The 69,927-nt window shown below is 37.9% G+C and overlaps 2 protein-coding genes and 1 long non-coding RNA gene across 35 annotated transcripts in view; 2 read left to right on the top strand and 1 right to left on the bottom strand.

Moving 5' to 3' along the window:
- The first annotated feature begins 15,722 nt into the window (after positions 1 to 15,722).
- LOC130414538 (uncharacterized) lies at positions 15,723 to 17,534 on the top strand. The gene is made up of 3 exons (XR_008905621.1): positions 15,723 to 15,941; positions 16,428 to 16,695; positions 16,852 to 17,534. It is a non-coding gene; the product is annotated as an uncharacterized LOC130414538 (long non-coding RNA).
- Positions 17,535 to 20,602: 3,068 nt separating this feature from the next.
- On the bottom strand, positions 20,603 to 55,277 carry dusp8a (dual specificity phosphatase 8a). Of its 4 annotated transcripts, none has more exons than XM_056739614.1 (7): positions 54,992 to 55,277; positions 47,480 to 47,835; positions 40,260 to 40,398; positions 24,622 to 24,788; positions 24,343 to 24,502; positions 24,000 to 24,123; positions 20,603 to 23,738 (listed from the first exon to the last, which is right to left on the bottom strand). In XM_056739614.1, exons 2-7 carry the CDS (start codon positions 47,708 to 47,710, stop codon positions 22,685 to 22,687), a joined length of 1,875 nt encoding a protein of 624 aa, XP_056595592.1. In that variant the 5' UTR covers positions 47,711 to 47,835; positions 54,992 to 55,277; the 3' UTR covers positions 20,603 to 22,684. The 4 variants fall into 4 exon arrangements, with proteins under 4 accessions (XP_056595592.1, XP_056595594.1, XP_056595593.1 ...); XM_056739616.1 differs by having other exon boundaries at positions 47,486 to 47,835; XM_056739615.1 differs by lacking the exon at positions 54,992 to 55,277 and adding an exon at positions 52,088 to 52,212.
- A 5,855-nt stretch (positions 55,278 to 61,132) lies between these two features.
- The window catches only part of LOC130414614 (mucin-2-like), a 112,603-nt gene continuing 103,808 nt past the window's right edge, over positions 61,133 to 69,927 (top strand). For 29 of the 30 annotated variants that reach the window (XM_056740604.1, XM_056740626.1, XM_056740622.1 and 26 more), the window contains exons 1-7: positions 61,133 to 61,354; positions 66,283 to 66,307; positions 66,900 to 66,971; positions 67,296 to 67,358; positions 67,487 to 67,561; positions 69,476 to 69,538; positions 69,830 to 69,901. In XM_056740604.1, coding sequence (XP_056596582.1) covers positions 61,253 to 61,354; positions 66,283 to 66,307; positions 66,900 to 66,971; positions 67,296 to 67,358; positions 67,487 to 67,561; positions 69,476 to 69,538; positions 69,830 to 69,901 — 472 coding nt within the window. In that variant the 5' untranslated portion in view covers positions 61,133 to 61,252. The remainder of the gene's footprint in view (positions 61,355 to 66,282; positions 66,308 to 66,899; positions 66,972 to 67,295; positions 67,359 to 67,486; positions 67,562 to 69,475; positions 69,539 to 69,829; positions 69,902 to 69,927) is intronic. The other variant, XM_056740605.1, reaches the window with a different exon arrangement.

Raw genomic sequence — 69,927 nt, 5'->3', positions numbered from 1 at the left:
ATCTTTAATGAACCAAAGAGAGCACACGTCACTCCTCTACTCATTAAGCTACATTGGCTTCCCGTAGTCGCTCGCATCAAATTCAAGACTCTGCTCCTGGCCTACAAGACCACTACTGGTTCGGCACCACCTTATCTTAAATCGCTAATGCAGACATATGTACCCGCCAGATCCCTACGCTCTGCAAACGAACGACGTCTTGTGGTGCCATCCCATAAAGGTAAAAAATCTCTCTCGCGCACCTTCTCCGGATCTGTTCCACCTATGTGGAATGATCTGCCCACTGCTACAAGATCTGCAGATTCTGTAGCCATCTTTAAGAAACACCTGAAAACACATCTCTTCCGCCAACATCTGACTGATCTGTTCTGACTCTTTTCTTCTCTACTCACCTCCATCCCCATCTCCTCCTTATCTGCCTGTATCTTCACATCTTTAACTTTTATCCTGTTCCGAATCAGGAACTGTTCTGGTTCCCCAGGTGGGGGGACATGTATTGCTGCGCTCCTGCTATGTCCATGCAAGGCTGCATTGACAGCAGAGAGTTTGCCCAGAACAGCTTCATTCCGCCAAACTAAATATATTCTATTGTTAAATAATTGATGACAGTGGTCCCGACAGAACAAATGTATAATACAATGCAATGTAAGTCGCCTAGGATAAAAGCGTCTGCCAAATGCGTAAATGTAAGACAACCCAGAGTTGATAGACCTAACACAAATCAGCTGTTCTGAAACCAAAAATTTAAAGTTTCGTATTTCGGTTTATAAAAACTCAACAATAAACACATTTTAACTCCGTGTTGGCTGAAGCTCCTTATTGACCTTTTTGATATTTAAATAGCACGTTTGTAGAAAAATTCAGCCGATTTTCTGTGTGCAGGAAGTAGAGAGCAGTGAACACGGTGTAGGGATCACTGTAAAAAGCACAGTTCATTTATGGAGCACTCTTCTAATGGGCTGGGACTAAATCAGGTGTGTTTAACGGGAGAGAGAGTGGAGAGTCGCAAGATTTAGAACCGCTAGGCTATGTTTATGTTTGCTAAATGGTGAAATGAGCTGTATAATACAGGGGTGTATCATTTTATTAATAGATGGAAACCGTTACATACCTATACTTAATGGCACCCTGATTTACAGACAGGCCCCCCAAAAATAAAATTCTGGCAACGCCACTGCTTTAGACAATAGGGCCCCAAAAGGTAATCAGGTGAAATTGTCATTTAATTTCTAGTGAAGTAGTTAGCTTTCATGCAATATCTTTTGCAGTACAGCGGTAAATATAAGGCTTTCTCTGGACTTGAAGACTTGTTCTGGAATCCATGATTGTTTAATCTATGTCTAGGAAACAGGGCAAAAGCCCTCTGTTCTTGGCAGTGCTAATGCTCAATATAATTTCAGAGACAGATTTGGCATCATTGTCTGCCAAAGAGTTACAAAACTCAAAAGCGATTCTCCCACATGCACCATCCATCACTTGGGTATGAGGTAAATGTCATTTCTAGAAGAAGATGGAGGTACGAAATCAAGGTGTTCGAGGAAGAAGAAAGCAAAACATTTCAGACAAAGTTCAAAAGCTTTAAATTTGATCAAAAATCCAATTTCTATGATTACACAAATATAGTGTCAATATATAGTTTATTAAGGGGGGCGACTGTATCATACATTCTGACTTTTTTTTAACTGTTAAACGTGCTGAATTCAAGTGGAAGTATAACCGAAACGCTCCGCACCACTCTATGTGGGCCATGAACCGGGTCGGTCTGGCATGGGAGTCGGGCGCTCTAGCGAGGAGGCTAAAGACCACAGTCTCTAGCATCTGTCACTAGAGCGTCCTTGAGGCCGGGGAGTGAGGTTTACATACTGCACAGCACTTCACTAGCTTGCCTCCGTTACACAAGTGTCAAAAAACGAGTTAGACGAATTACGTTGTATTTCTAAACACTCCCTCAGCTTTCATACAAAGTTTTTTTTCAAACAAGGCTCACTGTTATGTAACAGAGGTCCTTATACCTTTCATAAGCAATTTTGCCCGAAAAACCACACGCACACACATCAACCAGAACAAGAGACTGAGATAGTGCACGCCCATCAATGTGCTTTGTTCGGGTTACAGAAGTTCAGCTGTGCATGTGTGTTTGTTTTTCACGGCATCTTGGTGATGAATGTTATAAACTGTAGATATAACTCTGTATTTGCAGACCGTTTGAAACTGATAGATGGAGCGGTCCCAGAGCTAACGGATGCCAGACATGAACCGCATGCGGTAAGTGAAACTGTATCAAATGTCTGTGTTTTGTTGGCAGTCGATGCGAGCGTGCATAATGTAAACAACACAAACTTATAGTGAATCGACAATGCAGGGATAATGCGATGATGTATTGTGTGCTCGTGCTTAAGTTCCTCCCACTGCACACCTCCAGCTCGACTTTTTTTGGATAATTGTGCAGCTGTAGCTATAAATGTTATAAAACTTAAGACTCTTCAGAGATATGAAGTATGCAGTACTCTATAGGTCAGGGCTAGTCAACAATTGTGGCCCGCCAATCATCTTTACCTGGCCCGACTTAAAGGAACAATACAGTTTTTTTAGGAGGATCAATTGACAGAAATGCAATATTCCATCCATTCCATTTTCTACCGCTTATCCGAACTACCTCGGGTCACGGGGAGCCTGCGCCTATCTCAGGAGTCATCGGGCATCAAGGCAGGATACACCCTGGATGGAGTGCCAACCCATCGCAGGGCACACACACTTACTCATTCACTCACTCACTCACACCCTACGGACAATTTTTTCCAGAGATGCCAATCAACCTACCATGCATGTCTTTGGACCAGGGGAGGAAACCGGAGTACCCGGAGGAAACCCCCGAGGCACGGGGAGAACATGCAAACTCCACACACACAAGTCGGAAGTGGGAATCGAACCCCCAACCCTGGAGGTGTGAGGCGAACGTGCTAACCACTAAGCCACCGTGCCAGAAATGCAATATAATATACAAAAATTATTTCTTCATAGGTCCTTACGCAATGAACCATTATGTTTGTAATATCTTAGAACAAGCTGTTTATATCTACATACCGAACGACATAGATTGAATTTGCCGCCATGTTTTGTACAGCAGCCCTAAAGGGACAAACAACTCTACAACGCGAGTTTCCTCTTTCTCTCCGTTGCGTTATTGTGGTGAAACGGATTGCAGGATGATCCGTGATCTGTACGGATCATACTCTACGGTTCGGAAACACATGTGACCTGCGGATTAACTGAAAGTTTAGATATCAGTGAGTAACACTGATATTTTAATGGCTGTATTTATGTTAAACAGCTGTTCATCTCCCTCCAGCATTTGCACTTCAAAGGATCTGCCCAAAGAAGTGCGTGAGCCAAATGAATGCGATTGAAATTCACCTATTGATTCAATTATTGCGTTCAGTTTCTTCCACAGATCATTTGATTCGCTTTATAGGATGCCAGTTTAATGTCACAAGGGGCAGGGATTACTTTTGTGCTTAATGTAGTAGCGTTATTTACTTTTATTGATGTGACTTTCGTTAATTTAAACAAATATTTTCATAAATATCTTCTTGAAAAACAATGCCACCCATATCTTGGATGTACTAGGGGCAGGGGTAAGTACATTTTATGAGAGACAATATCCAAGGCAATAAAAAGGTTCCGAAGAACATCTCCTTTTATACCTGTATGCATGGGGCATGCCATTCGCCAAGTTTATTGGCAAATTTGTCGAATGGCAAACAAGTTTATATTCCTCTCAGAGATTATAGGTTCTCAAGATCAAACCCCAGTCTGTCCTACTGAGAGTCCTACTGAAAGGGAACCTTGTAGAACCCCCGAACTGATAGGGCCAGAGATGGAAACAATGCTCCCTATTTCCAACGCAAAGGTTCTCCCCTGTAAATAAAATGCAAACCCCTTCAGTGCATTACCCCTTATACCCACCCACCTACTCAAGCGACTGAGAAGAGTCCCATGATCCATTGCGTCGAAAGCCAAGGGTGGATCAAGCAGCACTAACGCTGTATAATCCCGGAATCCACAGACACCTTTAGAGAGGCAGTTTCTATGATATATAGTGCGCTCTAAAACCTGACTGAAGAGTATGAAAGATGTCATACTTGTTCAAATAAGTCGATGATTGATTAAGAAACACCTTCTACAGCATTTTCCCTAGAAAAGGAACCTTAGAAATAGGTCGGTAATTGTTCAACAAAGCCGGGTCTGAGCTCGTATTTTTTTAGCTGCTAGTGCTATTCCCCGCAATCGCATTTTTCAAACTTTAGGAAGTGTGTAATATTGTGGGGGGCCAGGCAGTGGCCATTTATGCTTTTAGGGGGCAAACTAACGTGTGTCATGATAACACTAACATGTGTCAGTCATTTTTCAGTAAGTAAATTAATAAGCTAATAAAACAAGTTCTGCGCAAATTAATGTTCCATTTTCATTTATTTCACAACACATTGTAAACATTCTAAATAAAAATAACTACAATAATAACATTTAGGCACATTTCTGCATCTAAAATTTACATGCATGAATGTAAAACTACCCACAAACAAGATATCCATAAATCAACTTAACCAGTCATCTAATCATGAGTCACATTATCAGGTATTTCCTTTACACAAAGAAAAAAATATGAATTCAAAATTTTTCACTTGTGGTATATGTGGTTTTGTCACACTTTCATGTGAATGCTATGTGAACTAAATACTCATGTAAAAACTCATGTTTCTCACATGGAATTTGAGGGTTAAAAAGTTCTCTCCACAACTAAATCACCTTGCTGATGTGTCCTCTGTCCGCTGGATATTCTTCATTCTCTAAGCTTTGTGCATTTCTGACTCTTTTTCAGAAGCATCTTCTTTCCCAGCCTTGATTTACTATTATCTCTAGATTTCTTATTAAAAAAGGACATTATGTCCTTAGGATTTTTTCTCTTCATTTTAACTGCAAACGGGAAAATTATGAAAATGTGTAAATGAAAAGAGGACTCTCAAATACACCACAAGTAATATACCGTCAGTATAGAATAAGCTGTATTGATTACTTGAACTGTCCTAATTTGTCTTTGAGAATAAGAGACTTTTTATCAAACTTTCACCCCAATAAATGTAAGCTACATTTTATCTCATTTCATTAACAAATACAATTTCTTTAGTGTGTTACACGTTTTCTGGCAGCAGCTGGTTCTTTGTATAGGCAAGAATCACGACTGATTTATATGTAGATTTAACATCCGCAACACCGGAAAATATGGGTCAGTATTTTAATATGATGTTTAATGATATGCATTTTCATTATATTTTTACAAAATATTTCCATTACCAGCGTTATCTCACTGAAGGCGCACAGAATCGACATTGTTTGCGTCCTGTTTGCTAATTTTCGTTTTAGCACACAAGCATCATTATTGCCACTCGCAAGGCACACTGTGCATTGCATCCGTAATTGCTCGGTTGTGGTGAAAAATTCCAGATGTAGGGGGCCAGTGGGGTGGCCAAGTGTGCCCCCCCCTAGATTAGCCCGTGTTTTGTGTACGTATACCTCTGTCTAAAACACTTCTATGAAACGTCCTCTGAATTCCTGCTTGCATTCTCCTAGTCAATCTGGTTGTTTTAGTATCCAATTAGGATCAAATATAAAATGGCAAAACTAACTCTTCTGTTACTAACGATTGAATCCTTAGTTGTTGTTTTTACCTTATTTTATAAAAGCCTTTGTAATAGGGAAGTGAAATGAGAAGTTCAGGGGGCACGGTTGATTTGGCGTGAGAGAGTTTGGGTGGAAGTTTGATACCGCGGTCCCGCTTCCTGGCTCCACTAGCGGCTCTGCCTCCTGGCTCCACGAACGATTTCATCTGCGCAGACCCAGGCTCCGAACTGATGTTTTTGGATAACATGTCAGAGACCATCGTCTGAATTTTTATCGTTCAGTTCATTATAATGGAAGGAAGTAGCATCCATCTTTTTTATATTCTATGGTGGAAGAGCGTGACATGGTTTCTAAACAACGTTTCTGCATTCGACATTTCCTTTAGTTAAGTAAAGAAATTAACTTGCGCTGCCCACGGGGAAGCTTATACAGAGACATTATATGCACACGGGACGACAACGTACTTCTGCTAAAATCTAAGTCACTTCCGCTTTCATACCACTAAGGGGATTTTTCACCAAGTTATAGCGATGTGTTTAGTAAGAAAAAGTTTAAATTTGGCAAACCAATAGCACTGATGGTAAGCATTGTAAAGTGCCTCTGTGGTCATAACTCTAGTAAGTGCAAAAGTTCACTTTGCTTGATGTACCTTGAAACAGCCCGATAGCTTCCCTTTTTTGGTTGTGTACGTATGGCGAAATGTTTGATCCTATGTGCATCCTGAAGCGAAACGCCATTGTTCCCTATGCAGCCTGATGTACCATAGCTGGCAGCCATATTAGCAGAAGGACATCATCGCTCCATGTGGATATACCCCATTGCGCTGGTCAACCACATGGGCGAACCCTTGAGAAAACGGTGTGGATTTTTCACTGGTTAAAAACCCACAGGAAAAATATTTGCTGACAAATAGTAAGTAAAAAAATACAACAGCACAAGAGCAACAAAATACACCTAATAATAAACAAACTTAACATACTGTATGAAGTCAAATCTAACTGAGAAAACGATACTTTTCAGCATTTGTTGCTTCTTACGATCTGCTGTAGCAAATTACATTACACAGACCTAACAAGGGCCATGTGGCCTGAGTGACGCAAGTGTTTGCTGAAAAATGTCAGACCTCCCGGTTGGAAATGTTGCCTTTAGGCTCACATGCACAATCAAATCAATCTGCACAGACCTCGACTGAAACACACTGCCCTCTGTCTAACAGCTCGGACAATCGTAGATCGTATATAAAATATTAAATATTTGTCTGTTTTTGAGCTTGTTAACCTCATTACCTTAACAAGGTTTTGGAGGCACAGTCAAAGCTGTGATGCACTGAGCCAAACGCTGTTTAAGCCAGGAAAGTCACTAAATTCTTAGACGCTATAAACTATTTGGTGCAGAAAGTTGAACTTACGTAACTCGCTCGATTTATGTGTTTAGGGTAAACTGAGCTCGAGGCCTCTGGGGTAAAAGGACCATTTGATTTAGTTTTTCTCCAAAACAAACAGAAACAAAAACCACAACAGTACTTTTTTCACTACCTGTTTCTATCCATGAACTGCAAGATCTTCCGGCTTCATGTGGTTATTGTGTGAGCGGGTCCGTGCTTATGATTGTAAACTTGAAATAATTGTACAAATATAAGTTTTTATCTTATAACATACATTATGACAGTTGTGGCCAAATAAATTGCGCTACAAATATGTTATATGTTTTGCAAATAATACGCTTTAATGTTTTGTTTTTGTTTTGTTTTGTTTTTGTGCTTATACTTCTTTAAGAAGCTGTATCCAATGGTTTAGCTTTCTTGAAAGCACCAAAAAAAAAAATTCTGCCATCATTTACTCACCTTCGTGTTGTTCCAAATCTGTTTAAATATCTTTGTTCCGATGAACACAGAGAAAGATATTTGGAAGAATGCTTATAACCAGATTTTGCACCCCATTGACTGCCAAATACAATTGTAGTCAAAAGTGCCCCAGAACTGTTTGCTGTCCTACATTCTTCAAAATGTCTTCTTTTGTGTTCAACAGAAGTAAGAAAGTAGATCTGTTTGGTTACAAGCATTCCTCCAAATATCTTTCTCTGTCTTCATCAGAACAAAGACATTAATACAAATTTGGAACAACTCGAAGGTGAGTAAATGATGGCAGAATTTTTGGGTGAAGTATCCCTTTGAAAACAGAATTATGTTAAAATTCAGTTTCATGTCTCAGTCACAGACCTATATAATTATTTTAAATTGACATACGGATGGTTCAATTAAACAAGTTGTATGTTCACTACAACAAAAATGGTATTGCAAATAGTTTTTGTTTTGGAAATAAACTGGAATTTTAATTTCAGTTTGAAGTTTCGTCCAAACTATTGTCACACTACTCGACTACTGTATTGCATATTGTATCGAACTTTGCACCATGGACATGCTTTTGGTGGGTGGATATGGTGTATTATCATAAACTTTGTAAAAGTAGCGATGACCCCAGAAAACTGTTTTTTGTACTCCCATGACTCTCATTTTTTTACTCTTATGAAGAATGTGATTTTAGTTTAAGATCAGTGGGAGTCTGAGCAGTGGAGTCAAAACAGCAGTCGTCTTCCTCTCACTCCTCTACAACATTCCACTCGTGTCTGTGTACTTCATGATCCAACCACCGTTAAAAAACACACACAGAAAAACACCAACTAGATTAATAAACAGATTCACATTGTTTGGGTCACATTGAACCAGCAGACAAATAAAAATTGTATGTATCCTGAAATTACAGTAACTATAGATAGACTTGCGATTAATAGACATATTGACCAGCCAGTCAGATTTCTTATCAGCAAATTTTAAAACCGCATGTAAAATTATAATGTAAAAATACATTTAAATATATAGAAATAATGATATATATTGATACTAATATTATTATATACTAAAATGGGTATTGGGCTTATGGTGAAAAGCCTTTAAAGTTCTGGTATAGAATACAGTAGTAAAGACATGTTGGTTATGATCGGTGGGGATGCAATGATGCCATCTAATGGTAAGTCCTAAGAAAATAGGACATACCATCAAACTATAGTAGATTTTCTGCACAAAATGTACAGTAAGTTCTGCTTTACAAAGTCCGCAGCATAATAGTTGGGGTGCAATGGTGTTTGTAGTGTTATTGATGGTTTTAAGCATATTGCAAGATGGCTGCTTACGAGACAAAACCAAATTTCTAGAAATGACGGCCTTTCCTGTTTTTTCTCCTGACGTTGTTCTGCTTAGGAAAGAAACAAGCTGCATGAAGTCTCATCCATGTTTGTAGCACAACTTAAATCCTGAGCAATGGCAATAAATGCTTGTCTTAGCACTAAACTTGCCATATTTCTACAGAAAGGAAAAAAGGACCAAGACAAAAGGATGGGAGGTGACCGGAAACTGTTATCCACTTGGCCACAGCTCCAACATAAAATGTGACATTCTGTACTTTTCCCACCACATGCATGAATGATACTGAAACTTCATTTAAGATGGGTATCTTGACTCAAGACAAAAAACGGTTAGACCTACAAAAACCCACAGTTCAGTTTGTGTTTTTAAGTTTTTATGCGTATTATGTTTTTGTCATTATAATGACATTATTTTGTTGCCAGTTGAGCACCAAATTCATACTCAATTGTGCTCAATTGTAATAATCAATTATAATGATAATTTTAATAATCATAAAATCAATTATTGAATAAAATGCATCTTCCCATTTAAGTCGTGCAAAATACATTATTTATGTTTGAAGTGAAGTGATTTACACATTCTTGATAGGCTAAATAAGAGCAACAAATATTTAAAGCAGCATTATATTGACAGTTTGTCTTCACATTTACTGTAATTTACAGTTAACATGCGAAAAAAACAGCATGCAAGCACCCTAATCCTAGACACAAGGTGTTTACATTTTGAATAACTAAATGCACCTTTCTAATCTGAAAGGAAAATGTTATTTTCAAAAACCAGTGACAGCATATAACCGCAGAGAGACGTGATAAACGTTTCCTTCTCAACGTTTTTATCACCCTTGGTAAACCTGTTAGTTACTCGTTTCATTTTCACAATAAGTGGGGACGGATATGGGTTATAAGACTCACTTAAGATTGAAACCGTAAAATGTGGATGTGTGACCATGCAAACACCACATGAAATTCTCTAGAACAGCAATATAGACAGTCTGAGAAATTAACAAAAAATCAGTCTAATTAAACCGTTTTTTTAAAGACTTTTTTAAGTTGCTGTTCTGAGACCATTTATGTTGGACCATTTTGCTGACATTATTTTGCAGAAAGATTTGCAACATCAGCACCTATGCAGCAACTTCTAGCCTAAACAAGCACGCTGACCGCAGATCTGTGGATTGGGTTAGGGTTTGACTTAGTGCCAATGGGACAGAAATGTAAACCGATTTGACCTTGACTTCTGTGAAATGGCTGAATGTGTTGCAATCCTCCCATTAATAATCACACAACACCCAGGCAGATGACCAATAATATTTTCCACTTTTACATAGATTTTTAAATTTAAATGTAATACAGATAACTTTTGTTATTTTTGCATTACAAAAGCCTTTAAATCCCATAAATAGTTTCAGGCTACTGAATGTAAACTGATAGAGAGCCTGTCATAACATGCAAGCTGAAGGACAGGATGATGTTTTCACAATGGCATCATGGGGCACCTTGACAACTAAAATGTACATTTTGTACATTAGGGCCCAATTAAATCAAACTTAAAAGAGGGAGGATCGCATGACCCCTCCAAAGTTCATTGGCTTAGGCTTTGGACATTCCATCTGCCGATCACAATGAATATTTGTGAATTGTTTTGGTAGGGATGTCTCAAGCCGATCGCAAAGAAAGGGATCAGGGGGCGATCAAGGCATTTCGTTACCTGATTGGGATCGGATATATTTTGCCCGATCAAATACAAGTCTCGGATCGGGACTGTTAGAAAATAAAATGACTTGGATCGGGGGCACAAAAAGTGTGATCGGGACATACACCGTTTTTGGTTTTAATAGACTCGAACAGGCTTTAAAGAGCCTCTTTGACCCAACATTATATCTTAGCTATCTCAAGACACTTTAAGCAGGTTCTATTGACCCTTCGTGTGGTGGTGTTTACTTAACAGGGCTAATGATTCTATAAACCCTTTATACTACTGCTTATGAATCACTTCAGGTTAAAGAGGTTATCAGTTAAAAGCACAAGAAGAGACGCAAGATTACAACGAAACCGGGTGTTTCTATGAAGTAAAATTTAGAAGCTAGTAGCTACCATTCGTATCTAATTCAGTCAAACATAATTACATCATATTCACTCAAAAAAATGATTCTGTCTTAATATCACAAAAAATAAGTGTCCCCTGTTGTTGATGATTGCATATTTAATTTTTTTCCAGTGAAAAAAGTGTTCCTTCCTTAAAATAGCTTAAATGTACTCTACATTTTTCATTGGGATTTATTGATAAAAATAATTCAACTGTTAAGTTCTCCAAAAAGTATATATATTATTTAAGTTTATTTAATGGAGAAAAAGTATTTCATATTTTCAAATTCAAATTGAATAACGTTTTACATTGTATAATTACTATATTTTTATATAGCCTACACTTAATATTTTTTGTTAATATTACAAATATATTGGCAAATATTTTTTTTAAAAACTGTATATTTCATTGATGTCACAGCGTTTAATCTCAGAGTATTTTTCCTAAACTGGAAGCAGGGATTTTTATTGCTAACATAAAAAGTAAACAATACATTTTAAGTTCTAACAAAATTAGAGATTTGCTTGCCCAGGAGTCTTTTGGCAGTTCATTATTTAAAAGCTATAAAAATCTAAAGATGCTTACAAACAAAAAATACATAAAAACATAGTCATATAGGACCTTACATTTACATTTACATTTAGTCATTTAGCAGACGCTTTTATCCAAAGCGACTTACAAAGAGTGAGGGAGCAACAAGCGATATGTCATACAGGAGCCATAATACATTAGATCTCAATACAAAGTTACTGATTTTAACTAAAGCTAGACCACTACCTGTTGAGAGAAAGTGTTTTTTTTAAACCAATTCCGCATTGCACAAGGTGCAAACAACCTTAGTCTTGTCGATGTTTCCATTGGGAAGCTTTTTTAAAATTAATATTCCCTGAAGCAAAGTATAAGTATAACAAAAGCATAAGTGCAATCAAAAAGAAGACTAGTGTCATATAGCCTAACACAGTATATGGAACCATTCATTCATACATTTTTTTTTTTTTTAGAGTAGAGAAGAAAAGAGTAGAGAAGAAAAGAGTCAGAACAGATCAGTCAGATGTTGGCGGAAGAGATGTGTTTTCAGGCGTTTCTTAAAGATGGCTACAGAATCTGCAGATCTTGTAGCAGTGGGCAGATCATTCCACATAGGTGGAACAGATCCGGAGAAGGTGCGCGAGAGAGATTTTTTACCTTTATGGGATGGCACCACAAGACGTCGTTCGTTTGCAACATTGTGATAGTTTGCCCAAAAATGTAAATCCTGTCATCATTTACACACTCTAATGTCATTTGAAACCTTGATGACCTTTCTTTCACAGAACACAAACGAAGATATTTTGAAAAATGTTTTTAACTGGCCCCCATTCACTTACATTGGCTTTGTGTCTGAACGGGGGCCAGTGCTTTTCGGTTACCAACTTTAAAATACTTTTAAAGTTACTTTTAAAATATCTCCTTTTGTGTTCTGCAGAAGAAAGATTTGGTTTGAAATGACAAGAGAATGAGTAAATGATGACAGAATTTTTGGTTTTGGGGTGAACTGTCTCTTTAATATTTCCCAATTTTGGGCTTATTTTTAAATCCACTGGCAGAGTTCGTTCTGCACTATAGAATTTGCAAGCAAACATGCAAGAGCACAACTGTGCCAAACACAACATGTTCTGTGCTCAGGGACAGAGCAAGACCTTTCCGGAATTCACAAACATCAAAACTATTTTTTTTTAAATGGCAAATCATAGCATTTACATTTGATACCAGCTGTTACACTTTAACAGCAAATATCTGTCTACAATTGTATCTACAGCAGACAAATTGTGAAGAACTGTATACTCGGATGTTAAATCAGACTAAAGTTATAAAAGTTGAACAGGCATCATAAGCGTCATCGCTACCCCAAGATGTGATACACTTTCCATAAAGCACTGCTCTAAAAACAATGGTTCCCTCCACCCAGCGGAGACTGTTTCCTTCCCTCCGGCCTTTCTGTAATCTGTATTGTTTATACATAGTGGAAATCTCCACTCAAATAAACTTCTTTATTCCATCCTATGTGTGTCAAGTGCCCTGTGTGACGCCAGTTGCCTTTAAAGCATCTTAAACTAACACGTCATTAGGGACGCCAACCATCTTTAACAACCGGCTTGCTCTTTAAAAGCCAGGTAAAAGACAAGACTATGTAAATAAATGCCACTGTTCTTTCACAAATGACATATTTTTGTCTCTTCTGATATGAATTTTATTTTCTGCTGACGCAATCATGGCCAGGTTGGCGGGAAACATATTAACGAATAATATCAAAACCTTACATTGTTTTAGCCCAATCAAGCCCCAGACATTTTCAAAGCAGACCCCACATACTGTATGAATACTCAAAAAGATTGTCACATATGGTTATTTCAATAGCAAGACAAGACCTGTTACACCAGGCTTGGCGTCCATGTCATTGGTTTACAGACATTTATCACAAACTCAATTTAAACACTGCCACAAGGACACTCATGCAAGATATCAAATACTTAAAGATACTTTGGCCTACCATCCAATTATGACTAACATGAGGCATCATATAATCAAAATAGACCAACAAAGCAAGAGCAGTCCATATGTAGTGGGTCAAGAATGTAAATGTATGGGCAGTTAAACTAACTGGATGATGGCATAAATCCATAAGAATGCCTGACAAAGCCTGACTCACTGTAACCAGAAGCCACACGTAACCTCTCACTGACAGACACCAGAGAGACTCTCTTAAAATAACATTTCTACCAAATGATTCGGCTTGCGTGTGCTTATTCATAGCTTCTAGGTCTAAAACTAAAGCAGACACACAATCAACAGAAACAACAGAAATTTGGGGAACTTCTTTTAAATCGTTGTCACCTTTGAAGTCAGAATCACAAACTTCAATTTCATACTTATTTATTATAAACATTTTTATTCATCTTCCCAAACCCTTACCATGAAGCTTCAGAATGTTCAAACATAGTGCACACATGCATAAAGCACGTGACGTTCATATTAACTTTTTAAAAGAATAGTTGACAGAAAAAGTATTTTATAATTCACTCTCATATCATTCTGACTATTTTTCTGCTGCAAAACATTATTGAAGAATATTAGATATTTTGAAGAATGTTGGTAACAAAACTTCACTGGAACCCACTAACTTCCATTGTGTGAACACAAACCACAGAGACATTTCAATGAATATCTTCCTTTGGTATCTTCGCTGTGGTTCAATGGGATGGTTTTGACAGTGTTATTAAAATAAATACAAATTATCATGAAGATTCACACGGGTTAATACTGAGGTGTCGATTTGTCTCCAGCAGGTGGACTGGTTGACCTGCATGGTCCTTCTGGTGAAGCTAGTTTATAAACCTTCTCATTCCGCCAGCGGTAACCAGAACCCTATACATCCTAATCTTTTGAGCTGGACAAACAACTGAAAGATCCAATCTGGGTCTTGAATCAGTCATGAATCATGATGCAGGTTGATTTGTGTCAATACAGTTCAACAGAAAATAGACAGTGTTAGGTTTTTTTGATTTCAAACCAAATCCAAACTTCTTGTCATGCTCTTGCCTTTAATAGCAACATACGCTTAAATGAGTGTCAGTGTTTTCTCATACTTGGAGGTATGATGACAGGGTCAAAACATTTTCACAACAGTGTACTTTCCACGAAGCTCCTCAGGTTAACGTTCTGTTTATTTTACATACAAACTTACAAACATACAAACTTTTCATTACCATGCATCCAAATGAATGGAAAGTGTCTAAAATCATAAAATTGAACTCACCCCATCAACCAATCCATGCTGATGTTAGGGGCTGCTCTACGCCAGCTCTGCTTTGACTTCCACCGGCTGTCTCAAACGTTATCCAGGGTTAGACTTGCTCTCTATTGAGTGTTGCTACAACATATCAATGTGCAACATTTATGTGCACAGGACCTCTAAAACAGCTTTGACTATAAATTATGTTTCTTAAATAGTTCTGGAAAAACACAGCTGACAACATCAGTTCAGTACTGTCAAGACTGTGCAGCCGTTGTTGAACATGTGTGCCTATCGCAGTAATGATTCAGCCCCGCTACTGCTTGATTTTAGGAATTACCGGAAGTCAAAGCGGGCGGTGTCTCAAAACCTCGTGAGCTGACCTAAACAAGAATAGACACGCTGTCACCGAACGCGCTGAAAGAAGATGAGCATGCCGTCTAGGTAGACAACTCACTTGGTTTTGAAACAGACTCGAGACCCCCACCGGCGCTTCCGTGCCTGTCAATTGTTCACCTCAACTGCAGTCAAAAATAAACCATATCCTGCTTAACAGCTGCTTTTTACATAGACACGTTTTAAGTATTGTTGTGTCTTTTGATTTCCTTTTCTCAGAATCTTGCTTATTTAGTATTTGTATTATTTATAATAATAATCTCGCAATTAAAACTATTTACATAATTACAAATGCATTTTTTTAAAGCTGTCAACGTTCATGTCAAGTAGGGGGAAAAGTCTTACATGCAACCAGCAGATGGCACTGTAGATATGCTTCTAGTGTTACGTTAGCAAAACATTCAAAACACTAACATTTTATTTTGTTTAATTCTCAATCAATTTAAACTTTTAAAGTTTATTATGAATTTAATTTTTGATACATACTTTATACCTTAAATTAATTTGATTTGACATTATTGACATTTCTACCACACTCTCCAGATCCATCACCGACCACAAGAGGCTATTTAGCCATTCTCCCTTAGATGTGTATGAGTAATATATCGTCACATATTTGATTTGTGAGACAGATTGCTGTGACACAACGATATTGGAAGGACACTGGAACAAGCTTCACTTCGACCAATAATTTTATGAGACTCAAGAGAAGAGTTAGCTGGAAACACGAATAAACTGAAAATTGAAGTAGGCTACGAGTGAACGCGATGCTGCAGCTCTTGAGAAAGAAACGGATCTCAGGAAAAGGTAAAGACGGCGCGAGGTACATACAATATGAATTTAAAGCATCGTATTAAAATATACGACCAGCAATATAATACTTTTTAAACCTAGGCAAATGATTCTCAAGTAGCCAAATTGACATTTGGGGTGAATGTGGATTATAAAAGATTTGGGCCTTCCCTCATTAAAGTTAACCACAACCCTTTTGAAAAAAATGTTCTATCAAAACATACCTAACCCAGCATATGCTTTTTTTCCAAACATGCTTTGATCATTATAGTACAAGTGTGTTTAGTAGTAATTTTTAAACCATTTGTATTTTTTATGGTACTGTATTTTAAACATTGTTGCTGTGGTAAAGCCACGGTTCTTTCCTTTGAGTGACGGTATCTGGTATAATTGCTGACTTTGCTTTACATTACGTGGGTGCACATTGGTCAGCAGACAAGGTTGATTCCCTTTAGCCTCTGCAACCATTGTACAAATCAATACCCATTTCTCTGATTCCAGACACGCCGTCTTTCTATGATCTACGAGGCCGGCGCCTGCCTGAGGAGTCATCCCTACCTGTGATTCATGCACAGCTGGCCCACCTGACAAGTACAAATGGTGTCTCCTTACATCCACATTAATGAAATCCCAGAAGACCAGAGATGATGCATGGAGAAGGGCATGTTATATAATACATGACCTCAATTTGGCCTTCTTAATGACAAATGAATTAGGATTCACCTAAAGACAATGTCACTGTGCACCAATAGATGGCAGCACCATGCAGGTGTGTATGAAATGTAATCTTGAGTCATTTGATGAATACCTTTTTTGGTTCAACCAAAACGGTAAATATTTGCTGTTGATTTAATTTAGGTCTTAATGTAAAATGATTTTATGAATTACCACGGACCACTACCTCAGCTAAAAATCTCTTTTACAGTTCTACTGAAGAAAAGTCACCATCATAGCTTGGATGGCCTGAGGGTGAGTAAATTGCAAACTGCATTTTTGGTGATCCAAACGTTTAAAATATTTTTCTCATAAACCTTACTGTGAAAACAATAATTGTAGGTTTTGTAAACACAATCACTGCTCTGTTTCGGGCATCTCAAGGACAACACAACAAAGCCATATTGGCTCGAACAAAAGCATGAGTTTAAGGCGGAACTATGTGTTTCTAAGATGTGAATTTGGTGACTTTTAAATCAACAGTTAGTCTCAGAATGCTGTGTTACTTGGAGATATAATAATATAACATTTCATGTCAGTTGGCTCTCTATGTGGGTTTGTTATATTATCAGTTGTAGTGGTAATTTTGGCAATGAAAATATATTAGGCCAAAACATTTTTTATAAGCACTATAATTGGAGAAAGATTAACCAATGGCGTAATCCACCAACATCACAAGTGTCTAAATACAGGCACAAAATAATTTCCTGGTACCAGAGGTCTATAAATTTGTTACGGTGAATCTTTGAGGTTTTTCTGTTAGGGAATAAACATTTTCAGATGCTTTCAATTTACGGTCATCCGAGGACACAGGCAACGGCACAAAATCCCACGGAAAGTTACCTACCAACTCCTGCAAACAGAGTTGAGGAGGACTGCAGTTATGATGTAACAGTTTTATAAGTTGCCATATATAAACTCTGGGATCCGAGAGAGCCCTGGCACACGGCATGACTACATCTGGAAACCATCGTCTCCACTCGTCCTTTTACTCTTGTATTCGGTTGCTTACATAGCACACACATTTTTTTCAGATTCACAAACATTTTCTTAGAAACATTTGAAATTGATATTATTTATTAAATAAATTTTAAAAACTTAAAACATATTTTTTATCTGAGCCATGTTTTTTATCATTGTGTTTTTGAAGGGCACGTTAAAAATGGCCATGGCTCCATTTTATAACCACACGATATTATTCTGCATGTAACACTTACAAAAACAAACCCAGGAAACTAAACATTTACATTCCTGGTAGTGTGGATTCTGGAAGGCAGTCTTTATAAGATGAGAGCAAATTAACAATTGTACTAACAAAAACACAAAAACGAATAAATAAAATATTTTGTCCAGTACAATTATGTCAGTATGATAAGCATTAATGTATTAACATAATTAGAAATCTCATCAAACATTAACACGTTCACACATCCATATTATGGAAACTACATTATTTATGTATGAAGCAATATATGCTTGTTATTTACTTTAACTCTGATTTAATACTGATGTTTGCTGAAAACAAAATTTTAGTTTAAATCACTCCCATCCCTGTTTAAATATGCATTTTCTTTCAAAACAGAATAGATGTAGACTGCTAGTCTCAGCAGCAATGTGAAAGGTGGGTAGTTGGTTTTTGATGGTGATGTGAGGGAAGAACACAGGAGGCTCTTTTGTGTCGAGTGCATGTCATCATGTGGTCATCGTCAGCTGGCCTTCCGTAGTCATTATCTCTTAACAACACGCAGTCTAAATACTGCCTCACTAGACTCACTCAACACGTTACACAGGGTGTGTATATACGTCACCCGCATTCTACATCATATGTGAGGGTCCTGGAGTTAGTCAAACCTTCATTCATCCATGCAATTGACATTGAATGACACGAAAAGTAAATGAAAAATTGCTAAGCCGAGCAGGAACAGAATGGTATTCTCGAGTGGGAAGAGGGGAATTTGTCATGCCTTTCCCACAGGAACTTGTGTTTCTGGCCATATCGAAGGTCTTTCTTCTTAGCACTCTTACCTTTGACCCATCAGCTCTGTCTGGTTGTGTGCGTCTGTGTGTTGGGCCGCTGGGTGTTCACTCATGTGATGGAAATGTCTGTACTTCCACCATTCTCCATGTCACCTTTCAAAGGGGACAAACTACATAAAGACAAGTTTGTTATGGAGAACAATGGGGGGAGTTTCAAAAGAGACTTCCAGAAAATGTGTGCTACATGCAAAATTTCAACAGAGGTCAGGTGTGCTGGTCTTACCAACAAAACACGACTTAGTAGTTATCATTCGAATTGCTTTAAGATACAGATTTTACATTAGACAAATGGGAGACCTAAATAAAAATTTAAAAACACTATAAAAAGTAAACTCTACAGAAAGTGACAAACCCAACACTTGGGTTGTGAAATTACATATGCTGGGTTGTTCAAACCCATTGTTGGGTCATATACAATGTAAGCGTTTAACCCTGCGGTTGGGTTTGTCCATTTTTGAGCAAACGCTTTGGTAAAAGCAATCTAAACCCCGATTTGTAAACCCCGATTGGCAACCTTAAGCTTATAAAAAATGATTTATAAGTTGCACTGTCAGATACAAGTTTACACGAAATGTCTGTATGATGTCGTTGTACTTCAATTTGACGTTACTTTACTTTACAAAAAAAGTAACCTACAGTTCTGTTTCAAACACAGATGATGATAAAAAGGCAAAAAATATTTCAGCTTTAATAATTTTAACAGTTAACTCACTGTAAAAAGATTTCTGTCAGCTGGAGCGACATAAATATATTGTAAAAAAAATGTTCCCTGTAAAATAACAGAATGTAAGGATATATATATATATATATATATAAATATAATACATTATTTTCCCTGTTTTTGTAAATTTGCAGTCTTTTTCTGTAATTATACAATCTTTGACCGTTTTTCAAAAATATACTGCATCTGAAAATCTGATAAAAGTTTTTTGACAGCTGGGATGCCGGAAATAAACTGTTAAAAACCAGTTTCCCAGGTTTTCTTGTAAATATACTGTATATCGATTTGGGCCAGGTAACCTGATTATTTGGGTTTCTGATTATCTTGTGAATTTCTGATGGTTTTGGTAGTCTTGATACCAAGAATGCACTGCACTAAACAAACCATGTTTATCCTGTTTTTAATGTAGTCTGTGACTTTTTTACATTGAATAACTTTGTTGGATAGGCATAACAAGAAAGATCGGTATAAATTCTTCAGTAGCTTCTACTTAGTGCCAGATCTATGGTGCTGAAATACTATAAAACTCCAACAGCATTTTATGTTGCCCTTGTCAATAAGTCCATTGTTGCTATAAATTGGGATGATTATATAGTCGGTTGAGTTTTTTACATTTGCATTTAGCATTGTTTTGCCATACTATCTTTGATCCCAGTAGAAAGGAGGTGCTTTTATCTAATGCACTCAGCATTTTTTAACCTTAGAAAAATGATCATGTTGGTAAAAAGGCTCTTTTTGAGCTTAAATTGAAGCTGTTCCCTCATTAGTGTAAGCCCTTATACAAAATAAGCTTTAATATTTGTTTTACCTTTTCTTAAAATGGACAAATCTCCTCTAACCTGGCGTTAAATAAATATATAATATAATAAACAATTATAATGTTATGTTAATCCACAAAAGCAGTTTTGAGTGTATGATCTTGCACAATTGGGCCAAGTAGGACACAAATCAAACGAAAATAAATCGCTGGAAGCTTTTTCATATTTTGTAATGTCTGTATTTTGTTTCATCATCACAGAATGGGTACATGGGGAGGAACAAGCCTTTCAAAAGAACCTGAGGTATTTTGCGTCAAGCAGCCTTAGGTATCAAGATTTTCTCTTTTAAAAAAATCCCTATATCAATTACTGTTGTTGATACGTTGCTATTCACACAACATAATAATAATAAAGTTGCCAACTATTTAACAATTTCAGCAAAAAAGGACAGCCTGCATGTTTTTATTACATGTTTTAAATAATGATAACAATGACTTTAAAAATATAGTACAGGAAAGGAAAAGGAAAGACAATGTCTCACACAGGGAAAAAAGGGAACTTACAGCAGCACAAATACAAGATCAAAGGTTTGCCATACAGAAAAGCTATAACTGAAACATATAGACATAAATAAATTGCTGAACTTTCTCCCAGCGAGAGGGCAATCCCGTTCACACACACGCATACCCTTTCTGTGTTACATTTAAACTTTGGAGCACGCCAGAGAAACAAAGAGGATTATGGGAAAATGGAGTGAAGGACAGAAAGAGACAAGACCGCTAAAGAGGGAGAATGTAGAAAAAGGAGAAAATGAGGAGGAACCTCAAAGCTTAGACAGAATATAATAGCAAGCAGTATGTATTGTCACCATAGTGCAGATTCTGTTGTCATCAGTTACTGACCTTATATATAAATTTATGAACAGACTAGTTTAAGAACAGACACTATTCTGCCTGGCCGAGTTTTAAATGCATCTATGTGTACTTTTTCACGTGTCTAAAGAGTTGCGGATGAAAAGTTTAGGGGCATTTCTCCTCTCCATGATGCCGGTCTACATGAGCATCTGCAAGGGTCAATCATTCACATCATCCATCCACACATCCTCCCACATTCAGACCCAAACAAACAATAAATAAAGTCATATAAATATGCAGAACAAACAAGGGGGACACAGACAAACCCCTTAGAGTCCCTGTCATTTCTTCCCTTCATTTTGTCTTCTGTGCTTGTTAATACAAAATTCGTATTCTTGAATTTCAAAATGAGTCAAGTGGCTGCTCAATTTACAATCCTGGGGTATCATACATTTATTTTTTTAGATTAGTCATGCTGGATTAAAGTATTTTAATAATTCAAGCCAGCAGACAAACGAAAGCCATACCAAATGCTTTAGTTTGTGACACACACTGGGGGACAATGGCTACACACATTTTTTTTGTAAAGCATTGTGGTACCCTTTTAATGAAAACGTTGAAAATATCCTTCTTAAAGCAACAGAAGTGCATTTAAACATCAGATCATTTCTGGTATTAACTACACACCCTTAAGAACAAAAACGAAAACAAAAGAAGTAAATACACATATTGCTTGTAATTGCGTATCGGTCTGGTGAGTGTTTTCGTAAATGAAAGATCAACACTGAAACAGAAGAGGAAAAATAAAAATTCCACAATCTTTATATTATTTCTCATTACCAGAATGAACCAGTAGAATAAATTAAAACTGTAACTAAGAAAATGACAAAAACAGGTCCATTGAAATCACTGTGTATAGATTATATACTATTTGTAAGGAAAACAGCAGCCTCAAAGCATGCTCAGTGAGAGGAACGTGGGCTGCACAACAGTTCGAGCATCACCACTTGGGCACAGGAGGGGTAGGACAAGACCTTGAAATCTGGATAACAAAAGAGGGACAGAGAGCATGATGGGAAAACACCCACAATGCTTTTCCTTCATGACATGCCTGGTTCCTCCTCCAGAATTCCATGAATGCTGGGATACAGGAGCAGGGTGGACAAAAGCACTGCACAAAGAGGCCTTCATTCAGCCAGTTAAAGCATGTACCACTACGGCTTAGTCTGTGCTGACTCCTTGTGCTGTGGTGGTGTAACTTCACTGAGTCCAGGGCAGCATAATAAAAGAAACAAGTGTGACCATAACAGCCATACTTGATTCTCAATACACCATAAGGCGGATAAAGCTTTTTTATTTTTTGGGGGGTGTTAATAGAGCAAGGAGTTGAATTCGACAACTCGAGTCTCATCTCTTTGTCATCTGGGGATGGCTATGGCTTAAAAACAGTATAAAGTAAAAAGCAGAGTCATCCGGTTCCACCGGCTTGAAAAGACCAAAAAAGTGTGTTGAAAATTTCTGAGATCCAGTCATTAACTATAAGCCAATGATCTATTCTGAATGTGTTAAACAACAGCCTGTCGATGCTCATTCCACTGTTCCACTCTCAATCATCCTTGCTTATGTTGCCTGTCTGCCTGTGTGTGAAAGTCCCCATTGGCTGTGTAGGTGATGTCAGGATACTTCGATGATCTCCATGCTTCCTGAAAAGCTGGACTGCTTGCTAATCTTACCCAGCTCCTCCCTTGAACGTGTCTCCGATATCACCTCTTCGAACTCCATCTGACAGCTGCGGCGTTTGAACTGTTTGTCAGCAGCAATGGAAGTGGGAGCCTCCTCATGCCAACTGCTCCTGGTGTCCCGTGGGTCCCCTGCCTTCTCCCGCAGACGCACAGCCTCACGCGGTCCTGGGAGACAGCTACACCCAAGTGCCGGAAAGTGTACTGCCCCTCCTCCAGTGCTGTTCATCGACTCTGAGCTGTAGAACCAAGGGGCTTCGCCTGTTGGCGTAACAGGAGTGGTGGCCTGTACGGTGTCTCTATGCTTGGTCCACATGGGTCCGGTGCCCACGGTGGGAAGGCTGAGCAGCAGGGAGGGCTTCAGATTGTCATCAAGACTCTTGTGTGCAGGGAGTGAATGTCCAAAATTTAGGCCTTGCATGTGCACGGGTGAACTTCCGGCGCTACCATTGTGCTTGCTTTTTCTCCGCGAACGTGGTCGGGAGCTGCTCTCAGGAAAGTGTCCTGGAGATTCAGCTAAACCAGGACTGATAGAAACAGGTGAGTACTGGTAGACACCATTGGCTTCTCCAGCCTCTGGGCTATCCAGCTTGCAGAGTTTGGGTACATCCTCGGTATGTGCAGGTGCAAGGCGAGGACAGTGGTTGGGCTCATAGACGGATTTGATATCTAGCGAGAAAGAGCGCTTTAGGCGGTTGGTGTCCAGGATACGCTCTGCCGACAAGTTTAAGCCATTAAAACCCTGCTGGAGGGACGTCGGAAAGGGGATCTTGCCATCCAATTCCTTACTGTCTTTCTCAGCCTCCAGGCGGCTCTTCTCAGGATTACTGGAAGATTCCCCTCTAGGCTCCGATAGTTCCTTCAACTGATCCGACTTCTCTTGACCTGAGGAGAGAGCCTTTAGCAACCTCAAGCCTTTCTCAAATTCCAGAAGCTGTCCTAAGAAGTTGAAGTTGGGTGATATTGAAGGTCTGCGGTCCTTCACGAATCTAGAAATACAAGAACGGTAAGAATGGTTAGCCCACGGACAAATAGACATACATAGAAAGAAAGATGTCTTTAACAAAAGATGCAGCATGTGAGCTTGTGGAGACCATGAAAAAACTTTGTTTAGAACACAGCCGGTATTGTTTACAAGTTTCTATCTGATCTGTTTTACATGTTGTAGGAAACAGATATAACATTACAGCTAGCAAAAATGGCTTTTGAAAGTGTGCAATTTAAGCTGAAGGGTGTCTGAGTGAGTTTACCTGTACGCGTCATCTGATGACAAGCCCATTGTCTTCATGATATAAGCAATGGCGATGGTTGCGGACCTAGAGATGCCAGCTAAACAATGGACAATGACTCGGCAGTTGGAAACCTTGGCTTTGTCTGAAAGCGAGATCGGAAATGTGTGAGCGAATACAAAGTGAGCAAGACAATCATATACTTCCTCAGTCACAAGCCAAAAAAACAAACAATTTCTGCAAATATACTTTGAGGATCAAATTTGTTCTTCTGATATTATCACAGGGTGATTCTTATTTTTTAGTCATGTTTTATCAGGATTTCCAGACATGAATACTAATGCATTGAGAAAAAGGTTCTTACCAATAAATTCGTTGGTTTTGTCTAACCACGGCAGGAGTTTTTCACAGTAGTTGTCATTGACGGGAATGCGCATGAAATGGCTCTCAGAGATAAACTCAGGCTTCGGGCAGGTGTTACTTGCATTCAACACATACGTGATGCCATTCTGAGCCATAAGATCCTATGAATGCAAAGAACCAATGTATGAATGATAAGGAATACTTGTCAAAATAGAATAAAGTGCTCCTGTTCTGGATGGTCTTTAAAATCATCTCAAGGTCGGACCACAGCCAGTCTCACCTTGTTGAGCACATCTTTTTGTGAGCCCAGGTAGAGATGGGGCAAAATTTGTGTGGGACCCACATTTGCCACGGGTAGACACGGCTGAGACAAGCTCATGGGTAGAGTAGCCACTGGCTTTCCTTCACACAGGCCCGGGAAACAGGATGAGAATGCCGCAAAACCACCTGAACAAAGACACAAAGAAATACAGAACACCTTAGAAACGTTTGGGTCCTATAATCTATCAATTACAAAAGGGATATATCTAGTCAAAAAACTAATGTATACAGTATTTGTATTAACAAAGGACATTGCCATGTCACACATCATTTGTCAATAACTAACCAAACCACAAATGAGATGATGAATGAGACGTGACAATCTAGGTCAGAGCATGTACAAACAGAGCGGACGGTAAGCAATGGCCAGCCAGCCTTAAAGAGAATCCTGTCTCTTTAAGAGGGGGGTGGCTCCAGTTTTGGCATTTGTGTGCTGGATCTCCTTTTCCTGAATGACCTAATATCCTCAACTGAACAGTTGCGTCAGGCTTAAAGAATGAGGGTGGTCACAGGTGCCGACCAAGCCCCTGATTCATAGCATGAGGGTGTTGGGTGTCTAGACAACAACATGCAAAGACTCAAATACAAGGTATAAATGCATTCATAGATGTGCAAACATGCACAAAAGTATGTCTATAAGCAGCAATGCTGTACAAAATAAAGTCTTGAACTGTGCAATGCTACAAGGAAAGTGTGAGGTTTAGAATTTAAACTCAGATGAGGTCTATGGGAATCTAGGACATTGTAAACCTGGTATTGTGCACACATAGCAGTCAACCATGGACCCATGACATCATTTTGTCCGAGCCAGGAAAAGTGCAATAGTCCAACAGAGACTTTGTTAATCAGATCTGGGTGTTAAACCAAACAAGTCAATAAAATGAGTCATGGCAAATAAAGAATGAGATGATAAGAAAGTTTATAACAAAGAGAAGCAAAAGACACATTGAGCGTTGGTGCATGACATCATCCAGAGTCAATACAAGGGTGACAAATACTTCAATTGAGTGTGAACAGTAAGGCCACCTGCCTAGCACTAACAGACACAGAAGAACACCTGTCCCTCTTATCAACGCATGATTCACTATCTAACCCACTATTGTTTTATTGGGGAGCCTGGCCCTTTAATAGCTTGAGCGACAACCTGTCTGTTTCCTGCTAATAATGACAACGGCTGGTGCAATGACATCATCTCTCAGCACAGAAGAAGGGGGGATTTGCATGTCAATCAAGCAGAACCAACGATCCCCTGGTGCCTCCTCCATTCGCTATCGAAACTAGCATTAGATGAATGACTGCCTACCAAATTTGGCACAACCCCCATATTGATTCATATGCACCTTCCCCCCCCACCTTAACACACACACACACACACACCAATATATTCAAACACATTACAAACATCAAGTCCTGGATGTCTGTTACCCTCCCCCAACCACGCTAACTGACACAGTGATGTAACTGCATGGAGGGTTGGTGTGGCAGCATTTGTCAGCAACAGCTAAGACCGTCACTTGGTAACTGGTTGGTTGAGGCCTGTTAAAACCAGTCACCCATCCCATATTTTGCCAAAATATGGAAACAACCATGAGCTAACCATTCCATGAACTCACAGGTCAAGAATCTCAAGGGAAAGGTCTTTAAAACCGAGACCACAACCCGAAAGACGAGTAGAAAATAACTCAATGTCATCTTTGATGACTATTTTCATGTCTCCAAGGTTCTGTGATATTGTCCTGGGCTGCATTTTCCAAAAGCATTGCACCCTTAAATTGATCTTAGAACTAATGGCACCAATGGAGCTATGATCAACGTAGGCTTACGATACTTTTAGGAAACACTGCCCTGGTCTTTTGTTTCAAAGGTCTATAGGGGTGCTTTATATAGGTTCCTAAAAAAGTGTTTCTGGACCACTGAAGACAAACAGGAACAAGTAAACACAGGAACACTGTTGAAAAGCCAAGAGAGGAAATACTTGAGTGAGGTCATCAGCTATCATTTCAAACTGGGCAGTGGTGGTGACAGTTAGGATTACAAGGAAACCTTTAGCTTCCGTCTAACTAATCTTGCTAGAGATAAATTAACTGACGCCTACAAGAAAAGGAAAGAACGTAAAGCCTAAATCCCCTCAAACAGACGGAAGATTTTGGTCTGCAGTGTATTTGATGAATGCACAGACACATGTTAACACTTACATTCATTTGGCCTAGGAAACATTGGTTTTATTTACTGTCTAGTTGCATAACGGGGCATGCTGACATTTCTCAAAACCGCTGGGCATGCAAGTGGGCACAAATGTTTTCAGCAAGAGAGAGTGCCAGGGTCAATCTCACGCTGGACCAGAAGGCAGTGTGTCATACGTTTCCTCTCTTCCACCTTCTCTGAAGCTTACATAACTTTGTTTAGCCATCCAGCTTCTTTCTCCGATGTGCTTCAGACATCGGTCCTTTAGACGAGCACAATACACTTTCCCTCATGAAGAAACCAAAACATACGATGTAAAATTTTCTCCTCACCATACGTCTGAGTTGCGCGATAGCTATCGAAATACTAAAGCAGCTATGATACCGTGTTCGCCAACGTGTGATTTATAATGCAGGGGCACAGAGTTCATTAACTCCAGCCTTTGATATCAGTTCATTGTTCTTCGGCACCTGACCTCCATCTTTTGGAGCCCCTCAAGTTTTGCACCCTTTCAGCTGAGCTCTATAGCCCCTCACACAGGCCTCCATTCACAGCTCTACATCCAGCAGCATTGATGGGCCTCTGAATGAAACCAATGCACATTAACGCACGCACACACAAGCGTTCAGTCTCCAGATGCAGAAGACATGACGGCATTGAGGAACAGCCCCCATCTGTCCCACACACACACACACATACTTATTAGCATCTCAATAAGGGCCCGATGACATCATTGCACACATGCACGCCGCACAATGAGGAACACAAAAAACACCAGGGGGTTGGTGGCTACCTCATCACTCCGGGCGCTTTGTGTCATGCTTGACAGATTAGAAGTGTTAAACCCCAGGACCCCGTATCACTGAATCATTAACTGTTGGCGCTGTTACAATTATTGCATTTACGCCTCAAAGCAATTGCAAATGCAAGGACAGTAAATGTAAATGGCTTGACAAAGTCCAACTGTTTAACTTCTACTTGGTGACATCAGTATAACGTAATTGCTATGACTTATATATGCATGAAGGTATGTGCACTAAATTGCACAGGCTGTGAACCATGGAACTGTGAAAACGCACAAAGCTGTTTTATTACTTAACGTGCAATGTGTGATTTACGTCAAATAAATTTTGTGTCTGCAGCGTGCACCTCCTAGGAATTTACATCCTACTAAGTTACAATAACATTACTTCAACGCTTGATTAACATTTAATATGCCAAGTTTCTTGAGGAATGAAAAATAATTATAGATAACAAAGGCTCTTGGACCGCCACGTGTTTGACAGGTACAGTTGGGAAAGCACCTATCGGTCCAGGTGACAACAAATGCTACACACCTCTGAGCTTGCGTTCTTTCCTCATCTTGCGAACTCTGATTTTGAGCCTCATGTCTGTTTGCTGGATCCCCGGCCAGAAGCAGTTCTCCAGAGGGGTTATGACCACGTCTAGGGGCATCCGCACTAGATTGCACTCCAAATAGCAATACCAAAACTATATGTCCGTAAAACACTGGTTACAAAAAAAGGTAAGATCCTAAAAAAGCTCAGACTTTGCGTCTCCAAACTGAAAAAGACGCAAAGGAGAAAGAAGTGTGTGGTCTTTCCTCAGGAGCACCACGGATCCGTTCGCAATCTCATTCTGTGTGGCAACAACTGAAAGTGGAGATCGCTATTGTTGTACAGCCTCCGTTCAAGTCTTCCCCCGCCTTCTCACTCTCTCTTTCTCTCTCTCTCTCTCTCTCTCACTCACTCACTCTCTCGCTGTGACCTTAGATTAAATGAGCTCATTTGCCGTTAGCACAGACTTCCATGTCTCTCTCCTCTGCCTTACTTTCTCTCTGTCTCTCTCTCTTTTTCTCTCTCTTTCTGTGTCTGAGCTAAATTCTGGCTCATGAGTAAGGCATGCAACCACATTCCTTACTCACCGAGCAAATATGCAACCACCTTAGGGGCCCACTTGATGTTTTTCTAAAAATGAAAAAATCCGATATTTTTTAGGCAGTAACCAGACTGCAAATACAAACGTTATGTATGTGGCGACAATTTATACAAAGCAATTTGTTCTTTTCTCTTTGACATATGGTTACTATGAAGATTTATAATGTTGTGTATTCTACAAATGCACGAATTGTCATTTAACGTTATATATAAACCACATTTATTTAAAACTTGAAAAACTATTTTGACTAAATCACATCATAAATAAGTCTCTCATTTTGCTATTAGTTACACACTGCAAGAATCAAATGCTATGCACTCAAAAAAAAATGGTGCTATATAGCACTAATAATGGTTCTTGGCTCCTAATCATATCTTGGTTCTTACTGAGGTGCTATATAGAACCGCTGAAGAACCATACAGGGGCTAAACAGGTTCTTTATATGGAAGCGGTGCTGTTTGTTTCTTCAGCGGTTCTATATACCACCTCAGTAATCCCAAAGATCTCAGAAGAACCACTGAAGCACCAAGTTATGGTTCTATGTAGCACTTTTTAGGGCTATATGGCACAATTTTTTAAGGAAGTGTGTGACCTGCTCTATGTTGCAATGCAATACGTTTGTTTGCATGGTTAGTTAGACACAAGCAAGGGTGCAAACATCCTCATTGAAAACACCAGCGTAGACATACAGTATATACATTTCTAAGCATCCAGTAATAACTGCGGAAGTGTCATTCATTGTTATATTAACTAATATGGTTGACTAAGGTCCAAGTGTTACTTGATACAGTTGATGCTTTTCTGATACAGTATTTTTGCAGAAGAGGTTTAAGTACATGAATGTAGGGAACATGTATGTTTTTTTATTATGTTTATGCAGTATGTTACGTTTTTTATTGTGTATGTTTATTAATAAAAATTGTGTTTTTTAACATGTGTCTGTGTGCGTTTGAATATTTCTTAGCAAACATGCATGAGAGTTGTAGTAGAAACGTGTGCCAGATGTACCGCCACAACATCTTAAGTTACAATGTGTCTATTTTACTATTGTTTGTTTTCAAGAGTGTGAAAGTATGTCATTGAGTTACACTGTAGCTTTTATATAGAAAACTTTCAAAAAAATCATTTTTGTAGCAGGACCAGTGAAAATCCAAGTACAAATCTCAGCAAGTAGAACTAACAATAGAAACAATCAATTAAGATTGAGCCCTTTAAGTGTGCAATTCCCTGCAAGTGTTTGTTAGCAGTAAACATCTTTATAGTCTTTAAGTAGGTTGGCTGGTGCTTATAAAAGCAGTAGGAAGCTTTTTCAGACTATGACACACTACACCACAGGATCGTCTGACAGGTGAAGAGAGGTACCACGTCATTCATGCAATTTGGCTGTGACTCCAACATGTGTGTGCGACATACGGTGTGTTATTTTTTTTTAAATAGAATATTGTTCTAGCGCGCAAATATATTCATTGACATTTGACAGATGCAAAACTTGGTAGCGTGAAACAATATACAGATTTTGTCAATAAATAATATAAAAAAACATGATTATTGATATTGTGTTAATTCTACACATATCATTATATTATTAACATTTACATTTAGTCATTTAGCAGACGCTTTTATTCAAAGCGACTTACAAGTTGGGTACACAATGGAAGCATTGGGTCAAACATTAGGACAACAATAAGCAAGAGCCATAAAAACATCTCTCACAAAGCCTACTACAGTATGCAGAGCCAAGTTAAGTTTATCTAAGAATGTTATTCTTTTTACATATCATTAGCCCATTCAAAATTTCGCCTTAAGAATCACAATGGTGGCAAACTCTATCTGCCTCCATACACCTTTTAGACCAAATAAGAGAAAAAAAAACAATATAAAAATTTAATTTTATTGATGGCATCATTTATTTCTTTTTAAAAACATGCAAATAAACATTTTGGTAATATCCTCACCGCAAATCATTTGATCATGATAACAGCGTATAGTAAGGTGACCAAATTCTTTTAATGAAAACTGGGGATGCTTCCTTGTTACATGATCAAAATATCATTGAAATCTTATTTGTTATAATCAATAAAACAGGGACATTCTTCATCGCTAAGCAGCGTGTGACCAAGTAATAAGTGTACTTACAGTTACTGTTGCTTGCGCTCCTCGCTAATATTTGAACTATATTATATTCAATCCACTTTCTACAAACTACTGTTTTCTGTCTATTCTGAGTCCTTAGATTGTCCGTGAAGAATTTGGGTGTATGCGTGTGTGGCGAGTAGGAGGTGGTCAGCGCTGATAGCTCTTGTTGTCCGAGCACCCGTGACATGCGATCCGCGCATACATCAGTCAATGATGTAATGCCTACGAGGCCCCAGCTGTCATGCCTGAGGTGTGATGTAGCCTCCAGTCGAGAGCTGAGAGCTATCGCTCACACGCGCATATCTGTCTAAGTGTGTCTTAATACCCCCCATTTGTGATAAAACAGTGTTAAAACCACAGCACAAAAATTAGCCATAGTTTGACATCCACATCATATAAATGGATCCCAATGGGGCCTCTCTCTTTCACTCTCACGAACTGTTGCGAATGAGCTAGAATCTCTTAGCGTGATTAAGCCTCTAGTTGTCTCATGTATAAATGAATGAAGTCATGGAAAGAGACGGAAACACAACACTACCGGACACTTGTGCGCACATGCTACATACTACGCAAGTGCTGCTGTATTGTTTTACCGCCACAAAAACTGAAAGAGGGAAAACTAGGAGTGTTTTGTACATTCACATCTCTTATAGGTCAAAACCAGGGCTGACACACGGTATGAGAGAAATATTTGTCTCTACTGTTAAGTGCAGCTCTATTTTAATATTGATAAATCATCCCTTGTTGCACACACCTATTGACGTGTTTTATTCAGACATGTGCCTTAAAACTCTCTACTTTTACTGCACGTGTTTATACACTTATTCGTATCTTAATCATATCGAATACAGCAGCCCACGTTACCAGATCATGTCAAAGTAACCACAATTTAGGCTAAAAAAGCAAACCTGTACTCTACACACAGTGGCTATGTTTCAATATTTCATGCTCACTTTAAAGCTGCAATCTGTAACATTATTGTTTCACATGTTATTGAGCAAGTACTTCAAAAATCAGTGTTCAAAACTGGCTGTCAAAATAATGATTTATAAAATATGCTGTTGAATGGGATTTTGTGGGAAACGTCTGTTTCTTTTTGAATATTGCTTTTTGCTTTAGATGGTTGGGGATATGATAGAGATGCAATATTTTTCATTTCAAAACCCTAAAACAAGCTAAGCAAAAGAATAAGCTGAAAGAATAGCATAGATTGAGTCCTAAAGGGATAGTTCTTCCAGAAAATGAAAATTCTATAATTTACTCACCCTCAAGTTGTTCAAACATTGTATAAAATTCTTTGTTCTTTTGAACATAAAGGAAGATATTTTGAAGAATAGTCCTGGGGCACCATTGACTACCATATTTGTTTTCTTCCCTGCTATGGAAGTCAGTAGTGCCCCAGAACTGTTTGCTTACAAATCTTTCTTTGTGTTCAGGAGAACAATGAAACTCACAAAGATTAAGAAGAACTTGAGGGTGAGTAAATTATGATAGAATTTTTGTTTTGGGAGAACTATCCCTTTAAATCAGATAGAATGGAATGGAATGGAATAGGTTACAGACACAGTCTGTGCAGACACTCTGTTAAACAGTATTCATAATAAATGATAAACAAGGCTTCAGGAAATGTTCGAGGTCTCTAAGTGTTCAACAGGATGCCGTCACTCAGTACTGCGCTGAAACTAACAGGTCAGAGGTCAAGGTCGTTAATCAAGGTCTGCCATATATCCACCATGTTACAACAGCCGAAGGACTCCATTTATCTGGGTTTAATGTTCTTTTGGAGGCCAGTTACAACAGATTTGAAATTGTTTTACAAATTTGATGTTTTACAAGATCTTTAATGCAGCCAAAGCCTAAGAAAAATCTGGTCAGGTATTTATAAATGTATGAGGAATTTAACAAAAGAGATTATACGGGCAATTTGGACTTCTTACATCACTGCGATCCAATGCAGATTACTAAATTAAGGTTAATCCCATTCACATGCATTAACTAAAACTAATGTACAATGATACATTAACATTGTATCATTGTATAGTTTATTTATAAAAAATAAAACCATCTAAATGTATTGAGTCCAAATAAACAATGCAGCACCTATTACAATTTTAGTACTACTTTAGTTCCTACAAAGAATCCTCAGCCTTCACTTTTTTGTGAATAGAACATGCTTAATATTGTTGAACTTGAAAATTACGTGGTTGAGTGTTTCGTAAATCTAGCAGAAGCACCATTGGGCTGTTAACATACATGTACTGAATATTTGAACTGATATCAGAACCACATTTTTGTTGCATAACAAACAAAGCATCAGATATTGTCATGCTGTTTAGTGTTCTTAGGTAGAAAAGAGGTGCAGTTGGGAAAATATGTTTTTTCTAATAAAAGAAGCTGAGGTTTCTGTTCCCCACCCTTCCCCCCCAACATCAGAGAAAGAAAGCAATCTAGACCCCCTCCTCGTACGACCATGATGTCATCTGGACGCATGTAAACCAGTATATAAGTCCCCGGAGAGGGTTACACAACTTGGAGGATGTGGCTCGCAAGGGTGGGAAGGAAAGGGGGAGATGGAGAAAGCCAGAGAGGGAGATAAATAAGATACAGTACCTAATGCTACCAATAAGACAGCGAAATTATGACAAAGCCAACATTCTTTACACGGGGGCCTCAGGCCCTGCTGGAAATCCAAATTTAGCTGAGTTTGGAATGGAAGGATCTCCGGCCTCTATCAGGAAATGAGTGGCGAGTTGTGTAATTTGTTTGTGTGAGAGTGTGTATGTCCTGTGTTCTGCAAACTCTTCCTGGAATTCACTACATTCTTGAAGAGCAACCAAAATCCTTGCAACAAAAGAAACGAAAAGCAAAGCCTCTGAGGTGAAGTTTAATAATAAATATGATGAAGCTGGTTTGTTTTAGATTCTGCTGTAACAATAAAACATGTTAAGGATAATTATTCCTCCACTTAAGTTTTAATTTGGACATGAACTGATACTCTACTGCAAACTTCAGATGCAGACCAATCCATCACATTAACCATTTTGTCGCTGTCCTTCCAAAACCAAATTTGCAAATGTCCAAATTCGCTGTTTTTGAGAAAATGGACATAAAACACATTATTCTTTAAATTATTAAATAAAAAGTGACAAGCCCTTTTTAATATTTTTTATTGGTTTGATTTGCAAAACCTGGTGACACACATTATGGGTGATTAATAATAATAATAATAATAATAATGACTGATGGCAAAAAGATTTTCAAGATTTCAAGGAAAACAGCGATTAATAAGAAATATTTTACACTGATTTTTATCCACAAGCAAAACATGCGTTCAAAATATTTCAGTTGCATTATCATGCAAGGACGGAAACTTTCACGAGATGTGCAAAGATACCAGAACACACAGGGCAAATCCCTTAGAGGTTAGCCTACCACAAAAAAGGTTATTTCCATATTGATTTCTTAAAAGTACAATAGCAAACATCCTGTTTTAGACATATGACTATAAAAATATGACTGCGTTGGTGAAGGAGAACTTGAATTATAGTACAAGTGGACTTCAGGGAGAACTGAATGATAAAAGTTGTTCTGTAAACTGGACAGCAGACGTGGACAAAGAGTTAAGATGTGCAGGATAGAGAAAAGGGAAAGGGGAACAAATGGAGAGGAGAACATAAAGAAAGTAGAAGACAGAAGAAGAAAAATAAAGAAGACAGATTTGTAGATGCAAAAAAATGCGGGTGTGTGCAAACGAGGACGGAAAAATGAGACGGTAGCAGAGAAGAGAGTGAAGTAAAGTAGTCCATGTCATGCTGAAAGTATTTGGCAACGGCCTCTCCGTTGACATTTCTTCATTTCTTCAGCTTGTTTCCCTGAATTGATATAACACATATAATTTGAGGTCTGTGAGAACAGAGAAACTAACCGAAATCGCAGTGGGCCTTATGTAGGACAAATCCCAGGCGTTTCTCTGCAAAGCGGTGTGTGTGCACATCGAGGGTTTAGGGTGGAGACTGGAAGGTCAACTTTTTGACCTTTGCGAATCGTCGTAGTGTGTTTGTGCCTCTGAGTGTGAGTGGTGAAGTAGGCGACTGGCGCCAGATGTGATGACCACAGGAGCCTGAACTAAAAATAGAGGCATGTTCTAATCAGAAAAACATACAAGTTGTGTGTGTGTTGAAAATAACAGAGCGGCAAGATGAAGCTTACTTCATCCTAACGGCAACAGCGGCCTCTTTTTCCCAGTAAAAACATTGATCCCCATGCTTTCCTGAGACTGTTATGGACAAGGGTTACACAGACACGAGAAGTCTGCAGGATTACCTTCCAGATGTTAGCTTTCAAAACTTTACATTTTGATTTAAGATCAGTTTATGGTATCTTTATATTTGACACAACTCAATCAACTATCAAGCTTTGGTCTCTTTGTTGTATCGTTTTTTTACTTGCATCAGAGTCATGGTGTAGCACATGAAGAGATTTAGCAATTTGAGGCGAATTAACATTATGCAATTGAGAATTGGATGATGCTGTGAGGTCGCCAAACAGTGCCAACAGCAAAGGGACCTCAAGCTAACTGATGTCAATGTGAACTTGAGCTTTGATGCTAAAACAAGCAACACAGTTTCCAGTTCGGCAACGCAGCACCCTATTTCCATTCATCATTACTTTTCCCCAAACAGTCTTCAAGTCTTCCTCTCTCTTTGGCTGTCAAACAGTGGAAAACATATATTTCTGCCTAAAATGTTTTTGACAACTTTTAAAAGGACTTTGACATTTTAGTCAGGGCTTACATGAGTTAAAGTCAAGCATATATAATAGGAAACGTTTCTCCGAAGAACGCAGTCAGTCTTTTCCTGCGCTGGTTTCAATCATGAATGGTCTCCTGTCCTTCACCTCAACCGGTGGTAAAACTGGAGCTTTGGCTAACCGTGGCATGTCTAGAGTCTGAGAGAAATCGTCATGGTGGGGAAGGCTTACAGTGAAAGGATATATTGATATTGTTTTAGAGCGAATACGTCACCACCTGTTCATTACCTCATTTTGGCGAACACACACAAACACTTCAGCTAGAAACGCCCAGTTGCATAATAGGAGCCTGGGAGCGAGACAAAGCTGAATTCAGCTAAATACAAAGCCCTCGCTCTGCTCTTTGCCAAGTTAAAACTTTCATCTTATAATCGAGTATAATTCGCTATGTTCGGTCTCTCCTTTGTTGTGTTGACTAGACAGTGAGCAGGGAAATTAGATCATTCTGTTCGGGTGTAATGCGACTGCATTTTGCAGCAGATAATTCAATGCATCTGGAAACAGAAGCCAGATGGGTGTCGTGTTGGAGTGATGTCCATGAATGCTTATTCGAGTCTTTGCGATGTAAAGCATCCAGCCACAGTTTTTGTGATTTTGGAAATAATTCCAACAATACATGACAAGAATGGCACAAAAGACAGTCCGATCAAAAAAGATCAGAAATGGTCATGATATGAAATGTGAGCGGTCTGTGGTGACCCAGTAGACTTCATGTCCTGCTATGCCGAGAAAACAAGGCAGATGGCAACACCTTGGCAGGGATTAAAAACATCTGTAGGACACACACACTCACACATTCCACACCGCTGTGGGTAGAGTATGAAAGCTTCAGGCTTATTGCGTGAGTGTGTATGTGTGTGTTTGCACCATTCCAATGGGAAGGACAGCGTGGAAGAGATGCCTGTGAACCCAAGATGGAAGATCAAATTCAACAACAGCACGCAAAATATTGCAGTCCAAGTTTCTGTAATCACCAGACATAAACAGGAAACAGCATGCCAACAGTGGGGAGAAATTTGATGTCAGTCATCACGAAAGACACTCATGCTCCCAATTGGCCCACATATACTGTGCCCTGAAAGTATGTACTGTTTTTGTTTTGGAAGAGTATACACATTGTAGTGCATAGCAAAGGAGTATGCGAGTATTTGGACAAACCAATCCGTAACGTCACAGGAAACAAAATATATTCTATAAAGGAGTTTAAACTCCTTGCATTTTAGCTTCTCTACATTCGTTATTTCTTATGCAATGTATACTATATAATTCAATTCAATAATTGACTAAAACGTCACTTATTTAATTTATTGATCAAGTGTAGAGTCACTTAACTCCTCCCACTTGCAATGAGTTATAATATCCGTAGGGTATATGATTAGGGTGATTTCTGCCATTGGCGACAGCATGGATCTATTATAGTGAAAATAGTAGAACATCCAAGTACAACAATTTGGGACATTGTAAGTTTGAATACTAATTTTGTTAGCGTGCAAAATAGAATACGGGGTCAATATTACTAAGACAAACATGAAAATCAATTGAAAATGAAAATCAATTTGTTTGTGTTGGACTAGTTTTTGGTACCTACAAGTGCGCTCTTGATATCTGATTTTCACACAACACACGGATACTGTGGCCAAGAGAATTTGCGATAATGATACTATCACAAGATCTAACACTTTTTGAAAAAAAAGGCCCTATCAGTCAAATTTATCTTTAATTTAATTCAATTTTGTCTTTTATTTGGTCAGTGACTCCAAGTACGATTTTTGGAGGCGAGAAAGCTGTAGAGAATATTTATGATATTATGGTACGTGTAGAATTAACACAATATTGATAATCATGAAAATAAAATATATATATAAATATTTGAACACCCCTGATACATATGTATCTTTTTTTAGTGACAGCCTACTGCACAAGCCAAACAGGCCTACTCGCCCAATTCCCACAACAGTTCTATAAAATAGAAGTTCCTGTCAAGCACTAACCGAAAAAAAGGTTGTGTAATGTCTTGCATTATGCAAAAAGCTCATAAAATTAACCATGGGTTAAATTCTTAGTTTTGTATAAACAGCAATCAATCAAACCCAGGCAGAATTTATTCTAAAGGCAACTCGACAGTGATAGGAAGTGGTAATAAACTTCCTGTTCTTCTGGAGTTTATCAATTACAATCAGCACTTTCTTGTTCATAACATCATATCCTGCCTATCACTACAACAAAACGCTGTTGCAAAATGGGGCATCACGATATCTGGGCTAGTTATATTACTATGCCCTGCATGTTTTCACATATGATAAATAACGAAAAGCATTCTCCAAAACAGACTATCTGATTCAGACCCTATTTATCCGTTTACTGTCTGATGTTTTAAAAAACAGTATCCTAACTGACTTTCAGAAGTGACTCATTTATAACATTCAGGTGATTTGACAAACCACTGAAAACCAGTCAAGTCAGATATTGAATTACACAGCACACACAAATATTACGTGAAACTGCGGTTTTCGCAAGCACTTGAGTTTCTATTGATTTTTTTTCAGTGCTGAATAAAAATAAAATGTATGATTAGAACAGAAATTTATCTCAGTTTTGTGACATGAAAGGTTTCACTGAGCTCAATACAATGCATTCTGGTCTTAGTTCTCTGCACAAAATGCATAAAATGTGTAATAAGGAGATGTCCAGGGGAGTCTGCAATATGTCAATTTTTATGTAGGCAAACAAATGTACTAAACATTAAGATGCACGTCTTCAGCTAACCCAGTTACTGATGACTCAGGGGATAATGTGGTTAAGATAACACAATAATTGGCCAAAGTGGGAGTCACAAAGAATCTAGACATAAATTTAATGTGAGTTCACAGCATGGGACCGTAACCAGAGTTCAAAGCAAAAGTGAATGAGCGATTAAAAGAGGAAAAAGGTGGAAATAGGTACACTAACCATGTGATCATGACATGACATAGGACAGATTGTTAATATGGTGTCCACCTGTGGAAATATTGTGACATAATCCATTTGACATCTTTAAAAAAAAGCTTGTATGCCTGCGAATGATTGAATGCATCCAGTAATGTTGTATTATCCCTAAAGCGGTCTTTCAATTCTGACTTCACATGCTGCCAAAAGCCATTTGTTGTCATTTTTGTATTAATCTGGTCTTAACACATATCACAACGCCTTTTTCCCGGCCATATAAGTCAAAGAATATTCAAGTCAGAGGATGAAACCGGCATAACTCCCAAGGTATAGTTTATGCCCCCAACAATAATATGGGAGGAATATTTGCTCTTAATCACTTTAAGGTCTTCAAAAATTCTTCCAAAAGGTTGTCTGCCTCTTTTATTAAAGAAAAATAGTACAGACTCACTGAGGGAAAGAGAGAGGGTTGGAATCAGGACACGTTGCAGGCTGGACTCCTTCTTAAAGGAGCCAGTCTTACCTGTTTTTGAGGTTTTGATTATGTTTTTTGCGCTTTATAATTAACATATTCAAGTCTATTGTTCACCGCTGTCCCCCTTTTAACAAAATGACTGGATTTCTTCCGGTCTATATAAAGTCCATCCTTCAGAAATGCTCTGATTGGTAAAGCTGACCCGGTCTGTCGTGATTGGTTCCCTGCTTAGAGTGTGTGAAGATGTCCCACCCATACCATATCAGCGACCGTACTAAATTGCGTCAGACCGGTTATATTAATTATCACTAATAACAGAAGCGTTAGTTTTTTATATAGGATCGGAGTTGGATAATAAAACAAGCAGGTTGACCAGCACACATTTGAGCAAAGGCATAATTTGAGATTTGCAGGATTGGTGAAATTTCTCCAAATCCTGACTGAAACCAATTTGAAGTGCTTTTCAGTGGTGACATATCTGGATCAAGCGGCTTAGTAAGAAGCGAATGGAAAAAAAGAACATAAGCTCGGCACAGAAAACTGCCTACTGTGAGGGTTTCAACATACTCATCACTTTGAAAGACTAAACTTTGCTGTGACAGATGCCATTACATCTAAGTAATAATTAGCAAAAAGAATGTGCAAAGAAGATTGTGAAAATGCTGTGCATCGAATATGTCAAGACATCCGTGTCTTCATGCCAAAGAAAGAACATGCCTCTGCAACCGGCAACTCCTTTATGACATCATTTGATTGACAGCAGGAGATTCTTGTCGGATCAGTGCATATTAACTGTGTAAACAGTCACCATGATTTCCTCAATGCTTTTCCTCATAAACTGAGATTACAAACATTTCAGCCAAATGCAGTAATATTATTCATGAAGGCTTTGGATTTGTTTGCAAAAGTAAGACAGAACACAGCTGAGGAAGAATTTAAACTAGAGAGAGAGAAAAAGAGAGAGCGAGAGAGAATCTGTGATGTTAGAATCGCCATCTGCTGGTGTAAACAAAAACCGTCCCGTTCCAACCCTCCTCAAACAGATTAAACCCCGACCTCATCTGGGCCCCAGAATGATTTCTGATCAGTTTTACAGCTGATGTCACACATGAAATATCGATGCGCTGTACCTGTGAGCAGAGACACACGGTGGAAGGTGCCGTCCAGCTTGCTCAGGAGAATGTGGACGAAACTGTCTTTGGAGAGCTGACCGGCGTCCTTCGTGCTTTGGTCGTACACCACCACATCCTGTCGGCGGCCCATCTCCACCTGAAGTGCACAAATAGACAAGAACATACGTTGTCAACACGTGCATCACAGCCACATGATGTCATTGACGCGCATCACTGCAGCTGGAAAAACAAGCTGCATTTTTAAAGGTCATGAGATTATTTACAGTAGAGTCTCACAGGCCTTTGTTTCTATAATATGCCTAGTAGATTAGCTACAAGATCAAATAAAAAAATAATAATAATACTGTAACACACATACAATAACAAATACTAATGTAATTTTAAGCTTTTCATCTCTATCGCCATCTCCGTTTAAAAGGATGGTTCACCCCCCAAAAAAATGATTCAACCTCATGTCATTCCAAGCTTGAATGACTTTCTTTCTTCTGCAGAACACAAAGGATATTTTAATAACCAAACAACATTGGACCCTATTAACTTCCATTATACGGACACAAATCACGGAGACATTTCTCAAAATATCTTATTTTGCGTTCTACTGAAGAAAGAGTCATATACAGGGTTTGAATGACATGAGGGTGAATAACTGATGACAGAAATTTAATTTTTGTGTGAATTATTCCTTTTACAAGGATGTCAAAAAACGCAGAACCGTGTCCCGACACAAGAGGGGGCTAACATTTCCCTGGATAACCTATGACCATGGTTATCACCCAACTCTGATAACAACCAAGTTCAAATCAGCCTTTCTAACATAAAAACCAAAGAATTGTTTCATAATTCTCCATATTAACAATGCATTAAATGCAGAGATGGTAACCGTAATTGCTAAATGCTACAAATGCAGGACAGGTTTATAAAGTGCATGATCTATTTAATGACATCATGATTTAGTTGGGAGTGCAGCTGTCAGGAGCAAAGATGCAGCTCAAAACATCCTTTGCACTCCTTGAAATAGACAGGTATTGTATATATATCAGCACATACAGACGTCTGTGAGATGAATTCACAAGAATGCGTAACAATCAAATCAGACAGCATGCGTTATACAATATGTGCCTGTTTTGTGTGTGTGTGTCGGGGATGCTGCAGAAGCGAGAAGCTGTGTGCGGCTGCACGTGAGTCTGGCTGTCTCAATGTTGTCAGGCAGTTTTTAATCACATGACCATCAGCCAGAGCCCCTGCAGAATGACTCACTACAACGCTGGAGCACTACTGGTGGAAACAGAGAAAGGGGAGTGGATGTGAAACGAGGGCAGTGGCCGAAGATGGGAAGAGATGGAGAAGCAGAAAGGAGGAACTCTAGCAAAACAGAAATATTACTTATAGCACCAAAATTAAGTAAACCGAATATCTCCGATTACAGCCTGCAAATTGAAAGCTGCACTGTTACTCCAACAAATACAGTTAAAGACCTAGGCGTTATATTAGACGGCAACCTGTCATTTAAAAATCACATCTCAAATATCACAAAAACAGCCTTCTTCCACCTTAGAAATGTTGCCAAATTACGAAATAGTTTATGTGTTGCAGACGCAGAAAAGCTTATTCATGCATTTGTGACCTCACGGCTTGACTATTGTAATGCTCTACTTAGTGGTTGTCCTGTATCATCGATAAACAAACTACAGTTAGTTCAGAATGCAGCTGCCAGAGTTCTTACTAGGTCAAGAAAATACGATCACATAACCCCAGTTTTATCATCGCTTCACTGGCTACCCATTAAGTATCGCATTGATTTTAAAATTATTTTAATTACTTACAAAGCCCTGAACGGTTTAGCACCTACTTACTTAACCGAGCTTTTATCACGTTACAACCCATCACGCTCGCTGAGATCTCAAAACTTAGGACTTTTGACAATACCTAGAATAACAAAATCCACCAAAGGTGGACGAGCTTTCTCATACGTAGCACCTAAACTCTGGAATAGCCTTCCTGATACTATTCGAGGGTCAGACACACTCTCCCAATTTAAATCTAGATTAAAGACACATCTTTTCAGCCAAGCTTTCACTTAATGCATAGTTAATGAACAGCAGCTACGCTAATTATTCTCTTTATTCTCTTTCCGCCTCTGCCTCGGGATGCCCATCCCGAGGTAGGAAGAAGTTCCACCATGTCCAGACGACCGACAGATGCCCATCCCGAGGTAGGAAGAAGTTCCACCATGTCCAGACGACCGACAGATGCCCATCCCCAATTTGAGATTACACCAGATACAGCTGCAGACTGACTGACCATCCCAGCTCCATCTAAGGCAATTCCACCAGCTGCCAAGAGAAATATGACCATCGGACCATCCCAGCTCAGACCACTACATCCCCAACCAAGAGCAAAGACGGACTATTTGTCTTATTAATGCCGAAGTTACAATATTTGGTATTAAATGCTAAACTAAAATCACATGTCACCAGTCTGAGTGCAGCTATGACACGTCAGAGGGGATCTGGCCCTCCCGGTTGAGCCTGGTTTCTCCCGAGGTTTTTTTCTCCATTAATCAATCATTGGAGTTTGGGTTCCTCGCCACAGCAGGGCAGTGTTGGCCTGCTCACCGGGAGACTGCATTCATTCATTTATTTATTTAGAAATTAGATGTTATTTATTAGAATGAACTTACTCGTTGTATAAATACCATGCACTGTGCTGTGTTTTAACTTTTCTGTTTTTCTTGTTTGCCCCTGTAAAGCTGCTTTGAAACAATACACATTGTGAAAAGCGCTATATAAATAAACTTGAAACTTGAAGGGAGAAAATTAGGAAATTAAAAGCAGAAAATGAAATGATGCACAATGCCGGAGATAAATAGGAATACTGGAGTGTTATCGAAATAGATGCAATAGCTGCCATAGGATAATGGGATGTATAGTAGCCAGGAATTCTGAGCCCTTTGACTGTTTTGTGTTCTGAACCCCCTCTTAAAATGTTTTGGGCCCCACCAGGCGGGATGTAATTACTTGAAAATGTGCATAAAAACAGACCCAAAACCTTTATATATATATATATATATATATATATATATATATATATATATATATATATATATATATATATATATATGTGTGTATCACTTAAAAGAACTGTCAGCTTTCTATTGAGTCACTAACAAAATCTACTTTTTCAATACTAAATCAGCACGACGTCAGCTATAAACTACCTGTCCTCCTTTGATATCAACACTGGTCATGAAAATCTTTTTTTTATAGTCATTTTATATTGTTACAGTCCCTAATAAGAAAACCTATTTATTACTCTTAAAATAGAGTCAATAAATCTGTGTCTTTAAATAGAAGGCCAAACCTGTCCATTTTTCAGAACTGTGTTCAACCTAATTCTCAGCGCTTACCACATCAATGAACTTCGGTCAATGCCATCTTTGACATCATCACAGTTTCTTTGTTGCAATTGATGACCTTTGGACAACACGGTACACAATTCACAAAATATGTCAAAAATATTTTAAAAAAGCACCCAGTCTACAGCACAACGATTAAAAGCGAGCGAAAACAGGTTGTATCTGAATGTAAATAAGGTGAGAAGGTGTGCATGTGAGAAAGCGAGAGTCTGCGTTTGTGTGTCAACTACACACATCACTTTCAGATTGGCAGGTTGCCTAAAAGGTGATGTCACTGAAGGTTGAACTCTGGTTGAAGATTAACGTGCATTCCCAGCCTGCCTCGACAGACTGTGAACGTTTAAATGGCCTAAAAAAACATTTTCACTTCCTACCTATCATTTACCTTGAGGGATTATGCAAGTGAAGTTTAGCTATTAGATAAGGTATTAAACCAAGGAAATTTGATTGACAGGGGATAGTGTGAAACAAGGCTTAGCCATCCTCCTCATCTCTTTACTCGTCTTCATAGGCCCACCCCTTCTGAACAAGGTGTTCCACCTTAATTGGATGAAAGCTAAATCCAGACGTTGACGTCATCACTTGAGGATTATAGTCTCTCAGAGGCAAGGTTTGCTGGAACATGGGTTACACACAGGACCAACACTCACATTGCTAGATTTATGCTTTTGACTTCACAGCGCCATGGGTTAATGATGTCAACCAATTTTGATTGGTCAAATTGGAAATGATATATATTATCAGGGCCAGAATGAATTCATCCCAACAAACTCATCATTCTGTCACCCTAAAAAATGTAAATCTATTACAAAGAAGTCTAATGCACTGCATTGTGGGAAACAGTAATCCTCAGAGTATGATACTATGCTGTTCTGAATATAGCCAGAGACACCCAGAGAATCCCATCAGTATGTGCTATTGGGTTGCAATTAGGTACCCACTTATTACCAAACCAAGCTATACAGAGGTTCAGTAATAGCTAGGTGTCATCCAGAAATACAAACGTGTCAGAGAGCTACATTTTCCAAGAGCCACAGCATAGTCTCAAAGTCACAGGCAAGATCTGTAATATATGTAGATAGTTTGAATGCCGTGACATCAGCAGGATTTAAAAATGACACATTCAATCGCTATTCTTATCTCCTCACTGTGCCTGGGTGGTCACATATATCTTCGTGAGAAGAACATTTGACCAGTGTCATTCAATTCTCACCCAGTGCATTTGTAACAATTTAACCTGTTGACAAGTATTTGCTCTGTCCTTTTGCACCATGCTCAGTAGACAGATCATTACATAGTCAACAACATAGTCAAAATCAGTATAGTTTAGTAATTTCCATGGCTCTTGGTGTGTTAATGTGGTTTCAGATGGTTTGCATTGCCAATCCCTATTCATATTCTTTTACTTTCCTTTCTCATGGTAGTTATATGAGGCAATCTGCAAATATTACTGGAAGGGGGGCATTTTTAAAGGGACAATTCACAAAAAAATTGAAGTCTCATAATTTAGTCATCCTCGTGTTATTACAAGCCTTTACAGCTTTCCTACTTTTATGGGATATTAAAGATGTTAGAGAGTGACTAAGAGTTATTTATAATCATTTTAATTTTTTGGGTGAACCATCCCTTTAAGGAGTTATTCATCATAACAAGATAAAACCATGATGTCAAGTCGCAAAGAATAATCTTCCTTTCTTAGGCCATTGTTGAATCAGTATGCACTTCAGATCTGCCAATGTGGCTGTCTTCGCTCTGGGCGACCACAGAGCCATCTGTCAGTACCAGCTCAATGGAACATTCAGCAGCACAGATTACCATAAACCAAGGCAGTTCGTCACTGTGGAGGAAGTCCTGCTCTTGTACCATTGCACTCTATCTACTGCACTTAACACTGACCCATTTACAATGCATGCCAGGCAACTGGGTGCATATGTTGCCTTCCGCTGATGTAATCTGAAATGGGCCGAACACAGAGCTATGGGGGACCTCAGGCATTATCTCAGTGTGGATGTGTGCTGCCCATCCATTGATGCCCTCTTTCACTTCCTTCCTTTATTCACACTCACAATGGCCAACACTGGTGGCCTTTGGTTGTGGTGCTGTCGTTACTTTCAGCTCTCACATTGATGCCACAACTTCTGCCAATGGCAGGTGTCCAAAGCAGTTGGGGGTTGAAGGGGGTAGGGATTTGTCTGAATCCTGCGCTTGTCATGTAGAAGATTTGCACGTGCTCAGCCAGCGCTCTGCCAGTGGCCGCACTAAAGATTATGATGTCATGCTTATCCAATAACAAAGGGTTTCCAGAATTCACCCCATCCCCGCTCCCCATCCCCCTTAACACCCAGATAGCTCCAGCTTTATCCAGGACTTGCATTAATCACGAGCGTTATCCTCTATACTGAGGGAGATAATAAAAGCCACACAGCCTCTAGGCTCAGCTGTGGAAAGTAATGGGAAAAGTAGCGAAAGAGTGATCCAGGAAAACAGTGCTACTTTGTTGTGTTCAGATGGCAGTGGTTTTGACCAATAGATCACATTCAAAGCCCCCACTTTTTGTGCTCTTTTGGAATCAAATAGTAAACAAAGGCCCAGAGCTGACATGTTTATAGGCCAACAAAATACCTCTCAGACACAGCTTGAGCATACAGCTTTAAAAAAGCTACACTGTTTACACAAGGACCAAGGTTGTCCTGAATAGTTAAATAAGGTTTGTCATTAAGTGTCCTAATAGTGGCACCAAAAAGTATTACAAAAATAAACATTCATGCATTGTCAATGTTCAGATAAACAGGTCCTACCCCACAATCTCACCAAACAGAAATAACAAAGGCCTATTACTCACAAACCCACAAGACAAGAGTTATCTCTTAAAATGGAGTCAAACACCTGCACCTACTTCTGTCAACGTACAGCTGCGCCTAAAAACAAGGAACTTGAAAAGCACGAAATAGAATGTGTGCATGACAAGTCCGGAACTTTATCATAACAAGAAACCCTCAAAAAATACTTCCATGAATAAACTATCAAAGAGACAAGTTGTTTCAGTAAGGCATTGGTGTGATTGATAGCAAGGAGATGCAATCTACAAAAAGTACTGTGTACAATAAGACTCAGATTAGTTTCCGACATTGACCTCATCAGCAATGACATGGAGTTTTACGTGACATTTGACGGTGCTTGGATTTCCCCGTAAGAGTCACTATCACTGAGTGCCTAAAAATACAAAGACTTGGCATGCCAGCCTGATGGGAAAAAATGATGTCATATTCGACGCAGAAGTCATGGAAAACTCAAGTCTCCAATTTCAGAGCCTCTGATAACCAATAAACCTACAGTGGTCTGCCAAATTTAGAGTTGTGTGAGCTGAGAAGATCAAGGGTAGCTGCTAGCCGAAAGATGTCAACTATCAACCCAAAGACTGCTGATCTGCACTTCGTCCTAATCAAACGTTCTCTGCATCTCACTGGTTCTTGACTACTAAACCTAATTACAATATCATTCAACATAAGATAGTGTCAAATACTATACATGCATATGAATTTGACCCCAGCTGTTGCAAGCTGGTGCCAAAACAGGGACTCTTTAATGCGTGTTCACAAGTAAATATTAATTCATTACACAATACTGTGAAGTGACATGGTCGTGAAATCCACACAAAAGTAACAGATCTGTATACAGAACTCTTTAAAGCTCGCCGTTGTCCATTTACTGACATCAACCTCTTTTCCGATGCCCCTGATAGTCAGACAACATTACACATACTCTGCTTACACACACTCTCTCTCAAACACACACTTGATACCTTGACCTTTCCGTTGGGTTGCAGGAGCTCGGTAACCGACACCTTGTCTTGTTGAAGTCTCCTCTTGACGAGTTTTGAGCAGCAGACGTTGACGGCACCGTGTACATGCGAGGCGTTGTACTCCGAGAACGTCCGACTGTCGATGACCAGCAGGCGGCCTGCTCCGCGCTGAAGCAGGCCCGCAAGGCGCTTTATATCCATGGAACTGCGACGGCTCTTCTCCCCTGCCATGGAAATATCCACCAGCCCTCTCTGGAGGAGGGTTACTCACGACTCGACCAAGACAGAGGTGGTGGATCAGTGATGATCAAATCACTGAAGTGGCTCATGGACACAAATGAAGGTGCACATGCTGTCTGTGGGAAGAAGAAAAAAAGTGTCCGTATTATAGACAACTCACTGTTGAACATAAAGGGGAAAAGGACAAAACAATAAGTGTTTTACAAACTAGTAAACCAACACTACTTGTCTACTACTAGCAAGACCTAGATCCCTTAAATATGATCATTCATGCTAGTTCCTAAAATGAAAAATCTTTAGGCTCTAAACATTCTCTCTGCAAGTGCATGAACGTAAATGTGTTTGCACCCAAAAACACGTTGTTGCGTTCTAAAATCTGTCGGACTGCAATTCACACAGTATACATTAAATTCTCAGCACTGTCACAGGGGGCGCTAAAGCTCTCAAAATGAACTATTTAACTATAACTATACATTTTTCAAATTATTGGTACAGACATCTGAATGTAGCTCAATGACCTTGAGTAAGGTTCAAAGACACAAAGTCAAAAAGCCTACATTTATTCAATTATCCAAGTTATACTTTATGCTTAAATGTTCCTTGCATACATACCAGTATTTATAAGAATGAAGGTCAAAACTGATCAGCAAACCAGCAAACATGTGATACATATTGACATTGCTTGTATTACATCCAGGGAGGATGTGGCCAATACAGATTATGTAACAGACTGGAGAAATGTGCCATTTTTAGCCCTGGCTGCAAGTATAATCTTTTCAATAATCCTGCTATTGAAGAAGCACATTTTGCCTAAATGTTTCACTTGGCAGACTGAAAATGGTTGTATGCATTCAATGTAAGTGCCTTTGTTTAGTTTGTACATCTGTGTTGAAGGACAGGCATCTGTGAGGTACGGAAAGAGAGACTGTATGAAACTGGCTTCGTATTGCTCCGGCCTGAAAGGGCAGGAATTGCTTTAGAGTTCAAGTGACATTCAAAAGATTCAATCAACAAGCCACACATTTACATCCCGCAGAGCAAAGGGCCACAGACAGAGAATCATTACGCATGAGCAACTACTGCAACAGTACAGTAGATTGAAAAATTCATAACCACAAACATCTATCAATTATTACTGTCTGTATTACTAATAAAATGCGCTGGACAAATTTAGCATGGTAACAGTTTTGGTCGAAATTCTGGTCACTATGAATACATTCGGGCATTTGGCTGACACCATGATTCAAAGGTGTTTCAATGTAACTTTGTGATTAATTTCGTTCATTATCAGCGATATCTAATTCCACATACACAAAGCTTTTGCTCAATAAGATTTGTATCTTAAAGGTCCAGTATATGAAATTTAGCAGCATCTTGCATCTATTTAACACCTGACTTCACCCATCCCTTCTCCTTTTCGAAGCACTATGGTGGGTGACACAGAATTAAAATGTTGTCACATTTCCGCTTCTTTGCCGAAGGACATAACGTATTTACGAAACACGCTCGGTAGAAATAACATGCCGAATTCCATGCAAGGGTACTTATTCTAAGGTAATAAAAACATAACGTTTCCTTATGTAAGGTCTTTATACACCTCTGAAGACATAGTTATGTATTTTATATTGCATTTCTGTCAATAGATTCTCCAACAAATTACACATTGGACCTTTAAAAAAGTAGTTCACCTAGTTTCCATATGATGTTTCATCATGAGACATGCAATTATATTTTTACAATAAGCAATTACACAATTTGCGTTGTACTCATGACAAAAATGTCTCAAGTCAACCATATTCCTCAAAAGTCAACTCTACTCCGCACCAGTCATAAAAAATACATAGCTTTGGCTGGCTTTATTATGGAAGGTTAACCACACCAAAAGTGAAAGTGGAAGGAGATAAGCTTTCTCCTCCAACCGGATAGACGTGCTACTGAATTACAAATTCTGCTTGTTTAGCTTAGATTGGTGTCTCCACACCTAAGAGTCTCTCATAAAGAGTTTCTGTAGCAGCATAAAAACTCTTTCCTGCAAACTGCATACAGCTTTGTGCAAAGCTTAAGCGATCGGCTAAGCAGAGATGACGTAACAATCGAAGACAGCCGAAGTTTTGCCACTGAGCTGTAACTGCTGGTTAAGCAGATGATCAGGATAAGACGTACAACTAACAGTCTGTTAAGCACCAGACTGTAAAACGGGTTGTAATGTAAAACATTTCGAAAATGTTAGTAGTTTCACATTTTGTGATATCTACAATTTTACATTTACATTTACATTTAGTCATTTGGCAGACGCTTTTATCCAAAGCGACTTACAGTGCACTTATTACAGGGACAATCCCCCTGGAGCAACATGGAGTAAAGTGTCTTGCTCAAGGACACACTGGTGGTGGCTGCTGGGGTTGAACCAGCAACATTTTGATTACCAGTTCAGTGGTAATCAATTTTAGATCTACTTTCATTTGTTTATAGATTTTCTTTTTATTCCTTCCGTATTTGATTTAACTCAACATCAAAAAATCATATAGATTTTTCACTACATCAGAAAATAAAGGCAATGAAATCACCAATTGTAGTTTTATTTCCTGTTCGGATGTATTTTCCTATTAAACAGGATGTTTAGACAAGATGTATCAAAGGGCTTTAAAGGGGTTAAATGGCACGAACAAGTGTTTTTCTGTGTCTTTGGTGTGTTATAAGTTGCCCATGTATGTATTAGACACATTAAATTGCAAAAATAAAAGTGTCGGAAAAAAAAGTTGCGTTCTATCTAAAAGCAAATGCTCAACCAGATCTGCCTGAAACGCCTTGGGTAACCACACCCCCACAAATCTAGATTAGTTCATGGTATTATTTGATTAAGACTGCCCAAATGTATATGCAAGTAAGGTGGGCGTACCTGTCAGTACAATTGCATGGGAACATGATGTTCCAAATATGGTAAGAGGCGATACATTTCTGTCACAAGCTTGCAGTATTCGACAATCACTACGCACTGGTTAACTAGCCAATCATAGCACACCTCGCTTCTCACAGCGATGAGCTTTGAAAAAATTCTGCGCATTTCAGAGAGGCGGGGCTAAGTGGAGATACAAACATGCACGGTATGTAGAAAATAAAGCATGTATCATGTATACACATTGAATTACATCTAAAACAAATGATAAAATTCATTTTAGACGTGTCATTTGACCCCTTTAATAAAAAAACTTTTGTTTACATTGCATCGCTGAATGTAATTTGCTGCTTGCTTATGCCAAACAGTAGTGGGTGGTACAGGGGGCGGGACAATCCCATTGCAGAAATAATTTTACTGGATAAAATGACTGCTTGCACAATGATTCAATGTTTTGATCCGTATTTCCAGAATAAAACGACAGTAAACATCTACTATATCTAATATACTGAATATATAGAGTTAATTTGCAAAAACAGATTACTTCTTTTTTCTTTATCATGCTTTTTTTATTATGTTATCATGTTTTATAGTGTTTTAATTGTGTTAGTTAGAGGTATTAGTTCAGTTGTGACTTTATTTTGAAAAATCCAAATGCAGTTTGATTAATATTAATTGGAATGCAAAAATTAAAAAAACATGATTTTTGAAAAAATATAAAACCAGAGTTATCTGTTTTTGCAAATGAACTTCTTATACAAAAAGTGATTTTTATTGAAGATGGGTGAAAAAGGCAAAATTGTAAATCATAACTCAAATATTACCATTTAGGACCGTGGCTGCATTAAACTTTCAGACTTTATACCGATTCTCATGCTTTCTTTCTGCTGCTGCATTAAGGGAGGGTGATGCTGCAACGTTTAGATATCTGCAGCGCCATGCAGAAGTCAGCAGGGAGAGATTGATTCATACAAGCACGGCACACACGTATGTATATAAATACTCTGAAATTCCACATTTGGAAATTTGCCGTGTTGGAAATAGAGTCTCACATAAATGGATCCAAAAATAAACATTCAAGCAGAATGTCTGAGAACGTCAACATACATACACAAGCAATCTATATTTTATCAACAGTATATAACTTCACTTTCTGCAAGTTTGAAGTCAAATAATCATCCATCAGCTTCCGGATGAAAGGCTCATTTTAAAGTCCACGTAAACAAACCTGGTGCAGCTACAAGCTGTGCAGCGACCGGAGGACCAGCCTCTCGCAATCAGCATCCCAATATGGATGCCTTTGTTTTGATCAGTTTCCAGTCTCCGTACGTAACCATAACATGCATCATAGCCAAACACATGCAGAATACCAGACGCTCAATAATAATTCACCAGGTCTGAATTACACACAAAACCTGCTTACCACCCTTACATGACTCTGATCTCTCTGTGGGAAGGATGTACAGCATTACCTTCAAGAAAAGAAAACCCTCTCCTGCGCTCGGCTGATCGATCAGACGACAACAGCCCCCCGTGGCCTGCAGGATGAGATGAAGAACTCGGCAGCCGAGTAAAGGCACGTCAGAGCATAACAAGGGCTGACGCCGCATGTGTCTAATGGCGTTCCTTCTGCCTGACAACTCGGGCTGCGAGTTGCGGCGTGGGGAGGGGGATGCAAAAGGCTGTGCTTTGCAGTTTGACACCATGCATGTGGAAAGGAGAAGGTGCATATCCCCTCTCGACAGCCAACTGAGATGTACCACGCGCTATTATTTAATATTCAGCCACCTGCCTGACGTGCTTGGATGCATTGTGGTTTCACAGGCGAGGCACACTTTGTTATGTTAGTTGCAAGCCGTGCATTCAATGTTGATCATCACGCATGTTTATGCCTTGATATTTTCTTGATTTTCCTCGAAACAGATGCAACAAATGCTGATGTGGAGTTGGGGTGAAATGACGCAGTTGCCATGGCAACAGATTCGTAAAAAGGGAAAACGAAGATAAATGTGACTGGGGATGCGAAGTTGCAGAGGCTATACCTCTCGTCCCAGAGCTGGAAACATTACAAACGGATGATCTATTGATTTATTGGGATTTGACAGTGCTTTCGAAAGTAGCATGCCGAGAAATGACGCTCGAAATGTGCTTGAAAAGGTCAAGAATTTTTGTTGTTGAAAGCTAAACAAAAGCAAAACAAACAGAGGGCTGTACAACGTTTGACAAACACCTTGAAATGCACGTCTGCGTTTAAAGTGACAGTGATCGCTTTAACACACTGCACCTGTGAACTAATTTTACTGTATTGGGGACAAAGGAAACCAAATGATATCGTAATCTGGGTTGTACGTTAACTAAACGGGTGACATCACTTATTTGGTGCAATACACGTGTTTAAACAGATCATTGTTCCCTGCATGTATTTGTTAATCATTACCGTAATGATATCATCTGTTGTGATAAGTTAGGTTTATTTGACATGAGTCAATCCGCAAGAAGTTATGTCATTATTTATTCATACTCATGTGGTTCAAAACCTGTATGTGGCTTTTCTTTTGCAGAGCAAATAAGAAGCTTTTGAGAAATGTCTCAGTGGTTTTATGTCCATATAATGTAAGTCAATGGGGGTCAATGTTGTTTGATTACCAACAGTCTTCAAAATATCTTCTGTGTTCTGCAGATGACAGAAAGTCATACAGGTTTGAAATGACATGATGGTGAATAAATCTTTGGTAACACTTTCCTTGAAGCATGTATGTATAATGCATTATAAAAGTAGTTTTAAAACATTGTAATGCACCTTTTAATGCATTGTAATGTCTCATAAAATATTTGTTTTTACAGTTAATACATTATAACACTTAGCAATTAATTGTTACACATCACATTTTAAATTGGTTATAATTCTTTAGAACTACATAATATGTTACAACACACATTATGAAGAAATATAACGCATTTTGCCCTTTAATAACTCTTTATAATGCATTATACATACATGCTTCAAGGAAGGTGTTACCAAATCTTTTAAGTGAACTCTCCCTTTAACAAAAAGAAAATATATTTATATTATCAATCAACACACCAGTATATTTCATTAAAGAATGTTAAGAAAAGGAATCTTGAGCAGTGAAATTCAAAAGTGTTTCTTTTGAGGTGATCTATGTACCGTTATGAGAAGATCTCTCTATCATCAAGTAAGTATCATCAACATGTTCTCCATTCCTGTACATCGACTGCATAGGCTTGGTAACTACATGCAAAAAAACAATTCTTTAGGGTCCTGACAGCCTGAGATTAACGCTTGGGACAGGGTCAGTGTAATGTATACTACCTCTCTGAAATGCCACATTAATCTTCAGGTCTGTCTTTATAGTGATGATGCAGTACAGCACTGTGTACTCATATTTACAACTGATGCATTGAACATATTAGGAAATCTTGGGAAAGTACAAGCAGTAAGTACACGTAATTGGTCAAAACTATCTATTGGACAGATCTTTCTATTTGCTAAGGATGATGTGTTCCTCTCTGGTTTACAAAATATAATCCCTGCACTAATTACCAATAACTAATTAAATCCCCTTTTTTTGTTATTAGTTGTTTGAACTTCCATCAACCCTGAAAGAGACATTTTTGATCTCAGGACATTGAACGCTTATTCTAAACTGTTTTTCTTAGGTCTACAATTTATTCTGCAATATGTCTTCTGTAAAGCCACGTTGCAAAAATGTAAAATTGTGAAAGGTGCATGAGAAATAATTAGAAACAAATGATTCTGAATTACCAAAAACGTATAAATAATATGATAAAAACCACTATACAATTATACTTATATATACTATTGTTGTTGTTACCTATATACAATTGTTTGATATCAATGTTAAGTATAGCTCGAATAAATTAACTAAAAAAAGAATGTAAATAAATCTTAAAAATATTTTGCTTCCTCATTCATATTATCATATGAGGGAAATATCTGTGATATTTATAAATATGATGCAGAGGCCTGCAGTAATCGCCAGACAAAGCTCACTGCCTGCATGCTGCCATGTAAACATGTTGATTTACAACCCACAAGACAAGAGAAACGTTTAATATTGTGCCATTTTCTCCTTTCGTTGACATGATATCAGATGCATGATATAATGACGACCATGCAAAAAATGGCAATTATTAAGTGCAACAAAATGAAATACAAGTCTTCTGTAAATGTCATTGAGATGCACATGAACGGGCGACTAGTGGTCGTCACGCGCCAGTACGTCCATCCCAAACTATCGTCGCTATTTCACTATCATCAAATAAACCGACACGCACGCGGCTAAATCTAAGGTCTCAAATATCGATACGCCCCTTTCATACCCCGCACTCACCTCTGTTTGCCCAGATCCCGAGTATTTCAGCTTGTCTCCATGTTGGGCACTGTGCTCCGATGCGAAGCCATTCGCCAACAGACGTCACTGCTCGTATAGACTAATGACTGTGGATGAGCGTGTCCTACTGACATATGCGAGCTAAATCATCTGAAACCATTCAAACCGCGTAAACCGCATCCGGGCCGGCGGTGTATATCGTGCCCGCATATACAGATAAGCAAATGTAGATATTAGGCAGTCGGGAAAACAGAAGGTGCACTTTGGCACCATAAATGAACTAACGATGAGGTCATGGTTCAGAAGGGAAAAAAATGCCACTGACGTCAGCGCCAGCCAATGGCAGCCCGTGGCCCAGGGGGCTCGCTGACGTCAGCTCGCTGATCCGCAGATTAAAGGGACACGGAGGCTTTAAAGAGAGCTGCCTGTTAGGGTTAGTGCGCACTTTGTAGGTCACTCGTTTGACGCTGGTTAAACCACGGTTGTTGAGCTGGGGGGGGGAATTTAGTGTTACTTTCTGTAGTTGAATGAAAACAGTTGTACGAGAACAATATGTTCTAGTAGGGTAGTTAGAAAGAGCATTGCGTAAGCAATGCAAAGGTCAAGTGTTTGACTCCCAAGAGATACATACATGCATACTAAAACATGTATAAATTCAATACACCGTAAATCAGTTTGAATAAAAGCATCTGCCAAATGCATAAATTTAATTATTAATAAGCAAATAAATAATATAAATATTGGAATAGTTTATTTTATTATTTCTGAAGAGTTTAAATTTGCTTAATAATTGGGATTTAACATTGGGCTGCCTTCACAGTTAAAATGTTATTTAAAATTTACAGAAATTACAAATTATATGATAATTGACAGTCTTTAAGTTCGTACCGAATAGCGCCCCGTTTTGGTAGAGAAAGACTATTGCAGTAATAATGTTTGTACAGTAAAATGTTCCCATCTAGTGGTGAAAAATTAAATTAAAATTCATGCATATGAAGTTCATTTTCCCCAGTCTAGATGTTTTAAAGAACATCACTGTGTATAGTTACCAGATTATTGGCAAATGCGAGTTTCGTCATATCTAAATGGTTTAAACATTTAAAACTTTATCTAGATAAATATATCTGTCTGTCATTATAGTACTGATCAAAATGCATCTGCAAATGCACTAAACTGCCCCAATTTTCCCACAAGGTCGAAGATAGCAGTATTAAGGGAAAGAAAATTAAGTAAATATTCACAGTTAAACCAAGTTAATGATCTAATGAAAGCCCGATATTCAACGGCCTTCAGGTGGTGTGACATAACTTTTCATTGCCGGGATTCTACCATGCAATGTTTGTTTTCAATGAGGAAGTTTTAGCAAAAAGGTCCCGGCAAGGTAAATAACTTTCTCTTGAAAGTGTGTGTCTAGAAGTTATGCTTTACCTTACAGAATCCATTCTCGTGGTAAATAGATTGTTCAGGACTGATATTTGTTACAAATATGGTAGAACGATTACTTCAACTACCACAGATGCGTTTCTCGATAATCTGCCTGAATTGTCTCAATTCTCTAGCATGGGTAAAAATGTTGAAGATCTTGACATTACTACTGAATATGTACCTAGAATTTCAAAATCAAGTGCATGTGGTAGATCCTTTTCTTATCTAGGACCTAAACTTTGGAATATTCTTCCCTCCACTGTCCTGGAGGCAGACACACTCTGTCAGTTTAAATCTAGACTAAAGACGCATCTTTTCAATCTTGCATACACTACACTTCCATGATATTAATCCTCAGAGGATTTAGGCTGCATTATTTAGATCAACCGGAACCAGGAACACATCCCACAACAACTGATGTTCTTGTTGCATCAAAGAGTGCAGACCAGTACTCTACTCTCAGCCAATCTTGTCTCTTTGTTCCAAGGTTACCGCAGGATGCAGTTCATCCCCAGACCTGATGGCAGAGCGGAGGGGAACTGGAATCCCCTGGTTGGGCATGGGTTCTTCTGAGTTTTTATTTCTTGATTGGAGTTTTGGGTTCCTTGCCACCGTTTGCATACTGTTTTGCATAATTTGTCTGGCCGGGGGGCTGCTTTAAAGTTCAGAAGTTTTACGTAATTAATAATGAATATAGGAATTTATAGTCCGTTTAATATTTGACCTGTGGTTCTCTCTCCTTTATCTTAAATGTGTGCTTTCACTATGTGCGTGTGTGTTTGCGTGTGTGCGTCTATGTCAATGTGTGAAATTATGTATGCATATTATGTGTGAGGAGCATTTATATGTCTGTCTTTTGTGTTTTCACCATTTTCTTGTTATACAGGTATATGACTTTAGTTGTTTTACTTGTAGTCCATTTGTCTCATGCACAGCTGCTTTGTAACAAGAAAAATTGTAAAAAGCGCTATATAAATAAAGTTGAGTTGAGTTGATCAAAACCTTTAACATCACACCAGCTAAAAGGTGAGAGATCTGCTGGAGAAGATAATGCTCGTTCAAGAGAAGTGAGAAAGAGGAAGAATCGCAGTAATTTGAGTAATGATATGATCTGTTTGTTTGTCCCTCAGGTTTCTTTGTTTATAAAGCCCACTCATCGAAGAGAGTAACTGGTTATTAATTGAAACTGGATAATGACATCCTTGAGTGATCCACCCACACCCAGGAGACATGGTACAGTGACCCACAGGCATCTCTTCATGGCCCTTTACATAGATATATCTGAAGAGATATCTGACTATCATCGTAATAAAAAAACTCAGAAATAAAAGTTTCAGAACTTCTAAATATTTATGTAGGCTACTAAAATGGTCATTCCTGGGTTTTATTAGTGCTATTTTTTTACTAAGTAAACATGTGTCTGAGGTTGTTATCATGTTGATGTTACAATGGTGTACAGTAACAGTAATATGATCTTTGACTCATGGTCTTTCAGCATAAAATGTGTGAACACCATCTCTCTCTAACTTCTACATCTATTTTTAAATTATTAGCACAATCAAGCAAAGTAAATACAATTGTTTGTAAAATCAGTAAACAATAGTTTCAAAATGACAAGTTTGCGGATAAGTTAGTTTAAATAGCTAGAGACATTTCCCAATCCGTATACACCCATTGTTTTCTACCTTTTTTGTCCCAACAATCTGGAGTCAAACATCACTCTTTTTTTTTAAATCCTACTGTGTACTGCTGGAAATTCAATATAGTCGTATTTCATTTTGCAGAATGAACATCAACTCTATTTATCAGACACAGATAGACCCATTGTGTGGGAGTTATGGAAATCTTCATCAGAATGGGTCACTTGGACCAATGCTGGGAAATAAGGAAGTTTCCAGTCCAAATAACCTCCGTAGAACAGGAAGTTCAGCCTCAAAAATGGACTGGTTGATGTGACGAGCTATATTGAAATGATATATTTTAAAATATTTGTTGGACAAGTCGGAATTGTAATGTTATAGATTATTTAATAATTATTACCGAATATGGTTATAAACATTTCAGCCTGGGGTTACAGGATTAGTTTTGGGTTGACAAAACCAACGTGATCTTTGTTGGCATCGTGAAGCAGCTCACAGTTTCTTTGTCAACTCAACTTTGATACAGAAGCTAAGGTTAGTTCACGCGCGAGTGCACATGAACGAGTGACGTCTGCATCGCACAACCTATCACATTCAACATGGATAGAGGGATTTCTGTATGTTTCCACAGGAAATAATTATGCGCAAATATTAGTAACTCAAAAATGTATTACAGCCACGGAGTAATACTGTTTCGGCTGTACAGTAGAACTATATAGTACACCCATTTAGTGCAGTATCCTATAGTAAGATAAATACTACAGAAAAGTAATGATGTATTTGTATAATACAGTATGTTTGATTAAAATACCCTGCCTTATAATAGTTACCGTTTAGTTAACTTTTACGAATGAGGGTAATGCACATGATGAAGTGAAACCATCTGTGCACTCTGACAGAGTTAAAGAGATAATCGTAATATGCTATTTATTATGGCACACGTGTGATGTGAAGATTTATAACTTTACTGGTGTTTCTGTTATAGGACATTTCAACAACCTTTCCCAGAAACGTGTCAACATCCATAGGTTACAGAAGAAATGTGAACAAAATACAATTATGTATTTCAAAATACAATTCAAATACATAAGCTGATTCTAAATAAAGAAGGCTAAATAAGAAATGTCAGTATGTGAACTAAGTAGTCAGTTAAAGTGTACATTTAGAAATCTGAGGGTTATCTCAATCTTGACTTGACTGAGGGCCATTTTGAAGTGGCTCTGTGGTCAGGATGGCAAAAAACCTCTGCTTAAACCTATGGCATACATGACCCCTGTCTCCCACCAACAGGCTATCAAACAGTCCTCTCATAGAACAAAGAAGGAAAGATTGTTTTGAAGTTTGAAATCGATTTTTGGTCGCATATTTAATTCATTTGAATGGTTTTGTACTGTTCCCCATTTACTTTACCTTCCTCAAAGCACTGACACATGCATTAGGAAACAGCAAAGGCATTACAGCATCAGAAATGTATACATTTTCAAATGTAGTCCTACTGTATGATACATTATTTGGGGGAATTCTGAGTGTAACTTGATTTGAGAAAAAAGAATTAAAATAGCAGTGTTAAAAGATATGTGATGTCACCTGTCAATTTATGGTCTTACTGTAGCTGTTTAATAGAAGGTTTCTTTAGTGGACAAAGATAAATGTCTTAACATAGTGAAACTGAAAGGGTTCCTAGATGTTCTGCATCTCAAGAATGTAAAAATTGCAATGCAAAGAAATACATATTGTGTGTTGAACAATAAAATAATGTAAAATAAATGTATTATATTTATCTATCTTATCATAAGGGAAACCCAGAAAATGTTATCTCTTAAGTCAAAATGTATCCATATAGTAACCATTATATGATTTCATATTTGCAATATACATTTCCATATTGTCATTATTATTTTAATAGGCTACATGTTACAAGAAAACTAGCCATAGTAACACACACTTTTCCTGTAGCTCAGTGGTAAGATTATTGCGTTAACTATGGGTTCGATCCCAGGGGATTGCAAAGACCTATGTAAAATATATAGGGTAAAGCAATGTAAGTCGCTTTGGATAAAACCGTCTGCTAAATGCCTACATGTCAATGTTAATGCACTGTGAGTTAAATGCGTCATTTTATGTAAATTGACTCACAGCTGATTGGTTCAGTTTTTGTTTGAGATCTTTAATCTAGATTCTAGAATCTAGATCATAGTTTGCTCCAGAGCAGGTTAGCCGTGCAACATAAATTACATTGCCGATGAACACCGAAAACTTTTTATACACATTACAATGATGTAATGGGAATTATATTTAAATATATTTAAAGTGCGCAAACAGATCCATTAAGGGTCCTACAGGTAACAAGAAGTCTGACTGTCTCTCAAACTCCCAATAAGCGAACTCTACAGATTAATGTTAAAAATAAATAGATGTTATAAATATATATAGCCTATCAGGAAAACAATAAGGACAATCGATCACAAATATTTAAACAACAAAGTCAATGAAGGGATTTAACACAATGATTAGACGCAAAGAAATTAAAATGTCCGAGAAAAGAAAAAAAACTATACAGATTCACAAGAATCTAATATATTTTTTAATACTATAAATAAAAATACTTGAGAAGTGAGTCTACTTCAATCAAAAGGAGCGACAGAATAGTGCTTAAGGGCCAAATATGTTTGTTTATGTGTCAAAAATGTATTTTCTAGATTTGTTGACCGTAGTAGACTGATAACAAATAATATCTTTCAAATCAAAAGATTCCGCAAAAATGGGGGCCTTGTTTCAATGGGCCCACCAATCAAACAAAATCTTCTGAACCAGTTTACAAGAAAAAAACAAGTGTGTTGATGTCTCCCCATTACCAGAAAAAAGTGCACAAATTTCGGATGTCAACATATTTGGACATTTGGATGAATTACAGTAACAGGGTATATTTAACTTCCTGTTTATTTTAAGGGGGGCGGAATAGCGGTCATTACGTCCGCTAATACACTAAAGCGATGAGTGAAGCGTTGAGTTTTGCAACGCTGGAAAGCGGTCAGAGGCGGAACTTTAACAATGTTCACATTAACGACACTGCATATAACACCCGTGACCGTAAACGAGATCCAACTGCTTGGACATCAGTGAACCCGTCAAGTTTAACGAGTTTAAAGCGATATTTATTGTTGTGAAAAGTTGCGCTGAAACCTGACAACATGATATGAGCATCGCTGGTCTGGACCAAAATAAGAATAAAATGGGATGTCTTGGTTTGATAACAGCATGTAAAGGCACGGCGCTTCTGTTTTGTGTCATTCTTCAGGTAAGTCTACTTTGTACAATGTGGAGTTTGATGACCAGCGCACTTGTTGCAGTGCTGATGCTACTGAAAGCATCCCTCGACCTGGGCATCCTTGGGTTTTATCCTGTTGCTTTCTCATTTCTATCATTTTAAACGTTAGGTTGTTTAAAGCCGTTTCAAAAGCGTTTGGACATTTAGAAAACACTGCATGAAGTAAATTACAAAAAGAAAATATATTTGTTTATCTTAATACAGACTACATACTATAAGGACTATGGGATGCCTTAGTGGACATGATACGATATGAAAGACTTTTTAGAAGATTAAGTTGTTGAATGTAATGAGATTAACATTCATAAAAAGTATATTTATGAAATAAACAAGTTTACTGGAAGCGGCGAAACTCTTTATCAAAACTCCATGTTATCATTTTTACTGCAGATTCACAAAAAAGGACAAATTGGTCACATTATTTGTTAAACATGAGAGAAGTTCGATGTAGATATATACATTTTCTGAGAAAAGATGAAGCCGTGAACAACCCAAAATCAATCCACTCGACAATATTATTCCAAATTATTTTGTTCGTTTGGTTGTTTTAACATAACTGGATTAGCATTTTGAATCGTTCTCTGACGTAGGACAAAACACTATTTTAAGTTCTCAGAAAAGTCCGGGTTGAATCGTGTGATGTTTTATTATAAACCGGCCTTCTTTGCATATCATGCTTCACTGGCATTTCTCTTCAGAATTTTGCTTAATGTATCGCGGGTTTATTTGCAGAATGCGCCACAGTGTTTTGTTGTCTTATACTGTATGGCATCACATATTTGTTACAAACAAGATCATCCAGTTACGTCCCTTTAAATCCTAATCTTCATTTATATCAATTTGATTGATTCAGTAACAAATATTTTTACTTAGCAAAATCTTTGGACAGGTTAGTAACAACCGCATGTAAACTGTGTCCTGGCAGCTGCGTGTTCTTTGTCCCATAGCTGTATAACTCATAGATATGATTATTTTGATACCCTGATGTAATCATTTAAGAGAACGTGCCTATATCCTCAGTTGTAAACAGTATTAAAACATACAAATGAAATTTCAAACATGAAGTTGCACTTGAATTTCACAATGCCATGTCAATTTTCCTGTTCTGTGAACTAACAATTGTAGGTTATTTATTGTTTATTATGAGGTCTGAAAGATGATTTAGGCCCTTGACCAGTGTATTTGTCATAGACAATATTTTGTTTACTTTTCTATCCCGAGATTTCTCGAAGCACAGTTTGACAATCTTCAACAGAGCATCTACACACCTTTAAAAGAGTCTTAAATATCATGTTGATGCATTCAAGGACCTGAGTTTAAAACTCATGATGTAAAACTGAATTTCCCGAAGTGCTGAAATAGGAAGTAGAATATTAAATACTGTTTTTAAAGGTGAAGCTGAGACTCAGGTCAGACGGTTACGGGGTGCACCGTGTTGGAAAGTCCTCCTTGAAGAAGTTTACATCATTCTTTTCCTGTTATTCTCACCACTCAAACACTTCAGCCACCGCTTTCACTCACCCACAGGAAGTTGTCATATTTCTTATACTGCTCAATAGGTTTAGCTCAAAATGCAACGGTGTCAATCAAGAGGAATTTCATGTTCATACAGATTTCTGAAGAGAATTCTGTCACACCAACACCAGATTTTTAAATTGCCTCATTAGATTGGACTAAAAGGGTCGTCATTGCCTAATTCTTTGTACAACATTGAAGAAGGAAAATGTGCAAAATGCGGAAGGGTTGAAGTGACACTTAACATAAAAAAGTGTTAAATGATGCAGTGGAAGAAAATAAGAATGGACTTAACTTAAATGGAACCTTTTTGTTGCACAACAGTTTCTTTGTCGTGGAAAAGGCTCTTTGGACTATCTAATTGGTCACTGAGAAAACAGAAGTAGTTCTTATATGGCATTACCTTGAATAACTTTAACTTGTAAGAGTTTATCCAATAATATCAAATGCACATAGCACTCTGCATTGTGTTTCAACATAGGTTTCTTATTTTCTTTGATACAGTTGTTACTTTCATGTCGAAAAATGGGAAATTTCCATGGCTGCACGGGATATTATTTTATTATGGTTCAATTCAGCAATCATTTGTTGGCATGATACATGTAAAAGACAAATTTGCATGTTTTTGCATGTTTGTGTGTGAAGACATCATAAATACATGTGCCTGTGGTAAAAAGTAGCATTTAGATAACATGCAAATGTGTCTGTTTGTCTTTCAAAACAGTTTTCCAATCAACAGATCATATTCCAGTCCGAGTTTTTATATGTGCTTACATTTCCGATCAACCAACTCATGCACACAAATCATACACATAGGCTATATTTCAACACTGGAAGATATTTATATATTTCAACACTCATATTTAATCATACAATAATAGTAAAATATATAGTAATATGTTTTTAATGTTCATGTTAACCTGAGCTGTACTACTTTTGATCAAAAATGAGATGAATAGAAAAATCCTGAAATTGTGTTAAAAATGTACTGATTCGTATACTGCTACATGACTAAATAATCTTTTTTGTCCTTCAAAGTGGCATAGTTTCAAAGGAATGCAGTCTGTGGTTAATGTTTGGTCCCATGTGGACATTGGAATAATAATTAGTAATCGATGGCAGATTTCCTAATTGTAATAACATGTGATAATGTTAATTGGAAATAAGTTTTGAACATTCAACGTGTTTACAAATTAACTGAACAGAAAATATGTCAAATTTTGTCCCCATAATTCTGATGTATTGATTTGATTAATGTAGGTGATAAGCAAGTACTTCAAAACTGACAAGTGGTAAGGATTATTTAACCAACACATAAGTAAATCAAGAAATAATAATACTAATGTAACAAAAAATAAACCTTTAAAGAAAGACCTAAAAATTTGTGTCAAATTTGCAGGTGCTTTATTGTCACAAATGATGCGAGTAAACAGGATCCAAATGCAAATATACTTCTTAAATGAATCCTAAACAGGGGTAACAGGAACTAAGCAACATCCATGACATAAAACAATACTATACCATGAACACAAGAAACACAGAGGTTTAAGTATATATAGACTAATCTGGGGTAACAAGACACTGCTGAACATAAATTTTCATAAATAAGGGGACGAGGAACCATAGTAAACTTTTTCCTTAGCTGAAGGTAGGGCAGCATAAAGAATCTGCATTGTGAAGGGTGAGAGAGTGACGACATGTCCCTGGAGAGGGAATTGGTGGGAAATGGTTACTGTGGGCTTTGGGTGCAGTTCTTCCTGACCTTTGAATTCCAAAACTTTGCTGAGGCCATATGATAAGAAGAGTCAATGTGACCCATATTTTGCATAACATTTCTGTTCATTTGTTAAATATTAAAAATATGTTTTCATAGTAATAATGTATAATCAATTAATCATAATTAGCTTTTTCTTATCATGTTTATTCATTTGTTCTTCAAGGTTTGAGTCCATGACGCCAACATTGCCCGGTGCAATAAAACAATGAATAAACTTCTAAGCGAACATGTTTTTGATGCCATAATGTGGGCTTTGTGACAATTTTAAAGAAAGGCAGTGTGATTAGATCAGATAGTTTTCTATTTAACAGTTTAGTAAATATTTGATTTATTTAACTTAAATAGCATACTTTGACCGTGTGTAATATCTCTCTATTCATTATGAGGAAGTTGTGGATTTGTCCTAACTCATTGGTATTAATGTTTCACCTGGGATTTTTAGAGCATTTTTTTGTCTGATTGTCTACAAAAATCAAGAGGAAAAGCCTTTCTTGAAAGACCACTTGTTTCCCTTCTCTTTTTATGCAGTGAGGTGTTCATTGTATGCAACACTTCCCCTTAATGTCCTTAGCCGGTTATATCCTAAAATTGCTTTTTTTTGTATTCTATTTAACAGTGTTTTGTAAGTTACAATTTTCTGTTGTTGTGTGTAAACGTTCTTTGCTGTTCTGATAAGAAAATCTGCAGTTGTACCTGAAGACAACCGTGAAAGCCTCGTTGTGACCAGTGCCACTTTATGCCTATAATGCTGAGATCCATTTTTGCCTGTGACTCTGTTAAATTGAATAGAAAAAAAAGAATGGATCATTTTTAGAGGCAGCATCATGTGCTTAGTCTGTGTCTTAAAGGTCCAGTGTGTATTTTTTGTAGGATCTATTGACAGAAGTGCAATTTAATACACCTAATGTCTTCAGATGTGTATAAAGTCAAAGGTGTATAAATTATCTTAGACTGAGCTATTTCTATCTACATACACAATTCGTCATGTTGTTTCTACAGTAGCCCTAAATGGACAAACTGCTCTACAGAGCACATTTCGTAAATACGAAGAAGCGAAAACGTGACGATATCTTCGTCCATTGTCAGTTGTAGTAGTGATTCAAAAGGGAGGGGGGAGCGATGGAGTGAGCCATTGGGTGCAATTCTCTATCTCACCACTAGATGCCACTAAAATCTCCACATTGCTTCTTTGAGCAATGCCACCCCCTGGTGATGACCCTTAGCATAATGCCCATAGCTTATAAATCTTCCTAAACCTATCAGAATAGCTGTTCAGAGTAATTTTTAATACTTGAACAAGTCAGGTATCAGGTCTTTCCAAAACTTGTTTGCGTCAAGTCCTGCTGTGCTACGCAGACAGTTTAATGTTTTTATGAAGGTGATATTTTCCGTGGTTAGGAAGGAATATTTTAGGTTTCGCTTGAATAAGGTTTAGCACAATCATTGTCCATCTGTGAATTCTAACCCCAACAAACAACAACATTTCAATCAGTAAAACTCATACAATCCACCCAACACCAGATAAAGATGATGCATTTGCTTAAATGTAGATGCTTTCTTTTTCTGTTACATAAATATAATCTAACCTTATAAATCTTCCCCACAGGTTCTAATTGCGGAGAACTCAACAAGTGAGTGATTTCCTTCATCTCAGACACCACCAATAAGAGCTGTCAATTATGTTTGAGCATAACACATTTTTTAAAAATAAATATATTTTAGATGTATTTCAAATCACATCATGGGAATTGAGTGTTTGTGTTTTATAGCAGTTAAAAGTACCACAGTGTACCCTGTCATAACAAGCACTACTTTAACTGAGACTCCAACATCAACTGCTACTAGTGTTGTTGCTTAGAAATGATTATAAACATTTTTATGTAAGCAATAAGGTACTTGAGGCTGCGCTTTATCGTGACTAAATCACAGCTGAAGGGGTTGCAGGCATGATGGGGTACACGATACAACGCGAGATAGCCTCGCACTTCATTTATTTTATCAAACGGTTACCACATAATACAATTATTGATACCAAATATATATATCAATTTGACCGTAATGAACTAAAAAAAACCTTAAAATTTCCCTTCCACTGGAAAAAGAGTCTATCATCAAATGTAAACAGCAACAAAATATTTCGCTTATGTTGCTAAGGGTGGTTGCCTCCCACCTTTAAGAACTGTCAAAAAGTTTCGATTGTTTTAAAATGATGTTTTATTGCAGTTGACACCACCACATCGCCCCCTGTAACCACAAGCGCTTTATCAAATGAATCTCAAACATCAAGTGCTACAAGTGAGTGTTGTGTTTATTGACGATTATATTAATGCTTTCAAAGGAAAATTCTGGATAATTATATCCTTCTCAGTTTATTGTTAATGTGGTACTGTTTATTGTGCTAATAGTTGCTTAAAGTTTTTCAGTTTACAGCAATTGTGATTTACTGATACTCTTGTAATTTAGTCTAAAATAAAGTCATTCTATAAAGGGCATTATAAACACAGATTTTATTTTATTTTAGTATTTGAAGCAATCTTCTGCTAACAAAAAGTCTTTAATATTGTCACTTAAGCGTAAATATACAAGTTTACAATGAAACATATTTTAAATGTTTTATAGCACTTGGCACCACCACAGCGCCCCCTGTCACGAGCACTTCTTCTCCAACATCAACTGCTACAAGTGAGTGTTGTTGCTTATTGACAATTATAAACTATATAAATGATGTAATAATGTTGATCATGTAAGCATTTTACTTAAATAAAAAATAGTTCCACAGAGTAGTTTTAGAGAGTGTTTGTGTTTTATAGCAGTTGAAAGTACCACAGCGCACTCTGTCAATACAAGCCCTTCTCCAACCGAGACTCCAACATCAACTGCTACAAGTGAGTGTTGTTGTTTATGATAATTACTTTATTATCAATGTGATATATTGTGGAAATAGATGTTTGCTTCAAACCACACCCTGAGCACAAAACATCAGGCTCTAGCAGCTAAAATAGTTATTAGGGGTGTAATGGTAGGTTTATTCGTACTGAACCGTCAGGGGCAACATTCCAAATATATTCATCATTCATATGCCCTACTTCGAAGGGCAGAGCCCTTGGAGTTTAGACTTTGGAGTGAACAAGGCATTTGCATGCCCTTATGTAGACAAGGGCTAGTCAACTGGTGGCCGGTGGGCCAGATGCGGCCCATCAATCATCTTTACCTGGCCCGTCTTAACATTTCAAATAAGTGAAGAAACTTCTCAGACTCCACGTCCTGAGACGCCACATCTTTGAAAGTCCCAAACTCTGCTATATCCATTACGAAGGTATACCCCGCCGCTCATAACGATTGACGTCTTATAAAGCGATTTGATAGGTCGGTCCAAGAAACTTAATTATTTACAACATTATAATCGCCAAACCACAGCCACAGGCGTCTTGTGCCGTTTAAAGTAGTCTAACTGCAGGAAGGGTACACCACGTGAACTGTTGTCTCAGATAAGGGGAAAACTGTGTTGTTTTTGTTACTGCATTCATTATGTATGATTTAAACAGCTATATTTACGGAAACAGCTGTTCATCTCCCTGCAGAACTTCCATTTCTAATGATCTGTGTTTATAAGTGCTTGAGTCACAGGAATGGGATTGGAACTAACCCGAAGATCCGATAATAGCATTCAGTTTCTTGCACACACCGATTGATTCGCTTTATAATACTCCAGTTTAACGTTAAGGGTCAGGCATTACTTTTGTGCTGAGTGTAGAAAGTTTTGGACTTTCATTGGTATGACTTTCATTAATTTAACCAAATATCTTCATAAATAGGCTATCTTCTTGAAAAATCAATGGCACCCACATCTTGGCTGGAATGGTGTTGAATAATTTACCAGAAATTGAGTCAACTAACGCTACAAGGAATATCAAATTTTATTAAAAAGACAATATCCCTTTGAATTAAATATCATGAAAAGGAACAAATACCGGATGCAATATTTGTGTACATGTTTTAAAATATGACCTATAAGTAACGTATAAAATGAACAAAATAAAATAAATAACAGAAATACAAAATAACAGAAGAAATGAGGACATGATTAAAAACTGGCCTGCATCCTGTTTATGCATTTGAAATCTGGCCCTCAAAGAAAAGTAGTTGAAGACCCCTGATGTAGACGTTTGGAATGCACTTGACAATGGAAGCGATGTAATTTTCTAATTATTTCAGCTGCCATGTATTAGTGTTATTGTATATTATTTAACATATTTTAAATACTTTTTAAAATATAAGATGTGTGTTTATTTGCAAACAGTTAGGGTTTATGCTTAAGTTAAACCATGAAAACAGCGACATCTGCTGATGGACACAATGCTTCGTTGTCACAGGGACACGCCAGCTGAAGATAATGAGGAAATTACGTCGCTTCCTTTGCCAAGTGCAATCCAAACGTCTACATAAGGGCACTCAAATGCCCTGCTCACCCTACAGTCTATACTAAAAGGGCTCTGTCCTTCAAAGAGAATAGGGCATAGGAATGATTACTTCAGTTGAAATTTTCCTGTGACAGCTAGTTATAGAATGTCTATTATGACATTTTAAAGATGTATTTATACAGTTAATGTGATTTTATTTAAAATTATTGTAATATGTTATTGTATTGTAAAAATTGTAGATCACGTAGATGTTATTTTTGTCCATATCAAGCGCAATTTTCTTCCGCTAGGAATTCTTTAATACTGTCAATTATGTTAGCATTTTTAAGAGAGTTTCAAAGAATCTACAGTAAAATTTAAATTGGTTTGGTTTTATAGCTATTGAAAGTACCACAGCGCCCCCTGACACAAGCACTTCTTTACCAACATCAACAGCTACAAGTGAGTGTTGTTGCTTATAGACAATTATAAACGCTGTTCTGTTAGAATTCTGTAAAACTGTCAGTTATTGTTGCCTTCGTTTGAATTTTTTTTTTTTTTAATAAACACCATGCACTGTGGTGTGTTTTACCTTTTTTGTGTTTTTCTTATTTTCTCCTGTAAAGCAGCTTTGGAACAATGCACATTGTGAAAAGCACTATACAAATAAAATGTAATTTAATTGGTTGAATTAATATAGTTTGCAGTAAAATGTAATCACATCATGAGAATTGAGTGTTTTGTGTTTTATAGCAATTGGCACCACTACAGCAACCCCTGTCATTACAAGCGCCTCTTCAGCATCTCAAACATCAACTGCTACAAGTGAGTGTAGTTTTTGTTGTTGTTTT

The sequence above is a fragment of the Triplophysa dalaica genome, chromosome 24, assembly GCF_015846415.1.
Source record: "Triplophysa dalaica isolate WHDGS20190420 chromosome 24, ASM1584641v1, whole genome shotgun sequence".
NCBI classification, from domain to species: Eukaryota; Metazoa; Chordata; class Actinopteri; order Cypriniformes; family Nemacheilidae; genus Triplophysa; species Triplophysa dalaica.
This window is presented reverse-complemented; position numbering and strand designations above follow the sequence as displayed.

Coding starts and splice junctions, on each gene's coding strand:
- dusp8a (XM_056739614.1), bottom strand. CDS start 47,710: ATGGCAGGGGAGAAGAGCCGTCGCAGTTCCATGGATATAAAGCGCCTT. Junction 24,503..24,621: donor AAAAAGATGTGCTCAACAAG/GTGAGACTGGCT, acceptor TTGCATTCATAG/GATCTTATGGCTCAGAATGG. Junction 23,739..23,999: donor TCATCAGATGACGCGTACAG/GTAAACTCACTC, acceptor TTGTATTTCTAG/ATTCGTGAAGGACCGCAGAC.